Source organism: Aplidium turbinatum, chromosome 2 (genome assembly GCF_918807975.1).
Source record: "Aplidium turbinatum chromosome 2, kaAplTurb1.1, whole genome shotgun sequence".
Classification (NCBI taxonomy): domain Eukaryota; kingdom Metazoa; phylum Chordata; class Ascidiacea; order Aplousobranchia; family Polyclinidae; genus Aplidium; species Aplidium turbinatum.
Window position 1 is genome coordinate 7,575,644 of NC_137473.1, and position 72,089 is coordinate 7,647,732.

The window sequence follows — 72,089 nt, forward strand, 5'->3', positions numbered from 1 at the left end:
TCAAGAAATTTTATCAAAAATAATTCTGCAAGTATAGCACGAAAAATAGCAAGTATAAAAGGACTGTAGTGGATGAGTTTTAATCCGCCACATTACGAGTATTAAACAAGTATAGAACATATATTGAACAATTGTGAACATGGTTTTATGTGGTAAGGTTACAATATTTGAGAAATATTGATTATTATGCATTTTAAAGAATTAATTTAAAAAAAGCCTAATTTGTGGAATTTGGCCAATCTGGTAACCCTGCGACGGGGAAGCGATTGAAAAATTGCTTCCGTGGATTAGTTAAAAGAAAGGTAACTCGCGCAAACTTTGCTCTGCTTTTTTTCCTTAGTCTCTCACTTCTTTCTTAGTATAGCAAAAACGAGAGCAAGGGAAGCGATACGAATCTTAGCTTCCGTACGCTTCCAACTTTTTTTAAATTAAAACCGAGCTGAAATTATACGGGGACATGAGTTAGAAACCGTTCTAATTTGTATTCAGGTAAAGAAATTACGAAACCGTTTTACTAAAAAACATAATTTTCTCTTTTTTCAATTTTGACAGGGGAAGCAATGCTTCCCTTGCTTCCATTGAGGATACGCCCCTGTTAGAAAGTATTTGATAAAACATAAAATCTTGTCATGTCATGCAGGAAAGGCGAAAAGTTGATTTGGCTGTCTAAGGGAAGTCGTCGAGTGTTTTATTTTTAAATTCATTCGCCTCGATAGCTCAGTTGGTTAGCACGTTACTCCTGGAACGAAGATTATTCAAGATCACACGGCGCTGGTTCTACTGTCGGGGTGTGCGCTTGAGCAACGCACGTTAAGGACTGCTCTCCATTCAGCGGCATCTGATGGATGGAATAATTCCCGGGCAACAAGACTTCAGCAATCGGTTCCTTTACTCTGTCAATCTCGGTGACCTTGGTCTGCGTCAGTGGTTCATCTACAAGTATGCGAAACTGCCAGGATTAAGCTCTCAAAGAACCTTTCCCAATCCGAGAATAAAGATTCAATCAATCAAATTAAATGTCTTTTTGTGTCGTGTTAAGGCATACGCCAGGTAGTTGAAGATTTAGGGAAAGCAAGGAAGCCGATGTTCGTGTCCACCAGCGTGGCATGAAGTTTAATGCCACAGGCATAGCCATATACTCAAGCAGTATCGAACCCACACCCTCTCAATATACGTCGACGTCTCTACGCAGCCGTCAAAGCTAAGTTAAAGACTAATTACAGGAGCGTTTTCAAATCTTAACGTTTTTCATTATGCAACATGCCACCGTTGACACATCAGAGCTGCAAACACTGTGCATGATTTAAGCCAAAACGAGTTTTTGAAGTAGCTTCGTTTTATGTTAGAAAACTATGACAACCACACGGCAGGCTAAGAACAAACATAAAAATCCAGACAGCCACTGATAATCTGGTAAAGATCTTAACCAGACCTGGCATCGTCGGAAAAAACTAATCTGATTCTGACCTGGCCTAAAATTTTACTCTTATACACCCGATTGGGTTAATAGTGGTGAGCTCTATAAGGCGTGCTCATATTTGCCCTATCAGGCGTGCACATCAAGTCCAGATCTACCGAAGATCCGTATGCCCGGTCTGGTCTTCGTTTGTACTAGATCAGTTGGCATTGGTAGAAAGTCGTATGCCCGGTCACTGCCTGATAACAGCTACATCTGACCGTTGTCTGTATTAAATCAACTAGCGTTGATAAAACTGATTGGTTGGTTCTAAGGCTTTATCTTCGGACTGACAAAGCCTCTGATAGGTTATTTCTGGAAGTTTCGCATACTTGTAGAGGCTCTTGCCGCAGGGCCGGTTTCGATAAGTTTCGATAGCGCTATTATGTTTCGATTCAACTACTAAACTCATGTTCAGCAAACGTTTCGAAACTAACTGCCTTCATTTTCAATGCTGTTCCTACCAACAGTTCGGGCTCTTTATTTTTGATTAAATTGATCAGGTGTCCCAATCATTTTGCTCCTAAATTTTTGACAACTTTACTCTCAAAAGTGAAAGTACCTCCACTCTGCTGCTGAACTAAAGCCGTGTGATCAAAAACAAGATTAATCGTTTGTTTTTTTGTTGTTACGTCACGTCATTACACAAATGTACTAATAAAAGCAACTTAAATTTCCCAGCCTAAAATGTACCAATATAAGAGATGTTTGCTTTAAAACTGCCTTATGGCTTCAATATAGAAAGGAAGATATTCAAAGAAATATCGATGCAAGTCAATCTTAATGTGCGTATGAACTACTTACGACATCTACCGGTGATAAAATGGAAAAGTAGTATCTGTTAGGTGACCTCAGAAGCGGCAGCGGCACTACATAACACACGTTTTAGTAAATTTGCAGATCAGGTAGGCTACTATCAATGTGCAAAACTTTGATCGGCAATTTCTTCGAGAATCTTATCATAACTTCAGTTATAGGAGATAAATTGAAATGCTCATAAATATCTGATAAACCTAGTTTTAAGAATCACCTCGCATAACTTTTTGTTGCTTGAAAGTGATTGTTATTGACAATATCGCGAGTATTGAGCTACATTTTTGCAAGCATTGATGTAAATATATCGAAAAAAGCTTTTACTCACATTTGACGCGAACACTACCACAGCGGTCTGAGGTGGACTATTGAAAGCAGATTTATTTAATCGTTCATTAATCCACCTTTTGCAGCTATTCAATATTCCAATATTTAGATTCAATGAGTTATTACTCATTATATGCCGTAATTATACGGTATGTTAATTGCATTATTATATGCCAGTTATAAATAACTGGTTATTTTTAGATTTTATACTAGTTATTATTATTTAGATTACAATAAAAAAAATGTTTCAATATTCCATATTTAGAATGTTCCATATTCCCTAAATGCAGCACAGTTGGTAAAATAATAACAAAAACTTACCATCGAAATTTTTTTATGTTTATCGGTTCGTTTCGGCCTAAAATAGTTCGTGTGCAATAGAGTGTAGTAGGCTACTTTGCATTGGATTGCTTGGTCTGCGGAACGCTAAGAGGTCTGTGGAAAAAGTTTCCAGGCATTTCTTAATGATCCACCAAACTTGGAAATGTGTCAAAAAATGAGGTATAGGCTATGTCAAACATTTGGTCATCCAACCTGATTGTTTTTATTTGCTATTCGTAGGTCAAACAAGCTTGTATAAGTGTATATGCTCCACATTTTTATTTGTAGCCTAATATAGCTCCGTGACTTTTTTATAGAAAAGGTTAGCTAAAAAAAGAGTTTAGAAATTACTGCACAACAGTCAACAAGTACGTTTCTCATACAAAAGCAAGACATGTTTTTAGGCTACAAGAATACATTTTACTGTGGGAAAAGTCATTCTCAGACCAGTCTGATATCGATATCTCACGCATTTAGTGCCTTATTCTCGCGTGATAACAAATGCCATTAGACTGCAAAGTTTCACAATTTAGACTTTATAGAATTTCAATCTTGACAAACAATGCAGAAAAGCCTAAACCTCACTTAAGGTCTTTATTCAGACGTAGGCTACCTATTGAGACTGTCTGCAAACAATACCAGAATAACAGCGCTATTCAAATGTTACTTCTCCAGTTCACAAGAATCAAAAATAGTACTATGTTTAGCGGGTTTAAATTGTTTCATGAACACTTGAACAGCAACAAAAAATTCTATTTTACTTAAATTTTAAAATCAGATTTATCTATCTGAGTAAGAAGATACCTGGACCGATAAACGTGTGCAACCTTAGAGTGACGTTTAGTTTCTTTCAACGTAAACATCAGCAGGATCTCCAGCTGAATTTGAGACTTTTAACACGCTCTGTACTGTTTTCAATTACACTTTTAAGCATGTAACAAAATTCTGACACATTCAAAAAGGTTTAACTTTAAACAGTGATACACAATCGTTTTAGTAGGCACACTTTTATCATCTAACTGTTGAAAGGGAGGCAAGAAACTTCCTTTTTCTTTTAATAAATATCACGCAACCATTGTATGATTGCAAGAGAACTCTATAAGAAAGTTTTGAGTTACACCTGGACAAGGTCTAATGAATAGTCTACGCTTTGCTTTCATTGAAAATTAGTGAAGTTTTGTAAGTGGTAGGTTAACTATTGTACTATACAGTAGGTTAAATGGTGGACTTGTGGAAGTAGACACCTTTGCTGAATGACTTTTATTCCTTTCAACGATTAAGAAGCCAACTTACCTTACAAAATGTTTACGCTTCACGCTTTTCATACATTACTTTTAAAAAACTTTACACCAAAAAAACAATAAAACGCAAACGATTTTTGTTTTCTTAATGTGGCCAGTAATTAACGAAATCGGTCAACCTTGCAATCGTATCTGATCTTAGATCGGACTTAATTACACTTGCATACGAAAGTTAACAGACAGTTGTACAGACAAGAAAATCTTTGGCAATTGTTTTAAAATATCGCAGTAGAAATGTTTGGATTGATTTTTGTCGTTGTTTTTAACATTTTAATTCAGTCTTTCACTGTTCGCTTGATGTCGCCTCGGCTTATTTTTTTGGTAACGACTAGAACATCACAAGCACAGGGCGAAAGAGAAAATTGAATTGAGTCCTGTCTATGTCATGAGTTGCCATGGGGGGTGGGGGGACAGGTTATACCTGGGACTGGTATATAAGTCCCCCCCACCCCCCTTGGTAACTCATGACAAAGACAGGACTCAATTCAATTTTCTCTTTCGCCCTGTGCTTGTGATGTTATAGTCTTTTCCTATTTTTTTACCATACTAAAAATATTTTAATTGTTAAGATGTCTATTGTCTATGGTTAAAAAGATTTTGTCATATAAATGCAGAACCTTGTTGCATTTTGACAAATCAAACAAACTGGTATGATGATGACTTAATATTGATATTGATGATATTAGTAGCCTACTTGGTATAATTAAGACCAAATGTTGCATAGGCTAATTCGGACTACAAAACAAACCACCAATAATCGCAACATCTTCAACCTACTGACGGAGTGGAAGGTCTGCGTGTCTTGGATGACGAAACAAAAGATTGGCTGCTCTCTAGTAACCTTTCAGAGTAACCTAGACCGGGAATAGCGTTAACCTGGGATGGAGAGAACCAGTAGCGTAGCCAGGAATTTTGAAAGGGGGAGTTTTGACGACCCAGCGGCGGGTGGTCTGGGAGGCCTCCCCCAGAAAACTTTGAAAATTTACTTTGAATTTGGTGCATTCTGAGAGCATTTTCAACAAAAATGTGGGTATGAATATTCCTGTAAAACGGTGCTGTCCGGTGGCATAGCAAAAGGATAAGATCATGTTTTCTTCGGCACTTTTCTGAAATAAAGCTAAGTCTCTATGTTTTCTTGTTGCTAATTCCTGGCTGAGATGTTTGAATGTTTGGTATTGGCAAAACTCGCTCTTTTAATGCAGTTTTGTATAAAATTAGGCAATTTTTTTTTAGACTGAAAGCATCATCCTCAATATTGTGACGTCAAACGCGTGCCAAAGGGGGGGGTAACCCTCAAACCCGCCCCCCCTCTTTGGCTACGCCACTGGAGAGAACCCTCTGCCAAAAGCTTAATTCTTCTTCTTCTTTCGTATGAGAGGTTGTTTTTTGGACTACAATTTCATTGGGGTTAAATGTCCGGGCATTCTTCGAGCAGCCACTTGATTGTAGAGTCCTCCAGCGTTGACAGGCCAACTGCCTTTGGAGGAGTAAACGTCGGGCAGTGGTAGAGGATATGATCTGCTGTCTGTTCCTCTGCACCACAGTTGCATGCCGCAGATGTTGATAGGCCCCGTTTGTGCATCAAGGAAGCGAAGCGCCCAACACCCGTGCGGAGGCGATTCAACCGTACCCAGGTAGATCGTCTGAGCTCCTTTCCTGGTGGCATGGGTCAAGCGTCAGGGACAAAGGTGTGGAGTCTGGAGGTGTTGTCTGTCCACTCCTCTTGCCAGGTATTGGCGATCCAGGATGAGGCACTGGTGTTGTGCTCTAGCAAGGATTATGCTTGAGCGACAAAGGGGCTTCTCGATTTGAGGCGTTTCTTTATTACCGATCTGGTGATGTAGCTGTGGAGCGCGTGGCGTGGCTCCAGTGACCGGCGAGCCAGGGAGAGTGTGGCAGCTTTGCGGCGAAGCTCAGCAGGGGCGATGCCTGAAAGAACTGGTAAAAACTCACTAGGTGTAGGTTTCAGGCATCCCGATACAATACGCAAGGCGTCGAGAAGCTTAATTGAAAAGAAATATGTGAAAAAAACTCTGTCGTACTGAAATCGGTGCGATACTGTAGTGCAGCATTTCTTAAACTGGGGTAAATTTTCCTCTGGGGGTAAATTTTCTCGTTTTGTGGGATAAATGAGCTATCAATCAAAATATCCACATCAGTTGACGGGTCAGAAAATTTGTGCCAGCTTTAGGTAGGCTATTGTGGATATCATGTTGAATCCGATATTTGTTGTACATTATCTCCTACTTTACCAGACATTGAACAACTCGTTGCCAAAAAGCAAGGGCAGCCGTCGCATTGAATATAACTGATGGACTTTGTTACATTTCTTTTTTAATAAATGAGTACCAGTTCAGTTCAGTTTATTTTTTGTTTTGTTGGCGAAAAAGAAAGACACAAAAAGCAAAAACACAATAAACACAAATAATTCGCACAAGGATGGCAACGAAAAACCATTTTATCTATTGGGTGTTAATCTGATATTCATCTTTGTTGAAAGGATAAAACATACAAAAAAAATTAAGAACCACTGCTGTAGTGCATGTTGACCATTGAGATAGTATTTTATTTTAGGAAGTAGATAAAGGTAAGTCCCATACTTGAATCCAAGCATAGTGGGATGAGAAAATAAGGTTTTCATTATAACGTTCTCACCGCTGAGTTTAGCATGTTTAATTCACCACAACAGGAAGAAAAACAAAAAGTGTTTTGTGAAAGTTCATAAGAACAAGCAAAATTTATGAAGAAATTGGTATACGGTACAACGTGTGCTTAAAATCAACACAAACATTAAAATCAATCAATGAAGCTTAAAAGGCAAGTGGCTACGTCAGGGATTTATAAAAAATGAACAATGATTTATCTCTTGATTTGTGGTCGTAAAGATAAAACAGCCAAACGCCACAAAGCTTCAAATTCATCACAAATAAGTCTTTCAACAGCCAAGTTTTGACTACATGTCTTAGTTTTGATGCTAATCACATGTAATGTTTCTCTTGAAAAATTTAGTCAACCAAGTTGTCTTGCGGTTCAATGTAAACCTGTTTGATGTTACGAGTGGTTCATGTTACTTGAAGGTGTTATAAAAATTACTAAAATTTTACATAGGATTAAGAAATAAAGATTAAAGATTGCAGTGGTTTATAGCTGTACAAAAACTTTAGAATTACCTATAAAGATTAAGTGATAAATTTTAATGAATGATCTATGTACGATGGATGCAATTCAAAGACTAAAATATTATCAATACCAATACGCAAACAATATAATGAAAATTTAGAATATTTTTCGTATTAGGATCAGGAACATTTTTGAAAAAAAGGTAAAATTATCCACACCAAGACTTTAATTTTGTTGAATTAAGTAATTTAAAGTGTCTGGCTACAAAAGTGCAACCTTTTTTGAAAACTTAAGTTTTTTTCTCACAGACAAACTTTTCATCTATTTGTTGACTTGAAATTGTGTACAAAGCAGTGATGCATGGATTTTTGTTTAGCATTCAATCTTCATTCATTTTGTGGCCAACTACAAACATCTGTTTCTCACGCAAGGTCTTTTGGTAAATCAGGTGAATGTATTCAAAACTCAGACGCAAAACACCGAAAAACAGACAAGGGTTAAAAAACAATACAAAATGTTAAGCTTTGCTTTCGCTTTCAATGTTAGTGTACTCTCGCGCCGTTTTTTTGTTTTTCTAGTTAGCTTTTGTTTTATTTAAAATTAGGTCGATTATTAAAATTGTAAGTTAGGTTAGCATCATTTAAGCCAACAAGAAAATTATTATTTCTGCCAATCAAAATTGTTTTAAAACATTCCTAGTTTAAAACATTAGGTCAAATCAACGAAAAGCAAAATGCATAGTTCGAACACATAAAATGTTATGAATGCCATGCCTTGAAGAAACTAAACCCGAAACAATGAAGTCTCTCAACTTCATTCAGTTTAAACCGAAATTTAATTCACCACGAATTAATATTTTTAATATCTTCTTTCGTGTGCAATTTCACAAAATAAATATAAGCCTGCTACTGCTGAAGTAAATAGAAAAATAGCATAAAAATAACAAATGCTGATGACTAGAAAGTGAAGCATAAATTTTCAAAAGTTTGAAGGCTACAAGCAAATTATGCTGAAAAATTCAGATCTAAATGCAGCATGATGATCATGTTGCTGTAACTGATAAAATTATCATGCAAACAAAAATAACAATGCTCGTTTCACACAAATGTAGGCAACGCAATATTGTATTTTATTTAAAACAAACGGACTGGAAGGATTTCTTCAAACAAGTTAACCAATATTATTCTAGGTTGTTTTAACATTTTAATTTTGGTAGAGAGATGTTTTTTTTTTACCATAGTAACGATTTTTTACTAAAATATACTAAAAATTACAAAAATTTTCGGCCATACTCATGTTAGATAGCCATACTTCGTGTGTTTTTTTTTGTTTTCTTCAAGGCAATTAAGCGTCATGTGACTTTGCCTCTCCTCTGCCTTGCTGTTTCATTCTTATGAGTTTCTTTTTCAAGTTTTATGTATGTAGATCAGTTCTGTAATTTCAATTTATGAAGAACATGTGTCAATTGGTTACTTGAAAAAGGCTAACATGAGTATGGCTTATGGCCGAGAACATTTTTAATTTTAAGTTTGTTTTCATGGTATTATATTAAATGCCACCTGGTTGTTAACTATGGTTTTAAAATTTGTATTTAAACAACCAAGCAACGAAATGTTTTATAAAAGCGCGCGTGCGTTGGGTTTTCTTTCGAGCAAAATGTTTATTTGACCACCATTTGCCATTAAAAGTTTTCAAGTGAATATTTCAATTGAACTGTTCTTGTGGTTATCTTCACACAGACGTGCACTTCAGTTAATGCAGACAAATAGCAGACGCATGGAAACCAGTGATTTTATCTCCCAGTAATTGACCATCAAGATCAAATATCAAAAGCAGTGCTCTCGTCTCCATCAACCATTACGTCATTCTTACAAAAGCTGCGAGTGTCTCACTACGCTACACATTATGCCTTGAATGAAAATGCAAGACTTATTTCGCAGTGGTTAACAACCCTGAATAACATTTTTGAGTAGGCTAATGTTGTATTTGTAGACAATGGTTTTGAATCTCCGATTGATGACGTCATACATGTTAATCTTCCTCAATCCATTGAGCTTTGTGGCTGCGCTGGCTGCATCCATGTACTGGCAATCCAAGCATGTATGCGTTTCATCTTAAGTCTAGCAGATTTTATTCATCTTCTGCCGTTTTTGGGCTGCCAATAAATTGTATATTCTAGACTGTATATTTTTTTTATCCCGAGACATGGCAATGCTAAAAATTATATTAGGTAGGCTACATTAAATCTTAACAAAAAAATTATTGTAAATGAAACAAAATATTATTATCTATGCAAATGCTTTTTTTTTTCAGATATGCTAAAGTTCTCTTATTAAATTTTGAAGAACTTATCAACTTTAAAACTTTCTTTCTTAGCTTTGAAAAATCAATTAAAGTAACTATAGCTTCAAGTTTCATTTTTGAAAAATCTATTTAATTGAGAGTTTGTAGTTTTAGCTAGCAAAAATAAGTTACCAACAGAAATTTTGTATGCCAAATTCCATTTACAAGATTTACTTTTGAAAAAGAAACAGAAGTTCGTTGATTGAAAAACGATCATCAGAAACGGTTCAGTCAAAATCTGTTAGTTGAAAGGTTTCTTTTTGCCACAATTGGTTATAAAAATTGTTTCTTAGGATAATTGTCTCGAATTTTAGCGTCTGTCAGCCGTTGAAGGTAAAAGATGAGTTGAGGCGTTGGTTGAATGCGATTGTAATAGTGTAATACTCTGTGAAGAAACTTTGACCACAAGGTAGCGATACAGCTGCGCAAAAGCACACATGCGATCGGAACTGTTGGATGTCACTAGAGCAGAAGAAGAGGAGCAAACAAATTTCGAACAAAAAAAAACAAACAAACACCACCTTGAAACTATATTGTAATATTCCATATGCCGATGTTAACCACCATTTTATCTTGTTCTTTAAAGATACTATTCGTGTTTAAATGTCAAATGCCTCTACAAGTGTGCGAAACTACCAGGAATAACCTATCAAGGCTTCGTCAGTCCGAGGATAAAGATTCAAAACCAACCAACAAACTTTATTCCCACTTCAAGTGGGGTCGCTGGTACAGATCGTATCTTCTGCCACACAGTCTCCATCTTCTCTACGTTTTTAAATTAAAGTTATATTAAATTGTTGGCTGTTTTACAGCTATCTCCAAAGTTAAACATTTTCAAAGTTATATATGTTTTTCGCTCTCTGGCAAGCTTTATTTGTTAAATTCAAACTTAGCAATTTTGAATAATTTACCCAGGAATTGTTTCCAAATAAATAATTCATCAAAATGCAACGGCAAGACAAGTTCACACCAGACCAGTGGCAGAACTAGGAAAGCGATTGAGGTGGTCGCCCCTTTCAAAACGTAGAAAAGTAAATTTAATTATGATAGACCATGTTTGCAAATTCAGATCAATGTAGACCTACACATCATTGTGTTTTGATGAAATCGCCGCCTTCCCCTTTAGACTACTTGCTGGATCCATCCATGCACCACACACAGACAGTTGCTGAAGGAATTGTTTCAAAAAGGCGTGAGAATTGCCTGTAAATTCTTCGCACTTACCTTGTCCGCACACATCCAACTGCAATGTTCAACATCCAACTTGCACGTACGTCCAATGACGCGGAACTATATTATGCTTCGATTTAGAACAAGGCATTAGTTGTGTTGATGCCAAAGATCAACATTGATAGCATGGGCACCACTGGAAATTTTTTCGAAAGGTACCAAACCAATTCATGAGGGTTTACATCCCCTTCTTATTTCTTTAGTATTTGCGCGATTGCATAGGTTTTACAGTAGCAATATTTTAAAACAATTTCTTTTTATAACTGCTTTTGAAAAGACAAAATGATGAATTAGTTTCCACAACGCTAAATTGAATTTTTTTTACATTGTGTTGAGCAGTATGTTGTAGCAAGCATTGACAGCAACTGGCATAGTTTAATAAGTAATAATAATTACTTCATTTATAGGGTACAGCGCAAACTATGCTTCTGGACGCTGTGCATGACGATAGTGATTAAATAATATGGCACTTTAAGTTGTTAATTATGTTTAATTAAACAGAATGTTTCTTATTTTGTAAATTTGTTTTATTATATTTGGATTTATTACATAACCTAGCATGTTTCGCGGTACAAGAAGGAACAAGTCGGCAGGCGTGGCCGAGTGGTTAGCGCGTTGGGCTCGCAGTCGAGAGCCTGCATGTTTGACTCCAGCCACCCGCACTTGCTGTTGTTTCTCTGGGCAAGAAACTTTACGATAATTGCCTCTACCTAGTGATCGATTTCGAGTAATGGGTAGTACCAAATTTAAGTCATACGTAAAGTAGACAACCGGAAACAGACATTGCTGTCGGCTGCAGCGTGGGTCAGGTGTATGTCGGAAGGCGTAGGGGAGACTGGGGTTAGTTGGAAAGCGGGGTTAGTTGAAAAATCAGCATTTTTGCAACTCCCGAAAACTTTTTAAAATATTTACTGCTACCATGTGATGTAGTTTGTCAAAACACACAATCCATGTTAGTTTCGATTTGCTGAGTCCAGGTATGCCTGCTTGAGCGAACATTTTTTATTTTTTTAGCTATGAAGTAAAATTTTTGGCTCTTTGGGAAACATCTTATGCGTCCATGGCGTTAAAGATAGACACACGTTTTTTGGTGTGTGTTAGCTGTAGTTGTTCCACAATACTGAGAAATAAATAAATTTTGGTCAAATGAACCATGCTTGAATATTTTAGAAAAATTGTTAGTCATGTCCTGATGGGGCTAGTTGGAAAATTGTAGATGGGGTTAGTTGGAAAATGTTTTGAATACTTTTGAATTTTTAAATTGTGCTTTTGAAAGTAGTATAAGCTCTAATATACTTGTTTTTAGCACATTGTAAGGTTTTAGTTTGAACTTTGAATAACTTGGAAAGTACAAAGGACATAGAGTAAATAAATTAAAAAAATTATTTTTTTTCAATGGCGCCCTTGAAAAAGGCTCATGGCCTACTAGAATCCATGGCTTCCAGGATGAGAAACCCTGGTTTAAAGTAATTGGTTGTTGAATTTATTGCTTTTTTACTTGAAAGAAAGTAATTTATTTGCTTACAACGACATGTAAATGTTAACCTCATGACGTTTTCCAACTAACCCCATGATGTTTTCCAACTAACCCCAGACATGGGGTTAGTTGGAAAATCAATTGTATGTTTGTTTATTTTAAATTTCCATTAAAAGCTGAATTGACTCAATACTTATTTTTGGTTGTAGGATACAGGACACCATAGGTGATAATTTAAGCCGCTTCAAGTTGTCAGGTTATGCACCAGTTGTTTTAAATTTCACTTTAAAAGAAAAACTTTCCAAGTAACCCCAGTCTCCCCTACACCGATGCATAGCGCTCAAGTCCGCTTTCCCGCAATGCAGGATAAATATAAACAAACAAACAAACAAACAAACAAGACTTGTTGTCGAATTGCTTTATCAAGCATTGTTTTAGGTTCGACTAATGTCACACAACAAAAATGGCAGAAAAGATTAATGCTTTTGAAATGTGGTGTTTCCGTAGAATGCAACGCATTTCATGGCTGCCAAAGAAAACAAATAAAGAAATTCTACACCAAGTGAACCAAACCAGAACTCTGTTAAAAAGTATGAAAACCAGACAATATAAATTTCTCGGCCATGTAATAAGAAAGCAAAAACTGGAGCATCTCTCTTTAACTGGTAAAATTTTTGGAAAGCGGGCACCTGGCAGACAAAGACAAACACATCTGGAACAATTTAACGACAAAACAGAAACAATTATCCATGCAACATATAATAGGAACATTTGGTCTAATTATTCATCTGAGGCCGTCGATGCCTGGTTCAGGCAAGGCAATTGAAGAAGAAGAAGAATGTCACTACATTTTTGCTTGTTCTTGTGTTCAGTGCAACATGGTTTGATTTATTTGCGCACAAATTGTTACGGCGTCACACTTCCTGTGCCCTGAGACACCAGTTTCCATGAGAAAACACTTTCTTTCTAATAAATATTCGGGTCACCTTGTTTGTCATTACTAAACACTTTGAGCAAAGGAATTGGCTACCAGTAGAAATTGGCAACGCTTAACGATGGCAGATGAACAAAGATTTAGAACAGATATCCAATGTTGGTCAGGAGATGACACTGAAATATTTCTGAATGGAAAGAACAAAGAAGTTTGCAATATTAGAAAATTTTTGATCTCTGACTTTCGAAAGTGCAACTGTACCGATCTGGACTACAAATGGTAATCATACGTCAACTTTTTTTTCCAACATACCAGTTTTGTTCCAGTTCCCGTCTTCGTTAGGTAGGCTAAAGATATAAGCCTAATCTGACCCTGTATGTGGTAGCCCCATAGCCTACTTTTATATTTAAAGCAACATCTTGAGGTTATGTCTTAAAAACTAATTACATTTATAAAATACTTTACAACTTCTTCGGTCCGTCTAAAAATAATTGCTCTACCTGCGTCTTTAATTGACAGTAACCTCGAACAAAAAAAAATCACTAATATTCACATGTTAAGTAGTTCTCTGTCTATTGTCTAACTGTAAGTAGGTAAGGCGAAAATGTTACAAAAGAAATTCATTTGTACAGTTTGTTGTGGTAAAAGTTATTTTTTCACACATGCTTTTTGAGTTTTGTCACTTGAAAATCTTGGGGCAATGTATTCATCGATCAGGAACAGATCGTGTGTGGCATCCCATTGAGTCACTGAAAAACCTTCATTGACTGCAAAATAAAACTGCACTATCAAGAATATTGTCAAAGGCACCAAGATTGGGCTGGAAAAATTTAAACTACAAGTAACTGCTGTGGTCTAATCTTACCGGAAGTTGTATGTTGTAAGTCAGCAAAGTGTGCTAATAAAGCTTCAAGACAAGCTGCTTGCACGCACAATAATGCCACACACCGAACAGCACGGAATCTCTCCGTCACTGTTGACGAGTTTTCATAGACCCGAGACGTTGAGCAAACAAATAATAAAAATGATTTTCACACTAAAGAATCAGCAATAGATGGAATTATATGGGCTACAGTAAGTACCAATAATGCAACGATCCAGCTACTCGAGTTATGTTGTTTTCGAAAAAATTTGATAACTTTCAACAAACTTCCTTCAAAATCATTTGATGATTGTTAGCTGTCTGATGATCGCATGTGCTGATACAGGGCCGGATTTAGCTGATGGGGGGCTCGGGGCACTTTTAGATCGGGGGGCCCCCGTGCAAAAAAATTTTTCGCGCCTACGGCGCGTAAAAACCATCTCTACGTCTACAGTAGCATCAGTCCAGTACTGCACAGCATTTTGCAGAAACTTTAAAGGTCAAAAGGAATAAAATAACATAAAATCACATTTTTTTCCACATAGGGGGCCCTTCAAAAGTCGGGGGGCCCGGGGCAACTGCTCCCTCTGCCCCCCCCTAAATCCGGGCCTGTGCTGATATCACTGAGCACTGATCACAGTGTCGGCTGCATAGCCGAGTGGTGAGAGCCCTGGAACGACAGTCGAATGGGGCATGCCTGAAGGTGGGCACGAAGATTGGCTTCCTTGGCTTCCCGTCCACTTAATCTAAATCTTCAACCACCGTGTGTAAGTCTGGATACGACAAACAAACAACTGATCATAGTGGTGGTAGTTGTGGTTGTTCAATCCCGTTTCTGTCAGACGCAAATAAACATTTTTAGAGCTTTTTATGGAATCTCTTTACTAAATGCTGCTCAAATACGATAATTCAAACAATGTGATTTCTGTGTCATCGGACTTCTGCTTACCAAACTACGTAGACTACTTTCTCAGACCTTTATACATTTAAGAAACCTACGCGAACGTGAAATGTGAAACGTGAAAACGTGAAAACGTGAAACGTGAAACCTACGCGAACGTGAAATGCATAAACTACACCTATAGTTTGCTGATGGAAGCTATTCCCACTCAGGTGCGGTGCTTCAAAACGGTGCTTCAAAAAGTTCCAGCTTTTTGTGATAGTTTGTTATTCTAAAATCTAAAGGGTTTAGAAAGCCGCTACTCTTAAAGTTGCAAGTCTATGTTTCCTGCGTATTGTTGAAAGCGGTAACACGGGAGAAACTACATCTGCTCATTTCAAATCTTGCGTAACAATAACATGACATTTTTGGCACATAAAGAGTACAGTTAGGTCACTTATAGGGTTGCCAGATTGGGCGGTTTTACGCCCAATTGGGCTACTTTTGATTTCTCCAGGCGCCAAAAATTCGCGTTGGGCGCGCTTTTTTGGATGGCGCCCAATTGGGCTACTTTTTTTAAAAGTATAATATAACTTTTTATGTAAAAATTGTGTCATGTTTAAGATTTTTTCCCAATTCGTAGTTATTTCATTGAGGAGGAGCATTTTTGGAGGCCTCGGTCAGGCAGGGTTACCAATTTGATAGGCTATACAGATGCCAATTTTCAAAAATGTGCATGTTTAGGCTTTAATATCTGGCAATCCTGGCAACTTAAGTGATCCAGTTTTCATGAAAATGCAGTGAGAGGACATCAGTTCAGATTTGTTTTTGTTTCTGACCATCGCAACGAAAAACAATGTATGTCAAACATAGCAGGGGTCTAGAAAAAGGTAGAAGCGACAAAACACGGACGCTATAACGTACATGATGCCAAAGCAGGACAATCAGTTATGGCATGGTCGCAACACCTTATTAAAGTTTTTACAAAATGTACAGTAGAAAGATGAGAAAAAGAAGGCTAGTGAAGGCATTTTTTTGTGTTTAGGTACCGGTGCCTGTTTGTAGTTATTTTAACAAACAGTTGATTGATTGATTGAATCTTTATCCTCCGACTGGGAAAGCTTCTTGAATAGCTTAATCCTGGCAGTTTCGCATACTTGTAGAGGCTTTAAATTACTGACGCAGGCCCGGTCACCGAGATTGACAGAGTGAAATTGTCGATTGTTGAAGTGTTGTCGCCGGGTAATTATCCCATCCATTAGGTGCCACTGAATGGAGAGCAGTCCTGAAAATAAGTTGCTCAAGCGCACACCTCGAGAGTCGAATCAGTGCCGCTTGATCTTGAAGCTTCTTCATTCTTGAAGTCACGCGCTGTGCGCTAACCAAGTATCAACTGAGCTATCGGGTGAATGCATGGTTGCCAATCTGTTTAAAAGATGTGAAGAACTGGAAAAACACTTAAAATTTGGGACTGATGATCAAGCGCTCCGGAATAATTTTGTATATTAGCCTATCTCTTTGCTTGGGCTCCATTTTGGGCTCTATTTTAGAACCCCCCAAAAAATTGGGCTACTTTTGGGCTACTTTTTGCATAAGCTTGGGCTCTTTTTGATATTAACTTCTGGCAACCCTAGTCACTTATTATGTCAACACCTCTCCTTAAAAGTCTTGACTAAGCTGTGAGCAAACAAAAAGATGTAGCCCAACTGTCCATGTTTCATCACAAACCATCAATGTTTTTTCATTTAAATATAGACTTTGTCCCAGTTCAACAGTTAGGTCGTGATGGATGGTATATACTTTCTGTGCAAAACCAAAATGGATTCAATGATTTCAAGAAAAAATTCTATTTGAATTGGAATCTTCTTCAAATATCAGTAAGGATACAACACTTTTAGTCTAAGGTTTCGTACAGTAATAGTTATTTATTTACTTGAGGAAGCAAAACTCTGTGGGTAAATGCCAGCGTGCAGACCATTAATGACAACTAAACAGGATCCTTGAGCAGGGCCGGATTTATCTGAAGGGGGGCCCGGGACACTTTTAGATGGGGGGCCCCCCGTGCAAAAAAAATTTTTGCGCCTATGGCGCGAAAATCCATCTCTACGTCTACAGTAGCATTAATCCAGCACTGCACACCATTTTGCAGAAGGTTTAAAGGCTGAAAGGAAATACATAACACAAAATCACGTTTTTCCACGTAGGGGGGCCCTTCAAAAGTCGGGAGGCCCGGGGCACCTGCCCCCTCTGCCCCCCCCCCTAAATCCGGGCCTGTCCTTGAGAGAATACTTTGGGCCAGGGACGAACTCAGCAAGTAGTCTTAAGAGAGATACTTTTCTACAATTAAGCGAGCGAGGTAGATTGCCGAATCACCCCCTGGTACTGTGACTGGTTTGGGTGGGTACCAATGATAAATGGTACCAAAAACAACACCCCTTTGTAAACCATCACAGCTCCAAAAATAGTTATTGTTTTCTTTACTTTCTGTCCCTCTAGAAGTATCCTGATCTCATGATCGGGTTCAAAAGTATTCCCAGACTGTCCAGACAGAATCCCCTCGTTAACGCGGTTGCATATAATTTCAGACCAGGAAGTTAAAGTTGCATGTAGGTAATGATGAAAGAAAGCTTCGAAAGGACGTTAGAAACAAAAGTTCACACAAACATGCTTGACTTTCAAAGAGACCTCGGTTCAACATCGGTCGCGTGTACGCGGTTGCATATGTAATTTGCAATGTATTATAGTGTATATTACTGCATCTTATCAGTTATCACCATTGAATTAAAATATAATAATTATTCTTATTTTTCCTGATTACGATGAAACAAATTTTGTTTTTCAATTTTAAAATTCCTAATTTCTAAATTAATTCTTCTTCCACATGTGGCATCGCCAGTAACAAAAACATAGATCAGAGTATCACTGAAAGAATCTTTAACGAGCTGCAATCACAGAGGAATAAGTAGTAATTTTTGTAAGATAAACCACGTCACAGACAATTTCCATCAGTCATGAAGGTTTCATCCATGAGAATTAAGAAATACTTTCAACAAAAGCATTCCAATCACCAGACAAGGCTTGTGGACATGGGGTCGCCATTTTTCTTAAAATGGAACTTCTTATCTAATTCTTGGTTAATTTGATGATTTGGATTACAACGACGACAGTAAGGCGACCTCGTCTTTCACACGTTCAGTAAACATTAACATTGTTTGGCCAAGCCTCTTGCGAGTCAGACGAGATAAGATGTTTACAGTTTTCAATGTGGAAAATGGAATTTCGCTTTAGCTTTACAGTCAATTTTATAGGAACAAAACAGAAACTGCAAATTATTAACCATAAAGACAGGCTTTGAATATTGTGCAAAGTCTGCACGAACATGATAAGCTAACCCAGCATTTTGGGGGCCAAATATTTTGACATCAACCGAATAACAATAATTTGCTTGGGGAACTGCCTGTCTGAACATAGTACAACGTAAAACGCTTAGTTGAGAAATTAATTAAATACTTTAAAAGTTTATTCGCTAGCTTTTGCCAGTACTGTATAAAATCTACTTGTCAAAACAGTATTTTCATCTAAAATATAACAAATATTTACAATGTAGTTGGCAAATAGCACCACGATTAAAAGTCGATTTCTCGTTTCGCCAGTTCTCGAAACAACTCAACTGCGCTCCTTCTAGTTGATCCTTTTACGGTGTTAACGAAACACATACAAGTCTGAGAGGGATTCGGAAGATATCGCCGAAGAAAAGTAATCCCTTGACTCGTTTCAGGCACAAAAACGGGCCTCTCAGCCTCAACATTTGTTACAGATGATGCCATTGCTTGAGACACAGAACAACAAATTCTTATCAATGAAGGTCATTGTGTGTTTGCTTCCTTTCAATTGCATAACGTATTTTTTCGCTAAGTTTACACACAAATTTGACCAGTTTCCATGCTTTTGACGAAATGTTTCGCTGCAGAAGTTACTTGCTTGTGGTCAGGGCTCCGAAAGGAGGGGGGGGGAAGTCGGGCAACTTTTTTCCATAACATAACGTTGTAAAGGAAATATCAGTCGGTTTGTTTTTTGAGATAAACTGAGTTTTGTCAAGGAATTTCCTACTGCTCCTTGTGAAAAGAAACAAAATGTATTGGCCATAGAAAACAATGTAAAATAACATCTTTTTCAGCACGGCTTATCGTATGCTCTCTGATAATTTCAAAGAATCTCTGATGAAATTAAAACATTAATGAAAGCAACTCCAAACTCGAGTTTGCAAACAAAAGGCATAATCATTATGGTTGAATGCTTTACAACAAAGCCAACTCAGGGGATATCTGCGTCGCAGTTGCATGCACGGCGGCGTTCATTAACCTATTAATCCGTATAATTTCAAAACAAAAAAACTAGCTAGTAGCAAGTTAAAATGTCAGAGTATGTTATGAAAATCATGTCATATCACTGAAACTATAGGCCATAGCAACGTCATTTAAAGCGGAATAAATACTTAAACAATTTTTAGGGAAAGTCAAATTTTTTTAAAGGTGTTGATCGCGTAGTTCTTTAGTGATATTGCTTTGAAAAGTACCAAGCCCCCACCGACCCCTTCACAGGACAAACGGTTCAACTACTAAGATCTTTTAGCGACAAAACTCATTTATAATTTTGTATATCATATTGGGATGTCATAACATTATTAACCCCGACTTACTGCGTCATTTAAAAAAGAAAATAATTGTTTTTTGCAAATCTTTGGTATGAGCCGACTTGCATCAACCTCACACCTACCAGCACCTGAGCAAAAAACAAAACTGGTGTACTAGATCTTCTTCTTTGATCTACAACGCATGAAAGGAAAGTGGCTTGGCATCATGCGGCAATTAAATCAGCAAACTTTGTAGGCAATGCCTGCAATGGGTTTTGAGTATTCATAAAGGTCAATCATTTTTTGCTTTGCATACCTGTAAAAATGCAATTTAACGTTGCTTTAACGTAATTCTACAATAAACTATTGTAAGATACTCAACTATGCGATTCCCAGACAACACATCAGTCGTTTTTTTACAATGATTCAACGTCTGTGACGCGGCACGTGTTGACCGGCATTGTTAGAAATTGTCGCATGTGATTGAAAGTAGGTTGGAAATGGATTTGTTCAAACACTCGGATTCTCCGGTGAGCCCAAATGCAAACATCGGCAGCAAACTGCTTCACGTTATCGACGTAAACTATGGCATTAAAACCAATCAATCTTACTTCTGCTTTAGTCCTGCAGCTATGTAATTTACTGTTAGTGCTAAAGAGTAATTAGTGTATTCACCACCTTGATTCACCCCAGGTCAAGCATACCGCAACATCACAGAAGCAAGTCCAATCCTTAGCCGTTGTCGCGACAAAAATAAGCAACAGCATTATCAAGGCATATGGGATAAGGCTCTCGGTTTCCGATCAATCGGTCCTGGTTCGACTCCATCGTAATAATTTTACCGAGTTGTGGAAGGAAAGTCGGCCAAGAGAAAAGAAGTGGCCAACTGGCCATCTTTTTATACTTTGCAGATATCAAATAATTCTTGATGAGGACCCAAGCACGTGTCGAAAACGTTTAAGTTTATTTTTAATTATGTTTTATTTCTTTGTGTAACGAAATTTTAAATCCATTGAAGTTGCTTTGTTCTGTATGTCTATGGTACAACAAAGCGAACTCTCTACCAAAGCTTTAACTTTTCTAGTTTGTATCGAAAGCTTGGCACAATGAGAACCTTTCATTCTTTTTTCCAGATGGTTGGTACCTTTTGCTTTTTTATTAACTTTGAGAAAGCTTGTGGATAAATATAATCGTCTAGTTTGGGTTATTAAAAGATTAAAGATTATTTTATGTGGATCCTAAAGGTTGAAATTGCAAAATTTAGAATAGCCTTGGAATACTTGCTCTTAATTCTCTATCAAAAATGTGGCGTTTGTTTCAAAATTATGATCATAAGGTAAGGTGAGTCCAATACTTGATCGGGGGATAAGATAAGGTTCTCATGACACTAAGCCTTCTTCACTACCGAAAGTAGGGAGGTCAGTTCCTTTCTCTCGCTCGCCTTTCCTTCAGCAACTATGCCCACTAAATTTATTACACCCTGGGTAAAGGTGAGCGGTTTTTGAACAACTAGCTGAAGAAGGAAGTCAAACAAAGATTGCATGATTGGAAAGTGAGTGCTTCAACCACTGCGTCATCCCACCGCTATAGTTCATAAGCCAACTTTCACTCTGGTTTCTTCCAAATTAATAAACCCCGTCGCGCTCAAGAATAAAAAAAATTAAGTTTAGACTTTAGACCAACCAACGCAAAATATTTATTAGAACAACTTGTACATTTACAACATTGGGCTAAAAAAAAAACGGTTTAAGTTTTTTTTTTTTTTTTTTCTGTTGTCCACAAATATTTATTCCACTCTCTCAAAGTCATGTAGGCTATTTTCCAAAAACTTTTGTTGCATATGTGCAAAATAGGGCGCTACGAGGTTTTAAATCTTTGATGCTGAGTAGGCTACGTTGTAAAACGGGAAATTACAATTCAACTTTTTGTGGGTATTCCATCAGCGTCTTCTGTTTAGTAATAAATTTAACCTATTAACATATCAAGTAAGCATTGCAGAAAATGCTTTCAATATTTGTCTACTCAGCATTTTCAGACAGTGCGAAAACGATAATATTGACAGACAGGAGACAAGAAAAGTGAAATTATCAAATTACATTTTGTCTTTTTCAGCAAATTTGAAAACATTTCATAGATAAGACACGCGGTTTTGATGCTCGCCCAAAATTAAATCAAAATTTTAATCTTTGCACCTTTTTAAATGATTGATAAAACAGCGTTGCTTGTAAAAAATTGAAAATTTGTCTGGAGTAAGCAAACTTTATTTAGTTGATTAAATTTTTGCCTCTTGAAGCATGCTTGTGAATAAATTTACTATACAAACCGCAGAAGCCCTGTTTCTAGGCATCAGGTCTACAACTGGCAGATGCAACCGGTCTGCAACACAGATATATCGACATCGTGGAGTTATATGTAAACAAAATGCCATCGGTTTGTTACTGTTCAGTATATTTTGAGCAAAGTGCTGCATTGCGTCTAAAATAAAAATCACATGATTTATCGCGCCTATCAAATACGAGTTCCCCATCCCCTCCCCCCAAGAAAAAAAAAAGGTAGCCCCTTTTTCTGAGCTTTCCATCTTCGTAGAAACCTATATTTCTGTTACCTCCAAAAGTCAAATCGGTATTATTGTGAGTTGTATAAGGCTTACGCATACCGTTCAAAACTAAATTATTTAATACTCGATACTGAACAGTTACACTATTGGGAGGAGAGTGATTATTAATAAAGCAGGAGTGGGAACCACCCACTTTACAACTTCAATGTTAAAGTTTTTCCAAAAATATGATCAATGGATTTTTTTTTACCGTATTCTGGGCTAAGTTTTTCGTTGCATGAAGGAGTTTTTCGTTGCATGAAGGATTAGAGGGGCCCAAAATCCGGCCATTCCTTCCTTTTTCTAAAATAGCCAGACAACTTTTTGCGGTATGGTTTGGAGAAATGTTGATAGATGTGTTTGCACTTGAACTCGAATTACGTATAGCAGTGTGACGACACAAAATCTTTAACGAAGTCTTGTTACTGACGTCATAACTCGTGTTTGTGACGAATGAGCTTTTTGCCTCGAATATCTTATGATTGCAAACCTTTCCTGCAAAAGTAAACTGCAAAAAAAAACTCGTTGTTTTGCAAACTTGAAAAGAAACAATGCTCAGGGCGGTTTGGCTCTTGACTTGTACTATTGGTTCAGCACGCCAAGATTATTTGTTGTTACTTAACCTATGATCACACAGTGTGATTCACACTGGAACTGTATTTCAGTGAAATAAAACAAACAGTAACGCAGCTTGCATCTTTATTTCGAAAAGAAGTGAAATTAAGGTTAACTTTCCCAACCTAACAAATGTCGCAACAACGAAAGAACTCAGAAAACTCTGCCAACAATACACCAAGTATGACAGCTCGAACACGACCATTCAAAACCATGTGTTCAACCCCACAATGCATCAGCGAATAGGCGAAAGTAACGCAACTTACTAAATAAATAGAAAAATGCACAAGGAACGCATGGTAAGCAATCTTGTTTGAAAACAAAACGTGGAAACTATACCCAAGAAAAACTAAAAAAAAATCAGCTTGACTGGTTCTCCCAGTGGCTGCCCTGGCCTCTGTGTAAAAAGATTGCAATATTACCCTTGCTTGTTTGGAGACTTGCGCGTCTTAAAATACCATTTAAATCCGAGCCCAGCCTCATGGGCGAAACACGGTGTCTATCGCTGTCAATTCTTGCTACAAATCGGCTGCCGAGAAACATATCGTTGATTGGAAAGTCTGAATGGCTTGCGTGGAAGCTACACCGTTATGGTTAGCGAATCGCAGCTGCTCGCTGTACTAGCGAGTGCTCAGCCTTGTGCTGATAGCCGGGAAGAACGCCCCTCTCTTCACATTTAAATCCTTTATTATTAAATCTAGCGACATTGATTGGCAAATAAAGTTATTTCTCTCTCTCAAATTACTTTGAGAAAAAAAAAAATATTATTAGTCTTCAAATGTGGTTTGCAGTCTTTTCTAAATATAGCGGCCCATGCTAGTTTCCAGACCCAAACGAAAGCGGTCACTAACATTAAGAGGAGATCACTTAGCAGCAGAAGTATTGGATGGAAAACAAAATTATAAAACAAAATAACGAAATAAATCGACAATTCAAAAAAGCGACTATTGAAAAGTTTAGTTGCTGAACAATAAAACAAAACCAAAACGTTTTAAATAAAATCATTATTTAAATCAACCTACAATGGGTTACAGTAGGTTCCAGTAGTTTAAACATTTTTTTTTACAGAGTAATATCAAACTAAATTTACTACAAGACTCATTTAACAAGTCTACATTAATTTTTCGCAAAAAATCTTCCAGCTGCAACTTTTCATTTGAAGATGTTTGCATTTCGGTATTTTACAGTGAGCAATTACATGGATGCAATGTTAAATTCCGTTCATGATTAAGAGGAGAACATGACATAAAATAGGCTTATAAATGCATGATGTTTCAATCCATTAGAAGGCAACTGCAATCTTATCAATTGTGGAGATAAAATACAAAACTTTTCTGAAAATTTAAAAACTAATTCATAAATTAAACATAGAACGTTGAAACTTTTAGATGTTGGACGCAATAGAAAAGATCGGACTGTAAGAAGGAAAAGCGATGGAAAGGGTTTGGCTAAAAAGCAAAGTATGTTTACTACTCAGTCATAAATTTACATTGGGTCAAACATTGTGATCTCAATGATACGCCCCTTTAAATTCATCCTTACTACAGATCATCGCTTTGTCTTTATTCGAGAAAAATCTAACCAAAATTCAGCACATATCCTTTTTCCCCATAGCCTACAGTACTTCTAACCCGAGAACCGTTGACGTATTCGGTAGCAATGGACTATGTTGGTAAACCTGATAGCCAGTAGAACACCTAGGTCACGCACTTGTGAACACTTTCCCTCAAAAAGTTTGCAAATATTCTTGTTAATAAAGCAAGACACAATTCCGTAAAGGACAGGTCTATCAGGTTTCTTTTATTCTTGCTTGTGTTTATTTAAATTAAAAACTGTTGAGCTTACCTTTAGCTAATTACCTTATTTTTATAGATTCAATACAATAAGACCAAATTGTGATGACAAAATAATCAAATAAGCAGCGAGCGTCAGAAATAACGTGGCAGTGACACAAACAGCGACAAAAGCATTCGTCCGTTCAGGACATTTAGAAATTGCTCGAGAATACTCTACATCTTGATTCGGCAGTAAAGGGCGGAGCGAGATCACAGAAAAATATTACAATTAAAATTTTCGTCAAAAACTCACCACTCAAATAGTATGAAGTGAGAGGACGAGCCAGAAAATCAGTATTTTTTTACATTAATTCAAAGAACTGATTTTCTGGCTGGGAGACGATGCGAGACTACAGATTAAACCGAAACACTATTACAATGCACCAGAAAGAAAACATACAACATACATACAACATAATACATAATAAGTAAAAATCACTGTCTCTCTCGGCCCACAGGTAGAAGGATAATTATAAAAGTGCTCATGAAGTCTTCAGATTTGTTTTTAATTGTTCAAATTTGAAAAGACTTCTGTCTTGAGGTGTGATGCATTTCCTGTGTACGGGAATGAATTGAAGGAGCTCATTTCACACTTTAATCTCTGTAACCGCTGTTGCAAAGAGTGCTGTTGCTGCTCACATACACTTTTCTCAATCTGCAGACGAGTGGCTTCTTCTCGCAGACTCATCACGTGATCCCTGGCCTTTTTCAGGATCGCGACTTTTGGCGCGCGCTCATTGTCCACAATCTCTGGCACAGTAAGCCGCAACGTATTGAAGAGAGTGCGCAGTCCTTCTCTACGTTGCCTCTCAAGGACATTGTGAGCTGCCCGAATACTGCAGTCTTCTTCAGAGCTGCTAGGAGAATCCTTTTTTGATATAAAAGAGTGTGGAATATCACTGTTGGTGTTCTGTGGACTATTTGTAGGTGTTTCATAGTGAGACATTGGGGGGACTATTGTTTTTCTGGTGTACTTGCGCACGGGTTTCTTTTTTTCACACTTAACGGGCTTGATTTGAATGAACGTATTTGTGTCAGTGGAACCACCTTTCACCTCGGTACTCTTATCGTTCCGGTATCTGTTAATTCCGGTATCTGTCACCATTGAAACGCCGTCAAGAGAAAGTACGCGCCGTTTCACGGTCATGGGTGTGACGTTGTTAGACGTGTGCGTCTGCTGCAAGGTCTTCACTTGAATAGCAGGAGCTGATGTAAGACGCATCAGCTTAACTACCGAGGTAGTTGCATTTTGAGGGCAGTTAGACTTTCCCTTTGCACTGGTTACTTTTGCGTTCGCATTAGTGACAATAGGAACCCGCTTCAACTGGTAGTTCATTTTCTTTGTCGAAGAACTGTCTTTAGTCTCATTAACTACCAAAGTCATATTCGTATGAGATTTTTCTGAAGTTTTCTTGCCAGCTTTTTGAAGGTGAAAATCGGTTGCAAGTAAGGCGAAATTTTGACCAACCCCATTCTCTGCTTGCATAACGGAAAGATTGCATTCTCTAATGTTCCTTTTCTCATCCGTGACATAAGAAGATGTGCTTTTCTCCACAGTCACAACATCAATTTCTTCTTCTGCAAAAAAACAAACAGAAACATTAAAGTTACTACTCGCATTTACAACTCCATGTTTGTAACACATTGTACCGTTAGTGTTTCTACCAACGATGTCGACTGCATAGCCGAGTGGTGATAGCCCTGGTGTGACACTCGAAAGAACACCACTTAAGATCATGAGGAGTTGTGTTTTCACTTAAAAGCATATCTGAAGGTGGACATGATGGTTAATTGGTTAACGTTCTTGCCTTCCCGTCCACCTAATCTAAACCAACGATTCAACTACGACCTAACAAATCAGCGCTTTTGTTACGTTGCAAACACAGTGTGGCATAAAACTGAATGTGTCGATCAAATTGTGCCGTTTATCATTTAATATTGTTATAAACAGTCATAAAGAAACATTTTGGAGAGATTTTTGAAAACCGATTTTATATTTATTACAAAGTACTTTTCAGACTACACTATATATCTTGTAGAATGCAGACGTTTGCCGGAAAAGGTGTGATACGGTGCTATTGCCACACGGCGACTTCAACATTCAACACTGCCTACGCAGCTTCAACAGAACAAGAACTATTTACTACAATGTACTCAGTGAAGTATGGCTAGTTGGTTAGTTCAACATTACATTACGCCTATGCAATTATTCTATGACACTTTTATCAAAGTTCACAAAGTCGTTGACGCCAATTACCGCGGGTAAACTCGCGATACTACGATGCATGCAGTTGAAGCCGTTTCTGGAAGCGTGGGAAGAGCACAAACTTCTTTTTTTTGCAATTTGACGGAAATTGAAGATGAAAATGCGTGGGTGTATACCGTTAACAAAATTATGCCGAGACGCGTATAAGTGAGCGGTTGCGTTTGCGAGTTATAAAAACAATTTCGTTACAAAATTAGCAGAAACTATGTCAAAATTTGTTTGATTTAGATTATTATGCGGTTTGAATGGATTTTGGACTTCAGCTCATTTAACTTCAAAACCTTTGAAGTTACGAACAGCAACATTTATAAAGAACAAAACACAATGTGTGGTCACTGCAAGAAATGTTCATCAGCCAATTCTATCTGAGCGTAACAATATAGTATGGAAGCTTTTCTTGTCATCGTTGTCAAAGTTTGAAAGAAGTGACGAAAAATGATTGTGGTACCTAGTTTTTCCCTAGCTATTTGTGTCATATGTTCTGATTAGGAAATTCTTCAACTCGGTCACCAGAATCATAGCTTGATAATGCCTGATTTAAAGACATCATGGGCAGAAGCGCCTGCGCAAAGTAGCCTACACACTCGTCGTCGTCGTCGTATCAGCAAAGTACACACTGCAGCCTATATATTTTGCAACAGGGTGTTGCCTAAAAATGAAACCCTTTTTCTGAATCTTTACTTATTTTCGTTGGAAGTGAAAATCTGACTATTATTTTCTCAAGCAGAACCAAATAGCAATGAGCACTGCAGCAGCCATGCGTAAAACTTACTGGAGTGGTTGATTTCATTTAACCTAAATATGGTCAAATCAAAAAAATTATTAGATGTTATTCATTTCTATTAACTTTTGTTTCAATCTGTCTTCATAATTGTTGTTCATTTGCTTAAATGTGCTGAAGTGGAGGCACTTTTTGCAAAAATAAAACAAAAAATGGAACCGATGTGAGGCGAAAACCAAACGTATGAACAGTAGCGTTGCTAGGGGGTACTTCTGCACAGTAGATCAGAATGATTTTAGGGCCCCGAAACCATTCCAGTGATGTCTTGTTTTGGGGGCGTGTCAATGTCATTAGTACCGTGGCCAAATTAGCCTCTCAACGGCCCTGTGTGTGAACAACTGTTTCCTAATATTGAAATTGCCAAAAACACCAAAACGTGAGCCACAAAGATCATCGCGCAGTAACGCAGCCATTGTTTTGAAGGAAGGAAGCACGGAAATTATTGAATGGATTAGCTAAACCTGTCCACTACGAGTATGCCAACCACGCTTTTGCTTCAGCTTGCGAAAGAGAGAAAATATTAGAAGCCTCGCTCTGTAGCTTTAACGCAACTATAACAGCCTCTCATGCAAAGTACACTGATATTAAATGACTAATTTCAGAAAAAGGTGAAATAAATACTTCATACGCTTATTAAAACAACCAGAAACAGCAACTATGGATACAGTAGCAGTAAAAAAGAATACTAAAGCTGTTATTTTCTACACCAAGTGGCGCAAAACTTGTGCTAATGAAACACAGCAGTTACGGCATGAAACTTGCTGTGCAAACAAGGAGCTTTCCGTCTAAACAAGCTGAATCGATCATTAAAACAATTATAATATTGCGAAATCGTAAAAAGATCACCCAACGAATTATTCATCGATTTTGAAACATACCAAGTGACAAGAGATGATTGATAACACTTCAAACAGACCAGCACGTTTTAACCGGTTTTTTCCTGTTTGACCAGTCAAACGTTCCAAAGAATTTTTGTTGACTTTACGTCTCTGATAATAAAAATTTACGAAAGACAAACGTCTTTAACAAACTGGTCAGTAGTCCACCAACATGGCAAACTTTTCATCAATCAACTCTAAACATGTAGCGTTGACACAGGATCATATTAATTCACTGTGCAAGCAATCACATGCAAGAAAAAGAGGCCGCACTACGCTTGGTAACCGTTGCCTTCTTGCATTGAAGATCTGTTCACTGTTCACTCGTCTCGTTACAAATACTGGCATTAAAGAAAGAAGCTGCTGCGGAAGTGCAAAGTGCAAAATGGAAAAAAAAACTTCCGATCCCTTCAGCTACATTACGATCAGTTGTTAAAGTTGCTGAAAGCATTAAACTTAAGCACTGGAAAACATTGCCAACCTGGAGCTATAAAACGATAAACACCTCGGACCCAAAAGCTCAAAAGAAAATTGCAAATACAAATCATAGCGTGAAGATTGCGTTGACCTGAATAGACTAAACAAGTAAACGGAACTTCGTACTTTGGTGAGGCGTTTACAAAAACAAATATCCTAGCTTCAGCTGTTTAAATGACATGGTTTAATTTTCAGAATACTTCCCACGGGCCAATAAATAAAAGCGATTTTAAAACTGTTTGAAGATTTTAATGTAATACCTAAGGCATGTTTGAACCGTAAAACTCTCCAATAAAAATTAAAGTTTAGAGAGTTTCTTATCGCTTTGGCTACCTATGGAAACAAACTTTATTTACATTGAAATTTTATTCTCCCAACCACAAAAGAAAATGAATTATTCTGGTACAATTAACGCATACAACCTTGCAAAGCCCTCGACCCTTCAGAGAAAATTTGTATGGGTGTGTAACAGGAGAAAAGACCACTAAAGTCTTATTAGGCGTAGCCGAATACATTACAGTATTATGCAGTCATTATTTTTGCTGCGTGCTAAGCAGAAATAAGATTCAGTACCGGTACCACTTTTCAAAAGTCTTTGGTATGACCCAACAGGGCATTAAACCAATGCCCAACGATTCACAGGCAAACACACTAACCACTGACTAACTAAACCATCGAGTCGAGTCACAATAGATAAACCTTCCTCAAGAAACAGAAAATTTGCATAACAGCTGCACAATCATAATGTGCGAACAACGTTGTATCCCAACGCAGACATGCGTTGATCTCAACGCTTTGCTAAGCAGACATTTTCCACGCACAAAGTATCCACCCAGAAGAACTAACAATAGAAGACATTTTTTCCATGAAACAATGGAAGACGTTTCAAAGCAGTACATTAACACGATTTGTGGGAAAAGACGGTTTGAGAGTCAATGCACGCAATGCACGGCTTGGTGGTTAGTGCGTCCGCCTCTGAATTGGTAGGCATGGGTTCGATACCCAGTCGGGTCATACCAATGACTTTTTTTAAATGGTACTGAATCTAATTACTGCTTGGCACTTTGCAATGCAATAGATTCGGGTAATAATGTCTTCAGTTGCGCCTATACGGTTGCATTGACACTGTCTACTTTGGAGAGCAACGCATTCCGCGATGGATATAGCGCTGTATAAAAACAAACATTATTACTATTAATACAAAGCAATATTTGGTAGAGTTTCATCATAGTGACCCACTAATACGATAATTATTCGTACCATGAGATGATTGCTTCTTCTGTGCTATTTCCGATATTATGTTTGATGAGTATAGAGTATAGACGACCACACTACAAATATTTGTATACCTTAAGTGCACTTTACATTTACGCGTATGTAACTATAACCTACCTTATCGTCGCGATACGAGACTTGTTATGCAATCTAGGTTAAAAATTACGCAACATATGGAGTTTGATGCAGAGCTGTTTGAAATTTGAGTCTTAGAATGTTACAATTGGTTTTCTTTGCATAGATGCAACCGCGGTTCGAGGAACAATTGCATTTTCGTGTTTGCCTCCCTAGTTAACGACAGAAACTTCCCGAAGTCGTGTCGCAATTTAATACTCTCCCGTCAAAAGAATTTTCGGATCAGTACAGTCAGCTATCGAAACGACATCCTATCAATCAAGGATGTAATTAATCCAGAAGAAGGTTGGCTTTTAATCTTTAAAAGAACACAGCAGAGAGCCATAAGGCGATTTCAATCCTGTATTCTACATGGAAGAGGGGGATTTACGAACAGCAGGCTTCTTGCAACCAACAAAACGCAATTCGACCCTTTCCGGCTCCAGCAAAAGATTCTTGCAATCGATGGTTGTTGCGTCTTCTCAAGTAAAATAACAAACTCGAAAACGACTTTGTCGCGCTGCATTGGCCGATAATGAAGTTGGAAGTTATTCTTTTTGTTTGAATTTGGCTCACTCTGGTATTAGGAGTTGCTTCAGCCCGTTCCAATCATTGTGTTTGCCGCTGCTCTCACCAATCGACACAACATTGCTACGATGATGTTACTAACAAACTGATTTCTTAGCAAACATTGCGTCAATTTACAAGACGAAGCTTATCCAACAAAACAAAAGCAGTAGAATAAGCTATTGTTTAAACAAATAAAGCAAAACCAAATCAAGTCACTGTTTTGCTGACAATAACAGTTTTAAAGTTAATCTATACAGAAAGTAAGCAATATTTTTTAACAAAAGGCAAGTACAACCTTACAGCCACATTTTTTTAGATTTTCGTGTACATTTTTCTTTATTGTATGATATTTACGATTCGATCATCTTTCTATAGTGATTTATACCATATTGCGAATCAGTCGTTTTTTTACAATGATTCAACGTTTGCAGACGTTTAATCAATGTAAAAACGACTGATTTGCTGTCTAGATTGTTGTTACTCGACGTATTTTCACTGCTTTGTACAAAAACACCCGTTGTTGCCCTAAACTCCTAAACTAAAGCCTTTGCTATGCCTCGACCTGAAAGTGAACCCAAAACACATGCAGTCGTCGTGCAAAACCATAACGTGGCTATTTTATCTGGTTGAGTGAAAGCTACGAAAATATCAGAAATCTATGGGCTAGGGCTAGGCCGATAGCAGGCTATTATTACCAACCCATTATTTGACAAAAAAAAAACACTAACTCAAAATACGAAATTGTTAAAATGAAATAGAAGTTGTGTAAGAAAACTGATCGATAGTCACGTGTTATTCAACGTAAGTGGTGCGAACCAACTTTGCAGCACTTTGATGGAAAGCAAAGTTGTGCTTTAGAACGAACAAAGTGATGTCAAATGCTATACTAAAAGTACAATGATTGGGCAGTCAACATTGCACACTATCGACTTGTCCTTTGGTACATATGCAGTCGTTTAGATAAAGCAGCTCTAAGGGTTAACACACCAGAAATCAATTAATCCGCGTAAATCCGGCATGTTAGACACATGTAGAAGATAGTGCAGAGGATTTCATTGGTCCTGGTAATTGTTGCCAATGCTCATTTGGCATTTAAATTGAGATATCGTGATCATTATGCTGAATTGCGTAAAACTTAATCACTTAATTCCATACCAAGACCAGAAAATAAGTATCTTAAATTTAATCGTCTTACATGAGCTTTAGATAAATAAACAACACCAAGGCAAGTGTAAACATGGATTTTAAAACTTAAGCTCAGTTAACATATTCTTTATTTGCTTGTGACATCATTAGTGGTTTTATAACAATAATGTCACTTTGATGTATAGGCCTAATTGTATATATACTGTATTTGAGAATTCGCTTTGCTGTACAAAATAACAAAGCTTCTTTTCAATGTTGATGTTGATGTTTAAAACTCCTCCCGTCTCTCTATACAATAGGCTGCAACAATTTAACAGAATAAAAACTCGCATTGTTACACGGTGCAGGGCACAGCTTCCAAAAAAAATGTTCGTTTGCGCAAATGTTTGTTTGCATTATGTAAAAATAATTGTAAAACAAGCTCTACAATTTACAAGACTTTTTATTATAGAGCGATTTATACCAGAATTTCCTAAGATATAGTTCGCAACCACGAAGGGGTTGAAAATCTTAATTTTAGAGTCGCCAAAGAGTTAAAAAAAAGTTAAAAGTGGGCCTACGACGAGGGAGAGTGTACACTAACAACTGCCCACCAAGGGTCGCATAAAAAATATTTTCCTTAATGGGGTCGCACAATAAAAAAGTCTGGGAAGCCGTGTTCTAAACGATACAACGGCAGCTCAACAAGCCTCTAAAAAAACAACAATTTAACAAAGCCTCACGAGGTAGCCTCCCATCTGAAGTCGATGCAATATAAACGGCAATGGAAAAATTTTGAGACATAACTTTTAACACAACTGCGCTAATTCGCAAGTATTTTCAAAAATACTAACATTAAAGTAAAAAATAAATTAAAAAATTCTTGATTTCCCACAAAATACCTTTCAATGAAAATGTAAAAGAACAAAAAACACACAAGAAGCCGAAAACTGAAGGAACAAATGTTCTCGAAAAATTTTTAATTACCCTAGCAAGCAGTATCCGAGCAACACATAGCGAGACCGAAGTGAGAATTATAAATCGCTAAGATTTAAAATTTTACTGCTATGCTAACAAGAGCGCAAAAAGGCACGCGCCGCCTCAGAAGATACAATTCCAATTAGCAGTAATTGGCTAATATTCCGTTGAGCACACACCTTGACGCCTTGTAACCTTAATAGGCAGCTAGCGTGTTTCCTAGCTGTATTCCAGACGAGAATGAAATGCGAAGGATCGTTTTTAACTAGCGTGACACGAAAGATTGTTTCTATTTGATAAACAAATTGTTCAAAAAGTCAAACGATTCAAAGAAATTAATACGTAATAACTGTAGAACGGACAAACTTGCCATTTGAATAAGAGTTAAATATGTCGTCACTGTGCAAATAGAATCCATTTAATTCGCAAGGCTTTCCAGGCAGTTTCAACAAGAATGTTTTTGAAGCCATATTACGATTACGTGAACGTACTCTTAAAGCCAACATTTTTAACATTTTACTCATGTAACAATTTTAATTCTAAACGATACATCATACTAGTTTGATTAGAAATATTTGAATAAAAATATTTGCTTAAATGTTTAAATTCGATTCAATAAAATGTTACTTTAAAAGCTTGGCATACATTGAAACAACACAGGTTTATCTTTTAGCTACTCACCGGAGTCGCTGGGAGTTCCTAAACTTTCAGCCCGTTTTCTTCGTCTGGGGCTGCCCGTTGTATATTTGTCAGCAGAACGCCAGTCGAAAACTGATCGGGGATTCACACAGCCTGGTACGGGAGTAACAGCATTTCTGTGCGGCAAATTTTCACCAAATGATCGAGGTGTAGCGTGGGGCTTGTGACCCACACCGCTCCACATACAATCCATCTTAATTTTGCTATACGTTTGTTCTTGTTCGTTGCAATGTTCATTTGTAGCTGAAGATTCAAAAAGTTCGTTACACGCATCTTTTAAGTCTGGAAATTCTGGCAGAGTTCGAAATTGAAGAGAGATATGATAATTTGTTTCTATGGGAACGCTTGGTGAAGCAAGGGCGGTATTCAAGAAAGAGTTTGTGAAGTGATCGATGTTACAAGAATTTTCTTCAGGTATTGTAAGATCCGGAGTCCGCGGAGGTGTGAGACAGTCTTGAGTCAGGTTGAAGTTTTCAAAAAGTTCATTTTGCATAGACTGCTCAGTGTTGCAAAAACGAGCATCTTCGTTTTCGTTTTGAAAAAAATGCGGCTGAACATTGTTGAAGAGTAACGAGGGATCCACATATTTCGGGGGAGTGCTATACAAATTCATAGTGAGATAAAATAGCCTATGTCCAGTCAACACCTACCAATCCCTGAATAGATGAACAAATGTTGGATTAAACGTTCCACATGAGTAAGGAAACTTGTAATTAACACGACCTTTCAAGAAAAGCTTCAGCAGATTTTTTGAGAAAAGCGTGGCAAGCTGCAATCAATTTGTCAATCATAACAAAAACTTCAAAAACTAAATTGAATTTTTCGCAGTACAACTTTTACACGTGAGCTGCTGCCTAACTTACTTGAAGTCATCTCAAACCTATCTTGATGGAAAAATCAATATCTTTTACAAATAATTACGCTACAAGTAACGCACTGCTGAGACTAGTGACTGCTATCGGCAACATTGCTTTGCTGTGCGAATATTTTTATAAAACAAAGTAAGTTAATAAACTTTACCTCGAAACTTCTAACATATCTAGGAAGATAGGTTTCAGTAGCCTACACAGCCCAGATATGCGCTACTGCTACTGGTTGTATGAAAATCGTATCACTGGGTAGATTGTATTTAAACCCGGGAGTGTAAAAAAGTTGATCGGCACTCACACACAAAAAATGAAGAAAACACACATCAGCTGATGTCTGCAGCTTCGAGCGCGCTTTTTTCAAGCCACGAATCGATCATGGTTGACTTGCCATTCACTTAATGTTTCTGCTGATAAAAATCGGTCTGTTTACATTGATACAACGTCTGTAGGCCATTTGTTTAGTTAAAAAAGGTTTGATCCCAGACAGCAAAAACTATCAATTTTGCATTAATTCAATGTCTGCGAGTGGCATAAAGAAGTCACTGATTTGACTCTGTTCAGGGTTCAATTCAACGGGCTAACATGAGTCTCCTACAAGTCAGCAGTTGTAAACTGAGCAAGCGACAACTGAGCAAGTGACAACTGAATTTGAGCAAGTGGCTGAAGTTGATAACTGATGAAACTGACCAAGTAATAATTAAGCAAGCCGAAACTTGGCATGTCACAAGCCAGCAAATTCAGTCCAACAAGCCAAGCGATATCCAAGCAAGTCCGACGTGAACACGTAAATCTCATTTGCTGACTAGGCAGTAGTTGAAATGCACTTGCTGAGTTGTTGCATGCCGAGTGGTCTGACCACCGGCTAACATCAGTCGTCACTAACACTTATGTCTTGTGAAATTGGGTTCGATTCCAGGTCCAGTCGCATAAAAAGACCTTAAAAATTGTACCGAGTGTTTGATGGGCGAAAAACATTTCAATGCTTGAAGATAAACTGGCTCTGTAACATTTTTGATCATCTGTCCTATTCTGTGCATCCTTTATTTCATTAAGTTACTTGTCATTCGCTATTCAAGCTGTACTGAAGAGAGTTTAATACTCGAAATCTAGATATACAGCAATTCATGCTGTGTATAGAATGGAATTAAAAGCGGATTTGGTGTTAGAAGTCTTGTCTCAGATTTCATAGAATTTAGACATACGAAGGCGAAGAAGAACTTGTGATTGGCGAGGCGTGCCACAATCCTACAGATGGGTTGCATGTTATGGTGAACTTAATTATGCACACTTGAGTCGTAACAAGCTTTTCTTTTCCAAGCTCTATGAATTGTTGTCTACTAGCACATTTACTACAATACAAGCAAGGACAAGTAAAATGTGGTACGTTTATAAAGTAAACAGGCAGACGCGTAGGAGATAGTTAGTTTAACCTATATATAGATGTGTGTATTCAAAAACGGAAAAAAATATACATTATAAGCTATTCATCATATTCCTCTTACGCTATGCTGAATTAACATTAGCATAACAAACATCAAGTAGAAACCGTTGTCAAGAAATGTGTAGCCTATCCATCTTTTTACTCTAGACTAACACACGGCCAAAAGTTTAACTGCAATTGCTAACTGGTACCGCTGTTAATATCAACTAATTCATTCTGGGCATTCCCTCCATTCTAACTTAGTGTTTATCAGCTTATTGCCGCTGTTAGGACATCAGGAAGACGTGGGTTCAATTCCAGGTCAGATCGTACCAGACGTTCAAAAACGATACCGATTTTGTTTTTTCTGTAAAGTAGTGCTCGACCAATGTCCTTTTAACAGTGAAAGCTGACTATTCACATACGTTGAATCAATGTAAAAATGTCTGATTTGCTGGCTGAGTGAGACCAAGGTCCACGGTAATAGCGCTTCCATGGTAGACATAAAAAACTTGATAAAATCAAAAACAGACCTCACTGTACTATCAGGCTTTACTACATACTGTAACCACAATCCATAATTTTAATAAACTAGTATCAGTCGAGTCAACGAGCGCTTTGGTAACACATCGGATGATGCATTATAAAGTGCTAGTATTTCTATGCTAGAATTAGATTGCTGCATTTTTTTTGGGGGTTTAATCAGTTGCTTAGTTAGTTACGTTTAACACATTGGGATTTATTGCATTTATTACAAATACTTTCAGATTTCTCCAGATAAATTGTCAGTGTAGCAAGATGCAAGGTAAAGCTAAAAAAGTTATTCTTATAATAATGCTCAACCCTGTTGTCTTATTGCGTCTTGCATGCCTGTGGTACATAAAAGCGAACTCTACCTAAATATGATATATGACTAATAAATCTGTAACCAAAACAAGTAAAGAGTGGATTGAGCCACTCAGTGAAAAAGGTTTGGTAAAATTAGGCCAAAGTAGTAATCTAATTAGGGCAAAGAAAGGTCACGAAATGAGCTGCATCTGTTGGCATGGAACGAGTTTCTGACCTGAAATTATTTTGATCTTGCAACCTCCTTGTGGCCTATCTTGAACAAAGCTGTTAGCTTCGATAATTTCCTCAGATTTCTGCCATAATATACTTCTAAACTGCCTTTGCATTGACTGTACAAACAATATTCACAAACAATTCCTAACTTTCTAATCTCCAATATATTTTTTACGGTTTTTGCGTTGCATTGAATACAACGGTTGAAAAACAGCGAGAAAAGGTTCCAAGACCGCGCTTTATCTCCTAAACTGGTAGTAAACATTTACACAGCGTCGACAAGCTTGCAAATTAGTCGCCAATACGTGTTTCGCAATAACTGCGAAAAGTTGCGCAACCAACTGAAGAACAAAACGAATTCCATATAGCACCTCTTTAGCGCCCTCATGCATTAATATAATTCATTCAATTGTTCACTCCAACACATGAACCATCTTGCCATCTTGGTGTGATATGACCTGAGTCGAAACATAGTTTTAATCCAAATGTAGAATAAACAAGCAGGGCCGGATTTAGCTGATGGCGGGGTCCCCAGTGCAAAAATTTTTTTGCGCCGGCGGCGCGAAAAACCACCTCTACGTATACTGTAGCATTAATCCAGCACTGCACAGCATTTTGTAGAAACTTCAAAGGCTGAAAGAAAAAAAATCACATTTTTTCCACGTCGGGGGGCCCTTCATAATGCCTGACAATGGGTATTTAGAGGCATCGATTTAACTTAGGTTACCTTACTTTGGGATGTGGATTATTGGTACCGTACGTTAGCATCTTTTTTGTTTACTACGTGAAAACATCCAACATCTTCTTTTCAAGACCGCACGGAATCGCCGGCCCCAACCTGATGATGAATTTCTTTAAGCAGTATCAGCGTTGCAAGAGGCCACCAAACCCCCAATCGCATCCCAGTTTAATCAGCCATGTTTCATTTTCTTATGGTTCGTGTCGCGGTCTCACGTTGAAATCTCAGGTCAGAAATTTTCAGGGTTGCCAAATAAGCTACTATGTTTGATAACTTCCAGATGGACTTTGTATGTACCTAAATGTCAAATTAGAACTGCTCGATAATTACTAATAAGAAATCATTATGTAGCTTAATAGCCCTATACCTTACTGAGAAGTCAGGATTTTTAAACCTTTGGGCACTTGACTGAAGATTCCAAGGTTTGGCAATCTTACTAGGCCTACAGGTAAACCAGATGTGACAGCTGCTTCCCTTTCTCACACTTTTGAGCAGTCTATTATTCTCAACCTAATGGATTTTTTTATACAATAACTAATTATAAATAGCAACAACCAGTGAACTGCAGGGTCGTTTCATTGTCTACCTGTCAATACAGAACTTGTAAGCTGCATTGAGTCAATTTATATCACTTTTCTCGTTTTCTTCGCTATGGTTTGTAATGAATAAATAAATTGATTGACTTGTAATGATGACATTTAGACAATTACTAAAATCGGTTGATCTATGGTTTTCAGCAGACATAGCCTACATGCGGTATTAGCCTCCAGAAGCACAAAACATTTTGTTCAACCATAATGTACTTCGAAAACCTCACACAGCACTAAACCTGTGTTCAACAATTTCTGAGTTCGTAAAAATCATCAATTGCGGTGACTGATGAGTGATGACTCATTTAGGTTTAGAGTTTACTACTTCTTACCTCGTTCTACACTTGACTATTTAAACGGTGGACTTCATCTAATTGCAGGCCTACCTTTGAATTATGAATGAACCAGCAAACTGTTGAGTCTGCGAAAAGCACTACAGTAGTTATGACCAAACAAATATTCTTGCCTAAATGTTATTAATGAATTGTGTAATAATACAATACCTATCTTTTGTTGGCATATTTATGATGTCATACACACCTCGGGGGGCACCCTTCTTTATACCACAGTCCTATGATATTTGACCAAAAATTAACAACTTGTATTTGAAGTTTTATTGTACCAAATAGACCTATGGCTAAACTTATTACTTTTTAAATGGCTAAACACATTCACACAGTGGCACACATTAATTTTTCCTCCAATTTCTTAAAATGCCAGTTTGTCTATTAGATTTGAGCAAATACGAAGTATAGTACGTGGTAGGCTATTGTAGATTCAGTAGTGTTGAGTGTTGACAAGGGGTATATTTGGACTTGGACCCGGGTACCGGGATGATTTTAGGAGCCCGTAACCATTCCAAGACGCCGGGAACTTGAAAAAACCCTTTCGTATTCTTTGAAGTTTGAACGTAGTATGTTCTATTTGTTTTAAAGTATCAGGTTTGGTGGCCGTGCTTAACAGGGGTGCATTCCTAAATTTGTTTATGGGGGGGCTCTAACATTTAGCTGTGTTGTTATAGACAAAGTATGTATAACCCAGTCAGCAAGGGTTCGTGGGGCCCACGTGGGATTTTCATGGGCATTCGTGGGCTTGTGGGCTTAAGGTGAGTTTATCTGATGTTTCCGATTAGGCCCCAAGTGCGCGGCCTACTTCATATTTTTTTCTTTACAACCGATTCCCGACATCTTTTATTGAATTTATCTTAATAATGTTATCATATCATGAAAATGTATCTGGGAATTTATTTTTATTTCTTGAAATAAACTTTCTGGGCTTTCTGTGGGCATGAAGTGGGCTACCCACCATGATGAAAAATTATAAAATATACGTTTGCACCGGTCCATTATGCTATATTAAAGTGCAATAATCATAAAAATTGAATATATACAACGATACAATGCGACGGCGGTTTACATTTTAATAATGGTTTTATGGTAGGCTGCCCACCCATTAGACGTAGGTGCAGGGACGTGCAGTCAGGGGAGGCAGGTGAGGCAGTGCCTCACCTGCCAACATCTGGCAAAGCAAAAGTTATATCAAAGAAATGGTTATCACAGAATAAATATTTTTTGTTAAAAAGTAGTAAATATTGCACGTTTTTAGGTGCTTTAGTTTGTGTAAATTGCTGTAGTCGTGCCCCCTTTCCCCCAAATTTTACGTTTCTACACCCAAACTGTGTTTTAATTTGTTTCTGTTTCTGTGGCGATATTCCTATCGAGCGTTCATGTGGTCAAAATCGTTGAAATACGCAAGGAGAGGCAACGCCAGCTTTGCCTCACTTCAGATCAGAAAACTTCCACACACTGCACTATGCGTGCCTTTTTCTTTCGCAAAGTCGCCAGAAATCATCATGAACGATTTAGCTACGATTTGAGGCGCGCCTCAAATGTGACGTCACAGCTATGAAACCTTTTTCGTCAAGCTGGAGTGCCCGCGAGCCTACGTGGTATGTGACTTCTTGCAGCGTAAAGGATCGTTTCTTATAAAATGTAAATAAAATGGAGGAAGATTTAGTATCAAATCTGAGAGATTTTTAAAAACTAAACTTTCAATCCAAAGTTGAAGTCATAAATAAAGGAAGACCTGTTCCAAATTTATAAGGTTTGCATCAGACGACTGAACAAAAAAAAAATAACTTGCAACTTTCAAAGAGATTGGTACTCAAAAAAGAAGTGGCTGTGTGGCTATGCTTTAAAAATTGCCTTTTCTGCTTTCCCGTCTTTTATTTTCAATATATAGTGATAATGTTTGGAGTAAAGAAGGGTCTCTACAACAAAGTCACAGATGTTTTAGTCCAAAAGGATAGGCGCATGGATTTTATTTTTAATAAATGTGAAAGCATGCTGCTAATTTTTTTGATTAGTAAGTTATGACACCGTTTTTGTTGTTAAAAAATTTTATTGTAAAAGTGACTTGAAAAAAGTAGTGCCTCACCATCTAGGAACCTCACCGCACGTCACTGCGTAGGTGGGCTGCCCACTTGGGACATTTCTGCAAACCGTGGACACATAGGTACTGGGGCCCACGCAGTACAATATGGGTAACCCATATGCAGCCCAAGTGGGCCCCACGAACCTTTGCTGACTGGGAAGTAATCAGTGTAGGTTAGCCAACAATGTTCACCTTTTTTAAAAGGAAACACTGTTCAGTATGTTTTTACTTCTGAACATCATGTCGAAAAACAACCCATGCTAAAACATAGCTTGAAGTACAGAAAAAGGTAGAAGCAACAAAACGTGAAAACGTGGTTGAATCCGATATAAAATTATAAGTTTGAAATTTGGCTTGGTTGCTACCCTGCAATCTCTTTTGCTTTTTTTTACTGCGTAGGCCTACACTTGAAACTCGATTTGCATGAGCTAATTCCAATCTCTTAACTCAATTGTAAACTTATTTGTATGAGCCAATCCTAAGCACACTTGCAAAACATTGACTGCAATAGGAAAGTAAGGAAATGTAATTCTTGAAATGAGCGCTTGTGGTTGCAGATTTGCTATATAAAAACCAATAAGCTGCCAATGTGACAGTTACACTAAAATCTCATTTAGTTATTAACGAACAGTTTAAAAAACTCCAATTACAGCAAAAACATATTCCAAGTTGGTGCAAACGAGATTACACAAAACAAATAGCCTGTCTGCCAGGTCTTTGGTTGTATGTGCTAAGTTAAAAGCACCACGACAGTCGTTGATTTTAGCCAGAAAACAGTTTTTGCAGAGATCTGAGTTCATTCAATGTGGGCAGCTTAGAATGCTTAACTTGAATATCCACAGCCGACCGATGAGTCTGCAACCACTTCTGAGTTGCCGCAGTGCCATTCCATAAATGAGGAGGTGGTCCATTGATACTGATGAACAATAATGCTGAAACAAGTGATATGGTCAGCCGTGATCGTAGCGGTGGGATGACCAAGTTCATTTGTGAAAATCCACGTTCGGCTTCAGCAGAACTTATAGCAATCATGTTTAGTAGGCTACTACGTTCTTGAGCAACTTCATCGTATCTGGTATATGACAAGGATTGTCAACATACAATCGAAAATCGGAAATAGGAGTGATGACATGAAATCTCTCCTCTATTTTTCGTAATCTCTGCTCCCCTTCTTGCCATGGAACTTCGACTGCAGCAGGCCATAACTCCATAACTCTGGTACAATAATTTTCAAGCTCTTCACAGAATTTTTATTGTTGGTGTCCACCATCCTGCTTCCAATGTTGTCAACCAAAGCTTGAATAAACCGATTACGATCAAAAGAAGGGTAGTCTCTTCGTCGAGCTTTGAACTGGTCCAATGTTGTGCTTTTAAAGGAGTAGTTTTTTGTACTTCCGGGACTCAAGTTAACAACTTCATCAAACGAATACTTTCCTTCTTGAATAGCTTTTTTTTATTTGAAGTAGAGAATTAACAGTCCATTTGACATTAGGGCAGGTCGATTTTATACTTTTTTTGGAATATCGAAGTGAATAATGTACCGGTAGTTAGATTTAGCTGAAAAACTCACTTCTGTGAAATATCAATCATACCTGACGAGAAACGGCTTGCGGAAATTCATTTGAATTTTTTTCGATTTTTGAAATAAAATTGGATTACCGCTAGATGGCGCAAAATCAAGTTCGAAAATGGCTGCTTATTTTTTGTTTAAACTGCTTGGACTCAATCACTCAGGCACTCAAAATGAAAACTTATATGCTCAGGCGTATTCTTCGAAGTAAAAACTTAATAAAAATGAAACAAATATTCAGTATACGCGAACAACAGTGAGTAAAGACAAATTGGTTGGTTGAGCTACAGCTCGGACTGCAATTCGTCGTAAGAGTGACGATAGTGACCTTTAGACGGAAACGGCGGGCGCATATTTCTGCTGAGAACTTTGGCAACAATTGTTTTGTGACGACTTTTGAAACCGTAGGAAACTTGTGAAGCTTCCGAAACCAGTTTTACGCATCTCTCCACACTTTGCGAATGTGAAGGTACATCAGGAATGTTCGGTTTCCGATCGTTGTCAACAAATGATTGAAGGTCCTCGTTTGAAACTTCTTGTGTCAGTGGTGGATTTGCGCCTTCAAGATCGCTGATGTCCACTAACTCTTGCCACTCGTTTGCATTCCAGTTGACCATTGGAATCTTTTTCGCTGCCCTGTGCTCGCTAGAAAAGTATAAAAATAAGTTAGCGGCTGCTATAGGCTAATAAGTATAATCTGTATTGAAATAACGTTATCAGGTTAGCAAGATATCACACAAAAAGTAAACATTATCGGCATATGTATTAAAAGTAAGAAATTGACTTTTGACAGTTTCTAAAATATATGACTTAGGTACCTTTTTCTAGATGCAAGAATAAGCTTCAAGGCAATGTTCCGCACTGACACTTGCTCATCTTTAATCATTGCGTAAACGAAGTTATCAGGCAAAAGACAAAAAGCATTTCCCTGAAGATTTTCCTGCACAATTTTTTTAATATCATCAAATGCAAGAGTTCTAAGTCTTTTTATGGACCTGAAGAGAATTTTTGGTGATTCATGAAACTTGGAGGATGACGTACTTGATTTCAAACCATGCACGTGCATAGACTTGGACAATAAAATGAACTAACTTTGTTAAGGTTAGTGTCGGTTGTAGTTCCCGCGAGTATAGGCAAAGTATTCGAATAGCAAGAGTTAGCCATCGAGCATGATTTAAAGGGCCAATTTTCCAAGCAGCCCATCGATCGTCAATCCTACCTGACCCAATACCTTTGCAGTATTCGTATAGAAGTCTCTGATCGCAGCTGTCGTCCAATACTGCAGCAGAAATATAATGTTCTTGTATAGGAGTATCAATCGTTTTGAATGATACTTGAAGAAGTTCATGAATGTTCTCTTTGCACTTTTTTCCAATTACTCTGCTGAAACTTCGTGGACCAGTTGTTCCTCCATCAAGTTTTTTAAACAAGGTTTTTAATGGAAGTTCATTTTGGTGCAAAGCACATCCAACTGTGTGAAGTCTCCGGTTCAATAATTCCTCCAGCTTTACAACCAAACCTCCTTTCCATCCAGTGTTGACAGATGTATTGTCTACAAGTATTGCCTTGATGGTCTCACAGCTGTCATATTCTTTTATCACGCTTAATGTTTCGTTCGCAAGAACATGACCAGTCGCTCCTGCAGCTGGTATTGACCTATGGGTCAGATATTTACCAAATGATTTTCCATTTTCAAACGTGAATGTGAGATGATGCTCAGTTTTTCTGGTTTTTCGTAGTAGGCTACTGTCTCACCATTATCGGAAAGAAGTTCGGAATATGTGAGGGTGTTTTCATCAATTTTACTATCGACGCCAAGACAAAACAGTTTAGATTTTGCTGCTGTCTGTATTTTTTCGCCGATAACTTTGATTTTTGCTTTGGCTCGATCCAGTTTGGACTTATCCATAATAATGTGACGGAGATCAACTTCCGGTCTCAAAAGATGTTTTATGTCATGTAATAATGCATTGCCAAGTGCTGCACCAAGCGATGATGAACTGTCACTCCTCACAAGTTCTAAAGCAAAAAAAGGAAATTTTACGGTGCTGTATTCGCAGGCCGGCACAGGGTCCCACTTGTGCTCGTCCTAATATAAAACATGATGACATTAAAAAAAGTAACTTAACACTAAATCTGTGATACAAATCTAATGTTAAATTATAAACACCCAAACATCAGGGATTTATGGCAAACAAAGGTAAAATAGTATCAGTATATTACTTTTTAGGTAATTTTTGCTCCTAGTGCACTGAGCTTATTAAATAACATTAACTTGATATGACGCATATGTTGATTTTTTTCATGGTACCAATTCATATGTAGCCTATCACTTTCAATCGACTAAATAAATCGTGCTTACCTTGTCTGACTCTGAACTTGACGTGCTTGAGCTACTTGTCCGTACGGGTAGTCCTGATGGTCCAGGTATGTCGCCTTCCTCCTCGTGAAAGTCATGGGAAAGTTTTTGTAACCGTTTTTCAACATTTTGTGCTTTCGTAGCTGCTGATCGATCAACCAATGACATTTGAAAGATACCTTTAGGGCCAATTTTTAGTCTTTGATCCCTCAGATAAGCTCTTTCTTCCAATGGAACTTTGGCATTTGCAGAGCATACACAGAGAATGTGCTCTTTCTTGCAATCCAAGAGCTTGCAGTTGATTCGAGTATCGCTGCATGCCACAACTTCCAGCAAACAAGTACATGCAGATATATCAAAAAGTTTGTTTAATTTGCTGTCCAGATTAGCTTTCGCTCAGCCTTTTGCGTGTTTACGGTTTATATCCTTGACCAATTTCAATAAATCTTTAATTTTTCTGTTGATGGCTTTATCAGAAATCAAACGTAGGCAAGGATTTACTGCCTTCCAGATGCTAATTAAATCCTCGCTGATGTGCAAGACGATATCCCAAATGTTTTTTTCAACTTTTGCATTGTTAAGGGGGTAATAATATTGAATTAGTTGTTTATAAGTGCTAGGTTCCGTTTTGGCAAGTTTGCAATGGGCCTCCTCCATAATGCTGATCACTTTGTTGTCGTGTTAAACGCGGTTTTTCTTTTGGCATGTTTCAATAAGAGTTTGTAAACAAGAAAGTTTATTACATACTAGCTGAAATTAAATAAGGTTTGAAAAAGCTTTATTTAGATCAACTGACTCACTGGCTTTTCAAATCATTGCTCAAAACGATCTATTAGGCTATATCTATAAGACGTAGATTTCCAATGCTGTTTGCAAGCACTTTCTAGTTTTTATATATTATTAAAATGTTTATTTCCCCTGACTGACAGCAGATACTCTGCTGGCCTAACAAACCTTCGATGGCACAGAGTCTCAAAGAACTATTTTATTCGTGAATTCGAATTGCTGAATTTAGAACACCAAGTTTTTTAACTCGCATTTTTTAGAATAGAGTTTTAGAACTTGTATATAAGAATTATCGTAATGGTTATTTTATGTGTGAAACTTGTTTGTGCAGAGGTATATAAAGCATTTTTAAAATAAAAGAAAAAGCAAGCAATTACGTAATTTAAAATTGGCAAATTCCAACAGTATGTTTGCGATTGTAGAACAGCAAAGGTGAAATCATGTTATGATCTCGTCATGGAGGTCAACTGCGGAGATAATAAATGGTTGTTACTTCACAGCAACAACTTGAAACTGAAGCTATTTCTTTAAAAGTTATTGTTGATGAAATCACACGAATTTACGTCATAATGCAAAGTTTTGCTACAACGGAGAAAATTGAGCCATCAATCACTATAGAACAGGATCACTGGTGAAGGGCTGCGGTTGGGTCATTGCTTAGAAAACGATCCATCAACAACTTTTGCTCAAAACAAGTGAGCTTCCTAAGAAACGCAAATATTATGGGAGAATTACATTTTGTAAAGTTAAAAACAATGAAAATTCATCATCCTTTCAGGCGTAATGATATGCTAAATACTCAATCTAATGGATAGCCTAAGTATATAGAGACGCGTCAGCCTTATAAAAAGCATTACAGAGTATCACTGAATTAAGTGCTTAATTTCAATTCGCGCTAAGCAACAACGTTTTCACTGTTGAGCTAACAAATCCCGCTAACTTACTACGATTAGATAGACCTACATCATTCATTGCATGGAAAAAGTGATCGCGCGTGTGCGGTTGTCACATCAACTTCCGCTAACGGCGCTACAAATCAGCGTTTTTGAAAAAAAACGCGGGGAAGAATTTTTAAGAATTTAATCGTATTTCCGCAAGCGATCGCTGCACTTGACTAATTTTTTTTACTTGCAAAAGATGTTTTTCACCTATTGGCAACTACTGGTACTTTATTCCACATCAAATTTTAAAATCGACCTGCCCTATTTGACATGACGATATTAGCTACTACGAAGTTGATATTCCCAGTCTGGAGAGTTTCTGACAAAAGTGATAATTGGCGATTGCTATCAACTTATGTTCGTGTTTTTTTTGCAGTTCTGTTGTGAGAAAGCTGTTAAAGTGTTACTTGTTCAGTCGAGAAGTTGTTGTTCAGCCAGAAAAGCTGAAAAATGGAAGCTTGAACGAGCCCCCCCTGAGCCCCCCCTACATCAAGCCTTTTCGTATTTCGGGGTGCTGAGCCCCTCCGAGCCCCCCCAGGAATGCAACCCTGGTGCTTAACTATATTTATCGATGCATATACAGCAATATTAGATCCTTTCATGCACGTCTTAAACCATTAAGGTTTTGCCACCTTTTCCTTTTGTTTGTTCTGTTACTGTATTTCTTTTTCACAATATCATTTCTTTTGCATTCTGACAAAGAAAAATAAATTGAATTGAATAGAAATGTCTTAATTTGGGGTCGAGGACTTCATTGGCACCAGGCCCAAACTATTCTCTCAACTGCTTGAGCCGTAGCTTAAATTAGTATGAAGCAGTTTTCGTAATACAATATATTGCAGAGTTAGAATTCTTATCACAATGACATAATAACAATAGAAGTTGGTTAAATATAATAATCAACTTTGTTTTTGCACCAGGTCTTCAATCACTCTTTCCCAACACGTTAACAAACTGACTAACTGATTTGATCAGATGTGAATGTGAACTTTTAAGCAAGAGAATGACAACTTCGCAAAAAACAACATGGGTTATCTTTTGAGTCTTTGACGTCACAATGTTTTTTGAAAACTTTTCCTTGGAAACTTTAAACCAGGGGTTCTTAAACTTTTTTTTAACGCAGACCCTTTAAAAAAAAAATGGTTTGCGTGGACCCCCTTTGTGGCCTAGTCCGAGAAACTTTTTTGATCAGCATGAATTGGACGTAACGCAATAAAATTAAAATGAATTGGTGACAAAATTTATGTTTTGTTAAATTTAAGAAATAGCGAATGCAGATTTAGTTGTTTGAACTTAATCTTTTTTCTTTTGAAAACTTTATTCCACTTTTGAAATTATACACTAAGATTTCTATTGGGCCTTCATGGACCACCTAAAACTAGTCCGCGTACCCCTTGGGGGTCCACGGACCCCAGTTTAAGAACCTCTGCTTTAAACTAAGCTACAAAGTAAAAACGATTTTTAGATCAGATATAGGTTACTGTAAACTACTGCAGGTTACAAGAAACCGTGTGTTGAAAGCATGAAAAATATACTAAATCGCACACATGTAGCCTAATTGCTGGGTACAAATAAACCCGAGCATTTATGTATTTCTGTAGCTAAATTCCAACCAAAGCCACAAGCAATGGTGCTTATTACATGACTTTAGAGATCAGCATCATTGTATAGTCTGAAAGTTTATAATGAGATGTAATCGCAAAATTTTGAAAAATGCAAGAAATGCTTTAGAACTGCTAAGGAAGATGACGTGCAACACAGGCAATAGGCAAACAATGAGAAAGGATGCAATTATTGTCGGACAAAAACTCCTATTTCAAGTCATGCTTTTCATTCCGGTTATTGCCTACCCCAGTTTCACCTTATAGGCTATGACTAGGTTATGTCATGCAGTGCCGGTCTTAGGGTATTTTGGGCCCTGTGCGGAATATACTTTGCGGCCCCATGACAATGATCCAATTCAGTAGCGTAATTCAGTAAGCGTATTTTGAAAGGGGAGGGGGTGGTGGACGAAGCCTGACATGAAAATTTTGAAAAATTACTTTGAATTTGGGGCGTTCTGAGAGCATGTTCAACAAAAATTTGGGTATGAATATTACTGTAAAATGGTGCTGTCCGGTGGCATAGCAAAAGGATAAGATCATGCTTTCTTTGGCATCTTTCTGAAATAAAGCTATGTCTTTATGTTGAGTCTGGATGCAACCTATTTCGTCCCCTGAAAAATTTGTACCCCGATTTCGTACCCTGAAATCGGAGTAACAAAATCAAATTTCGACCTATTTCGTCCCCTGAAAAGATCGAAAGAAATTTTGAAATGTTTGCGGCAACTCCGATCAGCGACTTCGGCTCTGTTGTTTTTTTCTCGATCTTTTCAGGGTACGAAATGTTCAGGAGACGAATTAGGTTGCACCCGTTGAGTCTCTATGTTTTCTTGTTGCTAATTCCTTTGTTGAATTCACATGTTGAATTTTTCTATTGGAAATGACAAAATTACTGCATTTTCTGAGTATTGTGGGCCCCCTAAATTGCGGGCCTTGTACGATCGCACGGTTTGCACACCCCAAAGACCGGCACTGTGTCATGCAAACATGATAGAAAAGGCAATAGCTTCTGTTCGAGAAGTCGCAACAGCCTAATAATTAGACTAATAGATGTTTCAGCAAATAGCTTAACTTTTTCATATACGGTAGCCAGTAGCCTACCTTTCGTGTTTGTGTGAACAATCAGCAGTTAAAAAAAATGGTTGCCTTTCGATGTCACGAAAAGAAGTTTGGCTACAGACAAATTCTTTATGCCTTCCGTATTTGGTATCTGGCAGTAGGCTAATTCCAATCATCTGTTCATATTTTCTTTGTGTTTTCTTACACTAACCGAAACCCTTGCAACACACAATTAATATTTTCTTTTTTGAATTGCTAACAGAATATAGGCTAGTCTATTAAAGTTGTGAATGTAGCCTATACGTTCTTCTTGCTTTAATTTATTTTATAGCCTACTAAAATTGTCATCGAATTTTGGCAAACAAATTTTGTTAGCAGCAAGAGCAGTAACGTTGACAATGGAGTACAGGGAGTAGCCAACTTGTCAGACCCAGGACCATTTTAAGGGTCTGGAACCTTTCTAGGAGAGGCAAACACACAGAAAACACCCCATATTCTTTAGAATTTTGTTTTGTTTGAAAGTGTCTTGTTTGGGGGTCCCTCATTTGCATCGGGTCAAAGTTCTCAAGCAAGAATAAAACGGAGAGAGTGTTTTCAACCCTGCACCATTGAAAAGCTCGCTACCTCTAAATTTCAAAAACTGTTAGGGGATTTACACAAGCCATGTTGAACAGAAATAGTTATTTTACCACAGCAAAGGAGTTGGCTCTTAAAAAACAAAGAGTTTGGAATCGATGTATCATCTACTTTTTTCTAGACCACTGCTATGTTTGGCATAGGCTACGGTATATTGTTTTCGTTGTGACGGTAAGAAATAAAACAAACTAAACTGAACAGCATTAGGCTACATCAGAGGTGACAAACCTGCAACCCGCGGGCCGCATGTGGCCCGTCAAAGAATTTTGTACGGCCCGCAAAACAATTTGACAATCGCTCATGCTTTTAAGACAAAATACATCTCAAAGCTGTTTTATGCCTTCACTGGTAAAAAAAGAAGAAATTATACTCATATGAAAGCAAACGCTTCGAAAATTAAATTGTCTTCATTATCAGTGCAAGTAGCCTACTGTTGCTCTATCCTTTTTGCTCAAGTTGATTTGTTTTTATTCTTTACTGTTGTATGTTTCGATTCTGCGTAAGATAATTTCAACTGTGTGAGTTATATTACTTTCATCTGCCGTTTGTTACTTTTCATGAATAATATCTTGAGTCGCTTCTAAAAGATTTCATGGTAGGTTACGATTAAAAAGTTGTGTGGCTCGATAACTTAAGTGTAATTGACAAAGTGGCCCGCGACCGCAAAAAGGTTCGTCACCCAGGGGCAGGCGCGGATTTATGGGGGGGCCCAGGGGGCCCGGGCCCCCCTCCCGAAATTTTGTGAAAAATTGTATGTTTCCGCATCAAATGGTTTGATATGCTTCTAAACAGCTGATATTAGTCCCTCGGCATCACAATTGATGAAAATGGTTGTTTTAATGTCTATTTTCTAGCATATCGTATATGTCGTAGTATCATTGCTCATATCTGTTTAGCTTTTTCTTTCTTTTTAATTGATTTTCAAATTTTCTGGCTCCCCCCGAAAAAAACTCTTAGATTCGCGCCTGCCCAGGGGCTATATCATAAGGGAATGCTGACGAACAACGCATTGTTTTCCTTTTATTACTGGAACCGTAAATCATCCCATGTCCGAGTTCAAAGTTATTTTCTGGAAAAGTAAATCTCAATAGCCTTGACAGTGAGGTCCAACAATTCCTCCTAAACTTCCTTATCAAAGCTACCGAAATTAACTCAGTGAGGGTATAGCACATCTTTCGATGGAGCCTAACAGCTGTAAATAGGCTGCACGGAAAACATCAAGCTTTAATCTGAAAATAGCTTCCGTAATATACAGCGTATTTATTGGCATGTCAGAGAATCTTCTTATTTTATTGTCGCACTTGATTCCAAGCATTGACTGCTTCTTGTATGAAACGTTTCCAAGATTCTCTGTTGTTTGCTTTGTGTATTAGGTGTATGACTTGGACAAGAATAATTTGGACAACAAACATCACAAAATGGACAAAATTAACTTATGAATGTGCAGTACGCACAGCTCATGATCGAGAACAATGGCGCATTGTATCCAACCCTCCAGACGAGGAAGGAACAAAATGATGATGATTAGGTGTATGTTGGTGTTGTCGGTTTGTTGGTTTAAGTAGGTTAATCTTTGTCTGCCTTGGGCACGCTTCTCTTCAATTTCTTCGCTTCAAGTCGGAGAATACAGTAACCAAAGAGTTTCAAAATGAAACCAAAGAACAGAATTCAGAATTTCAGAATGATTAAAGATTTCAATACAACCTTACATAGGCCTGTTGCGTTCCTAATCGCATCATACACAAATTCTACTTGTCGAGATTTTGATGGATGCCGCTGACTTTAGCTGGGGAATAGAGCAATAAAAACAATGAATACTCTCTTACCCAGTTTGCTTGCATAAGCATTTATTATCTGTTTGATGTGAGGCAGTGATTGTGATTTAGAAGGCTCATGTCAGTCCACGTCGGCAGCTTGTGTAAACATGTAAACGAGTAATGAATAGAAATGAAGTGTATAAGTGCTGAGGTAAACTTTGCAATCTTTCAAGCTGTATTTTTGTATACGCTTTTTGAACATCCAATCGACAATGCGAAAGCATTGTTTTATTTGTAAACATAAGTTTGATTTACAATAAGCTTATTTTAGCAGCATGGTCGTTGTTAACTTTGCCAATGTACAGTAGTACAGTGACAACGCATGACAACACACAAACTCAACAGACAGCTATCATGACAGCGGCCTCACGCCAAAGAAAAAAATCTTACCAAACAACGACACAGTGACTCCAACAAACCAAACCAAACACAATTCGTCGTAGCCTCAGCTCAGTAGCCGAGTGGTTATTGGTTAACGTCTTCGGCTCTGGTGCTGGTAGATCCGAGATCGATTTCAGGTCGGGTCAAACCGAAGACTTTAAAAACGGTACCGATTGTGTTCTTTCTTGCATAACGCAGTGAAATTAAGTCGGGTAATCACGTGATGATTTCGTAAACTTGATATTAAATTAAAAACGATCGTTGTCGTTGAAAAACCATAGCTGTTGTAGGGTGACAATAAATAAAACCGTAAAATTATTGTTATTATACAATTCTGGTAAAGAGGTGACTTTTTTCAACACGACCTTTAACATGATACATCAAAGTGAACATAAACTACGAACGTTTTCGGCCATACACATGTTAGCCCTTTTCAAGTAACGAAAAATAATTGATTTTACATCTACATTGAAAATAAATAACTGATCTACACAATGAATTGAAAAACGAAATGCCTAAGAATGAAATGGCAAAGCAGGGGAGAAGTTTTCCGCAGCATCTAGCTAAAACAAGGTTATTTGCATCTACAAATTGTGAACTTAAATTGACTGCTGCAAAATGTCTTGTTGCCGAGCATCCCAGACAGTAAATCACTCGTTTTTTCTACAGAATTTTTTAATTAAGCGTTGAATTGATATAAAAAACGACTAATTTGCTGTCTGAGATATTGTCGCTGCTTTACAGACATAGCAGCGGAATCTGGTTTTAATCTCAATCTTTTTACTAGAGAATGAAATGAATAGTGACCATTTAAATAAGTTTTATTTTTGTTTGCGGATGATGCAATCCAAAAAATGAAACAATAAACAATTAACCCTGGCACTGATAAAAGAAAAATATGAAACAAAAACGTTTAAAATTTAGTTAAAATAATTAGATCTACTTGAACTAATCTTCATGTTCAATAAGTTTTATTAACTTTTATTGCCTTAAAAGTTAACATCGGGAAAATTACCTGCCTATAGTGACTGACTAATTCACTACGACAAGTAGCCGGCATTGTTACTGGTGCTCGGCATATCATTAGGTGTCAGTAGCGGATTCAGAAAAAAAAATTGGGTAGCTCTCATGTCACTGTGTCCAGTGAATTCAACAGGGACCCAGCCCTAGGAGTACATTAAGACCAGGGCCGGGATGATTTCCGGGGCCTGTAATCTTCCCAAGGAGCCCAGGAGCTCGAAAAAATCATTGAATATTCTTTGGATAAAGTATTTTTTTTAATGTGTCTTGAAATGGGGCAGAAAAATTCATTGGTATCGGTCCCAAATTATCCTCTCTACAGCTCTGGTTATACGATATCAACCTTAAATTTATTCAACGAAGCAAATAGGCTATGTCACTGAGGCATACTGAGTTTCGAGCATTGAATGAGCGAAAATTATACGTAAAATGTCAGATTAAGATATAAAAGCGCAATGCGCTAAAGTCGTGTAATCTATGATCAGCTTCTTAAAAGCTTGATTGAATCATAAACCAGTCCCTGTGAAAAGATCCTGAATCAATACAGCGTATGCTAATGCCACAAAGATAGCCATAAGCGGCGAAAGCAAAATTATCGGCAGTCACCAACGGCAATAAATTTTGTTTGAAAGAAGAATTTAAGAAGAATTTAGGAACACACAAGTCAAGTTGTAAGGTTATATTCTGACGTAAAATCTCATTAAAACGCTATTATTTCAACAATTAACGGGTGCATTTAATTATATATCGTATAGCGGGTAAAAGATCGTCTTTCGATGCAGTTTTATTGCCTTCAACGGAAGTGGTTTATGAAAAGATTACGTCTCAGTGGATTATTATTTACGACCCCTCTTCAAACCAAATCTGCCAGCAAGTTATCTTTGCTTTGTGACGTAAAGAACACAAACATGCCAAAACCTTATTTTATTAGCTAGCCTTGAATTTTGGTGTAATGTTTCACATCGCGCGCGGATGAGTTTTTAGCCTATTTTGTTGAATATCGGCTGGGACAAAATAACGAAAATGAACTAGGCTACTTTAAAGTTTTGAAATTCAAATACTGTAGTTATGGTTGTAAAACTTATTAGTCCACACTCCACATATCAAAACTAAGCAACTTGTCACTTTTTTCAGTCATTGCAATGTTTCAGATGGAAAAATAAACGAATGAGTTTACACTTCTTTTTAAACTTCTCTACCCGAAACAACGGAGTCGACGATAATTTGCATCCGGAGTGGCGCAAACCATCACGATCAAGTCATGATCACATGCCTGTCATGAAAACTAGCATCTAGTAAGCCTATCATATGAACACAGGTATCACGCACTTGTAGCCTATCACGTGCGTCACAGAGCTGTCTCAAAAATATAACTGCAAGTTTCATTAAAAAAGATGAATAATCTCCCTAACCTCCAAATTCCATCCGACAGATTGCAATAGTTTGGAATCGATTTCAGAGAAAATTAACATAAGAAAGACAACGGTTTTAAAGACAAACTAAAGAGCACCATCAATAAGCAGACAAATTTCTTAGAATAAAGTTCGAAACATGACTGAAAAAAAAGTTTACAGTGTTACGGCTGTCATAGGGTTCACCTTTTCAATTAAATTTGTCATTGAAATTGTATTTACGTTTGGTACTAGGCTACACATTTTGACGCTAATTTTTAAAACGATAGCATTTGTTTGCTTTTCCACCACAATTTTCAGAAAAATGTGTAAAATATTTTTGTAAATGGCAAATATGCAGAAGTAATAGCCTACCTCAAAAAATGTTTGTCTGGTAAACACAGTATTTCTCAAAACTCTCATCACAGTTCCTCCGCTGCGTCACATGGTGGATTGATTTACAAATTATATCAAGCACATGCAGTCGCATTACAAACTAAACGGAGGGAGTTCTGTGATCAGAGAGATTTTTTTAAATGCTTTAGTGCAAAAACAAACTTGTATTATTTCATGATGTCAAATGGTTACCATACTAAATGTTTCAGAACATGAATGCGCAAACACTGAATGAGTTTTTATTACTGAAAACTTAGAAGATATAGTTGAAAAATGTGTTGTAAAGGAACAGCAACAAGTAGCCTTTGTTAGGATACCGATGAGAAAAGTTATGATAGGACACTATATAGGCCTAAATAATAATTATATAAATAGTATAAAAAATAATTAAAACTATTAATAGGCCTACTACAAAAAGTGCTCAATGCATGATCCGTGGAGGTGAAACAGGCTGTTAAGGATTCAGTACTAATAACTATTATTTGATATAAAAAATATAAGTGCAATGTACAGTACATTATTAAATGAGTTTTATTTTCGAGCATATTGCTTCAGCAATGTGGATATGGACAATTCTCTCATGTGGCTATGATTGTGAAATATAAAAAATCCTCAATTAGGCCCGATACGACTTTATGAAACAGTTTTCAAATTTTTAGAAAAATTTAGTGGGACAAAAATTGCCTCCAAGTCCTTTCATTCTTGTGACTACAAAGTTTCTATTTCATATCAACAAACGTACGAACGAACGAAGAGGGCAATATAACTATGTGACAACAGTACATTTTCTTTTTAGGTAAGAAACTATTTTCCTAAAAATGTAAAAGCGTTGAAAGAGTAGGCTAGCACCTAGCAACAAAAAGAGCAATACAGGCTACAACAATATTCTTGAAACTGACGATTCCTTAACTCTTAATATTAAGTAGATCAGCTAAAAATTAAACCACAAGTAAAATGGATGCTATTTTTTTGGCATTTAGCACCCCAAAATTATCTCAACAGCATTGTGATTGCAAAAGTTTACATAAGTTTAATACAATAAATACTATTAATACTATAAATACCAGAGGTTTTAGAGAGTATAAATATATTGGATAAGTTTAATAACATATTAGCAACTTTACTAAAGTACAAAATGTGCAGCTTTTATATGTAACAACATGCTTAAAACTGACAATGCTCTAATTTTAAAACTTTAAGGAACTCGAAAACTAGACCACCTCAGTTTTCTTAGTGGCACTGTCTGCTTTGTAAAACGTTGAGGAGCAACACATTCTGCGATGGACACAGCGCTATTTCAAAACAAGAATTATTATATTTTGGGGGGGGTATGACTACGTGTACTCCTGCGTCCGCTAGTGCTTAACAACTTCGCGTAATTAAGAAAAGAACTGTAGCTTACTATTTCTTGTGTTTTACTTATCGAGTAGAGAGGTGAAGACGACACCGTAAACAAAGAAGTTAGCTTTTATGATAAAACAAACTACATTGTCATTCAATGGGTTAATTCATTTCCAAGACTTTATGACGTCACAAGTGTTAACAGACAGATGGAAGTTTCACATGATTGAGAATACACTAGATTGCTGACTTAAAATAAAGCTCTGATGAATTCCTGGAATTTTTTTTTTTTTAATAAAACTTACTACTTCAAAAAATACAAAAAAAACTCGATGGTAAGTAATAGGTTATGGCAGGGGTGTGCAACGTGCGGCCCGCGGGCCAAATGCGGCCCGCGAAGAAAAATTGTGCGGCCCGCGAAGATGTGCCAATTTTTATTTGTGTGCGGCCCGCGAAACGTGTTTATAATTTAGTTTAGTCTGGTACGTGTGAACAATTCATTGTGGAGTGGATTATTGTAGATTTCGCACCTTCTGTTAACCATTTTAGAAATCTCCCACCGTCCACCGCTAATCCATTGTATTTAATTAATTGGAATGTAAAAATGTATGGTCACAAAAGGCATTATGAACAAATTACAACTTTGGAAAGCTCACGTACAGACAGGAAATCCTTTCCACTTTCCAACTTCGAGAGACTATGGAATGCATCCTGAGAAGAAAACTAAATTTACAGACCAACTTGAAAATTTGTTGTATGAATTTCTGGCTGGTTTCAAAGACTTCAAATCTCATGAACATTTGTTTGGTATATTCGATTCGCCATTCAACACAGACATTGACAAAGTACCAGCAAATATAACTTGAACTAAGTGATCTTCAAGAGAAAACGGATTTGAAAGCAAAGTATTTAGAAATGAATCTTGAAACATCTCAACCAAGCTGACTTTCCACATTTGAAAAAATCCATGGCTTCAAAAATGGCTCTTTTTGGCTCAACGTATTTGTGCGAACAGTTTTTTTTTCTAAAATGGGAGTCATGAAATCTCCCTATCGATCAGTTTTGACAGACGAACACTTCTTCTTCATCGTGTGTCACACGGCGTAGCCCAGAGCATCACGCAAGCTCTTGCTCTATCGTTGAACTCCTCAAATCCTGTACAGAGCACCTTTCTTTTAGGTCAAGGCATTCGAGTAGATGTTGCATTGTTTGCTCCTGTTCGCATTTGCAACTTGTGTTCTCCATGGAATTTGGAAAATGGACTTGAATTGCGAGCACTTCCATTAATGTAAATTTGTAAAAAGCCGACGGTGACAACAATAAATTTGAATACCATAGCAGTTTTTTTCAGAAATTTATGCGTCTTAACTTAAGTTATTATTTCTGCAAAAAGATCCCCTCACAATGCCATAAGAATAACATGAATAACAAAAAAAACTACTTTTTGTGCCTGCGGGCTGCGACTACTGGAAATCATATGTTAAATTAACGTGCGGCCTGCGGTTTCACCTAGTTATTTATATCTGGCCCTCCTGTAATAAAGGTTGCACACGCCTGGGTTATGGTATATTGTACCTGTATAGCCTACTGGACAGATATAATAAAATAGGCAATTTAGAAGAAAGCTCTGGGAAAAGGTCACTTTGTGTAAATCAAAACAAACCAAAAAGTTGAAACAAATTGATTTTATTTCATATTTGAAATGAATCTTTTTGCCGGAAATTTATTTCATGTTTTTAGATTGAAACAGGGTCATTATCGTCATTGTTTTAGTTGAAATTGAACGTATTGAATAAAGCAATAGTCAATTTCTGCTGACCTTTTGTGAGGTATCAATTGTAACCTGTGTGATGTACATTTATAACAATGTAATTTAGCTTTTGAGTGATTTCCAAGGGGAAAGAGAAGTTCAGGCCCACTTGTTTGACGTGCCCTGTAATCATGATTGTGAACAGATGTTTTTATTCTCACAGCTAAATATATATTTTTAAGACAAAATTGAAAACATAGCAAATACACCTGTTGTTATGCATCAATATAAGTTGACCAGCTCATCTCATTTCCGTTATTCTGGTAACTAGAGTAAAGCCACCATGAAGTTTTTAATTGTTTTAGCTTTTGCAGCACTGGCTGTTGCCAAACGATTTGATGGGTAAGTGTGACTTCCATCGTTGACAGCGAGTTAAAGTTTTGGTAGACTACTTTACTGAAATATTAAGACTGTTGAGCTATATGTTTTTTTTTTACTATTTTAGATGTTTTAGTAATAGTGCGACAAGTCGCACTACTTTTTATTTTCACTATTTTTTACTTATGTTTGCTTATGTAGCCTACTCCTTGGTACTTCACCAAGAAATCTTCTTAGACTGAGTGTAGACTAATTGAATTCTTACTTTCAGAGACCAAGTTCTTACACTTTACCCCAAGACACCAAGCCATCTGCGCTTGATCAAGGAATTCGATTCCTTTGACACTTTGGTAAGTCACCTAACTAATAACATCTTTCAACATAGATTATATTGTATGGCACGTAACGCATGCATCTAAAACAGTCAATTTGAAGTAAAAATAGGAAAATCATAAAAGATCTAAACACTGAACATTCGCAAATGAAGTAAAATATATTTTCGCCAAACCTTTTTCCTACTTTGACTACAAATGCAATATCAAACATTTTTCTAACATGAAACTCCGTAACAGGTGTCACTTAGTGCTGTTGCTAGAAGAAAACATAAAAATTTAATTTATGCAAGAATCCGTTTTTTATTGAACTTTAAAAAAAAGAAGTTTTTACGAAAATAAAATATCCCTATGACTTATTAAATTGAAAAACACTTCAGGCAGATTTCTGGAATCCTGATAATGTGGACTCCGTCAGAATTGGAGGCAGCGTTGATATTCGATTTAAAATGTAAGTAACTTATAACCTAAGCTGAAAACTGAATGAGGCAGTTCACCAGGCATTTGGTTACATAACATGACGCGTTCTATAGTGGTGCAAATCAAGTTAAGCTTTATACATCTTATGATAATTTAGCTTAATTTGCCCCATTAGAACGCATCATGTTATTTAACTTATAGCTTATGATTTATCCTATACAGTATTTTAAATTATCGATTTTATAATTACGTACATGAAAATAGTGTGCGGTTGTCGGTAACTTCTCTAAAATATTGGCGGATAGTTTTCTCATTATGCCTTTCATAATTATGTTCTCAAACCAGTACAATAAGATGTAGGCCTGAGTAGCTTTACGACAAAACTCATATAAGCCCAAGTGTTTGAATCTCACCAATTAATAGAGAAGCAATAGTAGCACAAGCGATGGCCTAGCTAGAACTACCACAAAAATTGTATTGCATTACGTTGTAATTGTTTTGTATTTTTATCAAATTTCTTTTTTTTTGTCTAAGATGTTGTTTATAACTATACTGTAGTTAAACATAGTTAACTAGATTTGATTGTTTGTAACATAATTTCAGGCAAAATATTCGCGTAATCAAAAAGAAGCTTCAACAAGCTAAAATGGAATATGAGGTGAAAATCGAAAATCTTCAAAGCATCATTGATCGTCAATTCAACATGCCAAGGAAATCAAAAGCTCTCTTTGGCTACGATTATAATGTATATCATACCTACGAAGAGGTTTGTGAAATCATTATTATTTGTCACTACGTTACGGCTATGTTTATTCTTACAATGTTGTTGAACAGAAAACAATTAAACCATCAATTCCACCCTTCTTGTGAGCCAGTAGTGCTTACTTGATGTTAATTTAAATATGTATTTTCCAGAAGATAAAAACAAACATCTGGAAGCAAACTTGTAGGTTATTATTACACAGTAATGATGAAGCAACAAACGAGCTGCATAATAGAGCGGTGAGGGACATGAAACAGCACTCGAAAGGCTGCTGGTTCGACGCCGCTCAAGAGCATGCAGCTGTGCTTTTGGCAGTAGGCATGCCTGAAGGTGGACACGAAGTTAGACTTCCTTCCCTTCCACTTAATTTAAATCTTCAATCAGCGGATGTAAGCCTGAGTACGACAAACAAGCAAATGAGAAGCAATTATTGAACCGGCACATTAATTTAACATCAGAAGATTGCTCTGCCAGAACTGCTTTACTCTTAGCCTTCTTGGGCTGTACTTTCACGAATAGATACTTTAAAGAAAGGGTCATTTCAATTTAGTAGCCTACATATGCCTATAACTTACTTGTGTGAAGAAGAGTTGTTCAAAAAGAGTCTTGTCAAAGTTAAATTTACAAACAAATCTATTTATTCACTTAAAAATCTCAAAATTTGACATTTATTCTTTGATAAAAAAGGGAGACAAAGCAAAGCATCAGGTTATTTTGAAATCAATTCTGGTGGCAAAAATATATGTCCTTGACCCCAAACGCTCAACAGACCATGATGAACCAAGATGAGCTTGTGCAAGAACAATTTCGACTAAATTAATCTTATTTGACATTTTTTACAACTTTTTGTGAAAAACTGCTAATATAATCATTATAATAATTTAACCAATCACCTTGTCCCGGTTTTTAGTTTATTTAGCACAGTTACAAATCACTGTTTGTGAGATGTACAAACTTGTTGAAACATTACATAAAATGCGCTACAAAAAAAGATAAACGAACACTATACTAGTCAGCTTGAAATTAATATTAATTGGTTCAGCGCACTCATTCACCTGAATATTGTCAATATGTTTGTAAAATTTATATTGGCTTTTGATAATAGGTCATCCAACATATTACGCTTTGAATTCATTTTACAAAGCTACTTTTTTAATTGTTTCTTTTTACTTTGGTTATCAACCACATTACATAACTAAATGTTGAAAACTAAATTAAACTCGAAGCTTTTCTTTACATACTGCATATACGTATAGTTGAGTTTTAGATGAAACAAAATTTTCTTTGGTTAAAACGTTGATACCAATTTTTTTATTAAATACGTTTCTAAGTCTGCGTTTCTGCGTTTTTCTGCGTTTTCTAAGTCAAAAAAACATGATTTGTTGTGTTTCCTGAAGTGTTAGCCTACATTTGCAGCAGTAAAACCCTATTTTTTCATAGACCCCTTTGTACAAGTGCTTTGCAATGGGCGGTTTAGATTCTTACAGATTTTCTAGTCTACTTTTCCACCAGCTAAAAGCACACTTTTTGCTTGATAAAATTTCCAGTTTGAGTGCTTTTTTGATGAGTTTGACACCTCCACAATCTAATTGGGCCATGCAGTAACAAGATGCACTAAAAAAATATTCAATGATTTTACATTCGGTAAATTTCATTTTACAGACTTTTTTTCTCTTCTTGTGCAGATTATGACTTGGACTCAGGAAATAGTACAGCAATATCCTGCTCTTGCAAGTTATAACAAAGTTCTTGCATCAGAAGAGGGGCGTGACATTCCTATGCTGACTCTTGGAAAGTCCGATAGCAATCCCATTTTCCTCATCGATTGTGGCATGCATGCTCGCGAATGGATTTCCCCCGCTTTCTGTCAGTGCTTTGTCAATCGCGTAAGTCGCTTGTAATTTTAGCAGCTTCTGGCGCCAAAACGTTTAGAACCTATTACGTTTACTTTATAAAAACTATTACGATTGGCTAACCGTCTCCATTCAATCTAAATGCATCAACAGACCATACTTTCTATTTGCACTGTAAAAATGGTCAAAAATGTAGAACTTAATTAACATAAAAAAAAATCAATAAAATTGCATCTACTGTAGTTCAATTAAGAGTCATTGCTTTTTTGATACGTACCTCATTGTAACACCAGCTTCTGAAATTCGTAGTCAATTTTTATGTCAACAGGTGTTTTTAGAGTGTCCCTTATGATCTCTGTATTCAACGTTCCAAAAGCAATATTTGATTTTGTAGTTTCGTGAAACACACCCGCACATTAGCACAAAATTAAACAATAAATACTATTGTCTATTAATGCTACTAAAAGTGCTCAATGCCTAGCAAAAACGCCAAGCAGAGCGAATTACATCAAATATAGTTACTACAGTCTGTTTTACCCTAAAAGGAGGATCATCAGAAGGTCCTTATAAGATCCTCCTTTTAGGGTGAAACAGGCTGTACTGTAGAGGTTTTAGAAAGTAATAACTATATTTTAGTACAAAATTATGAATTTACCATTCTTTGTTGATAATGTAAAATAAATAAAATTAGTCAGTTTTTAATGGTACAAATTAGCAGCATATGCCTTGTTTTTAAACAAGAAGTAAACAATTTCCTTCTTTAAACGATCGGTTATCTTATATTAAAAATATTTGTGTCCATTTTTGACAAAAACAAAATGCTCGAAGTTGTGAACAAAAATTTTACTACAGTCCACCGATTTGACATTGTCGAACAACATATAGCATTTTCGATTTTCATTTTTTTATGAATACAAATTTAAACATCTTTTTATTCATACGTGACTTCTATTTTTGATTTCCAGTTGATCTTAATTCCATTACTAACGTTTCAATCAATCTTGGATCAAGTTTTATTTACGTAGTAAATAGATCTGGGTTTTATAGCAAGATTTGGACGTCAATATCAAACTACTAACAGTTATTGATAGCATTAAAGCGGTATTTAATCTTTGCAGATTCCAGAATCGTGTAGGCTTACTATTTTGAACTAACAATGCCTTTACATCAGATGGTCTCTCAATACGGAGTTGATTCAGAAGTTACTGAAATGATGGACACAATGACTTGGGTGATCATGCCACTTCTTAACGTCGATGGGTACGCCTACACTTGGACTGATGTAAGTTTTACAAGTCACGTTTAAAACACCCAAGCGATTTTTTGTATTTATTTAAATATATCATAAGTCCACATATTTTCTCGTTTAATTTACATCTAAATAAACGGTAATTAATGTTTCCACAAAGTATGATGACTCCTAAACTTGTAATATTTTTTCTGCTAGTGAGCCTACTTGCAATACAGTAAGGTTAAAATTATGATAATGAAAATGGTTAGGAAAAGGCTAAAAATAAATCATTGACTTAAATACTAAATAAGTTTCGAACTTTGACGTGCCGGATAGTTTGGTTCAAATCTCGAAATTTAAAAAGCTTTTTTAGTTTTGAAATCACGGCAAATAACGCTCACCAACTCATTCTATTAATAACAAGGCTGTGGAGTGAGAGTACTACAAATCTTTCTATTTTTTCTACGTTGATAAACTTTGGAAAAAGATATCAAACGTTAAACAGTCAATTTAATGTCAAATAGTTCTACTTTGAAAATGTAAACTGCTTCCAGAAATCTTTAAAGGACTAAACAAATAATTCAACACTTCCAACAGATAAACACATCAAATGATGAACAGTAAGCTAAACTTCTTTGTCGACTTCAAAATAGATATAGCCTACGCTAGTACTTGCAACAGCAACTTTACAATCCGCAATAACTTCCACTTTTACAATCTATTCAACATCGGCTAGAACTCTACAATCGTCTTCAACATACTTTTTATTACTTCCCAACTTCTAATTCTCATGATACACAATTAAAAAACGTACTCAAATCACCCGGGCTATTTATAACAGGTTTGCTTTGACCAGAAGCTTTCACAGACTGTGGTAATATTATATCATAAGAACTCATTCTTCTTGTCATCAAGTCAAAACGTTTCCAGAATCAAATCTTCTAGAAGCAAGTTTTGCAACAATGATCGCAAAGATTACTTTAGGACAATAACAGCTCGCAAGATTTACACATTTAAAATAGCACGCTTGTTCAAAAGCATGCAATGTAGCGGTAGCCTGCCGTGAGGCTACGCAATACGCATACTCATTGTGACACTGTGACAGGGAATCGCTGAGTCGAAGTCGTCAAAAAGAAGACGTCTTCGACTTCGCCTTGATAGAAAACAATGAACAATAAAGTTTTTGTTTGCCATCTTTTTTTCAAAATAGTGTTTTTTAGTTCTTCGTATCGCGCTCTAAATTTTATCAGAAAATAAAAGTGTTTGTTCTTTTTGGCTTTTTTGGTTGTAAAAGTAGCCGTTTCAAATTCGATTTCAAATTTAAATAAACAAAAATGAAAGGTCTGCAACAACTTAACATAGCTATTATTTTGTCAAAAATTTGGAATCGATGGAAAGTTTGGTAACTTTAGTGATGGCCTGCTGTAGCTTGTGATACCGCATAGGCTATGCCTTATGTTTGAATATTTGTGTATTTTTTTGCAAAGTCAGTGACGTTATAAAATACATTTTGATATCTAAGTGGTTTCTGGAAAACAGAAGCGCAAACTCAAACACGTATGAAAGCGGCTCTCACATTGATAAAATTTGGCAAGCAATTTATGGTCTTATCGGTCACGAATACTTTGCCAAAATTTTTAAACGTTTTCAAAATCTTTGTAGGCCTATTTCCATTACACTTTAACATAAATCTATATTTGCAACAAAAAAAGCCAAAATTTGACAGAACTTTCAAGACGAAAAAATAAACGTTTTAAAATTTGCTTGAAAATTTAATGCAAACTAAAGGTAACAAACTAACGTGAGTAAAGACGAAATCTTTTCTTACGAAATTTTTGAATTTTTACGACAGTACACGTCTTACACGTGACCTTCTTCTATTATAATTGGATTATTTTGTTGTGATTGTGGTTATCACATTTCAGGACCGAATGTGGCGCAAAACCAGAACCGACTATGGAAACTTTTGCATTGGTGTCGACCCTAACCGAAACTTTGACGCAGGATGGAGCGGAGAAGGTGCTTCCCCCAACTCATGCTCAGAAACCTATTATGGCCCAGAAGTTGAATCCGAGCAACTTACAAAAGGTCTATCCAACTTCATTAGAGCCAACAATGGTAACATCAAGGTAAATACTGTGTGTACAGAGATACATAGCTAGTGTCATCTCATGTACGTAAAGCAGCTGTGCAGGCGCAATAGCAAACAAAACTTACAAAGCATAATATAAAGTAATGATACAACTCAATTGCAAAACGTCTTATTTAATGAGTTCATTAATGTATACAGACAACGGTAGCATCTGTTGGAAGGCTGATGTTACATCTTGGTGACAAATTTGTCTATGAGTGGCGGTATTGTTTCCAGAAAACACCTTAGGTCTGACTCAACCATTTGTTTATTTCTGGCCTTGTTCTTTATTACCAGCAATGCTTAAAAGCCAGTCCCACACAGCCCGGTTTACAGAAAAAGCATCAGAAGTCGAATGGCTGCGCTTGCAGCTTTTGCAAATACACAAAGTCTTCTTTCTAAAGACATTTTCTAAACTTGCGTCATTTTTGAGAGCCATGAACTTTTGTGTTTTGGCATTTCCGTTGAACTTTGCGTCACTGACCAGATGCAAATTTCAAACAAATGGCAAATGATTTCTTACTAAATTTAGAAAACACTTATCAAACTAACAAGGAAAACATGAAAGATTTGCTAATAATAGGCTACTCGAGTTGATATTGTCATTAAGCGACACATTTTGGACCTTTTCAACAAACTGGTTTATGGCAGGACACATTCTCCCCATTGTCATATTTCTCAAAGTTTGCCTGGTAATTTCGCCTTTAACTTTCGCGATGGTCATCATGCAACCAATATAAATTTGAATGAAAAAATGTCATTTCTTGTCAAATGTAGGCTAGGCTAAAGTGTTTCATTAAAGTGTTTTATTGGAGACTGACGTGTAGAAACATAATTCTAAGACAGGATAATAATTTTGAATGTAATTTACTAAATTATTTTTATTATCAAAAGCGTTTAAGGCCTTAAAAACAAAAAAAAAACGACCCTAACAGGAGTCTCGAGCCCCGAGTTGAAATGACTGGTCCAAACAGATACTTACAAAAAAAACACTCCGTACTCATAGAATTATTAGCCAACTTTACATGAAATTAAATAGTTTTTATTAATTTCTTTTCATCGTTTTTTTTTTCGTTTCAGTCCAAACACCAAAAATCTGCCACTACTGTGTCTGCTTTAGCAATTTTTTTTTTCTTGATATCGGTCTGGTTGTTTCTATGTTATAGGATTCTACAGGGCATTTTTACTATACAATCTGAAGAAAAGCGGGTGTGACAAACTTAAAGTGGCGGCTGGCTTTTGTCAATAACTTATTGTACCTGTACATTATGTTTTCAGTCTTTGCGTTAGTTGTTAGTTTGTTTTTACTTTTTAAGACCGTTCTTTCCCTTTTACTTTGTATGTTATTTCAAACTTTGAGCACGTAAAATACCGAGCTTATGCATAGTCTACTGTTTTTAAACTCCCATTATTTTTGAAGCAAGTAGAGCGTTCGTATTAATTATCAGAAATTAAATCAAGCGGAAAGGCTCTGAACAGGAGACATTCTAGCTGTATTACTCAAATCACCTTTTTTTCTTTGCTGTTTCTAAACACCTTGTAATGATATCTCTAGTTAGCTTGTTTGGACTAAGTGTTTTGTTGTTGAACATGTTATTACTGAAATATTATTGCAGGCCTACATCACATTCCACAGCTACAGCCAAGTATACATTTACCCGTATTCTTATGACGTGAAAGATGTGACCAACCTTCAAGAGACAGTAAGTAAATTATTTTACTGCTTTCGTAAACTACATAACTTTTCTTGCAACAAATAAATCTAACATAATATAAGAATACATATCTTGTTGAATAAAAACTTGGTTTTCTTTTATTCGACTCATGTAAGCGCTGTATTGAGCAAATAAAAAGAGATAAAAGCTTATTGTAATACTACACGGTATATCGAAATGCATAATAATAACACTATTCACAATTGGCTGATGTTAAAAGTCGATGTTTTCGTACTTAAAATTTTTGGTCAAAATGTTCACTATTCAACCATCTAGCCATACAGGGACCACAATTGGATCAATTACATAAGTTTTAATTCAATTACATTACAAGTAAACCATCAAAATTTTTATTACATTACAATTACATTGTTCTAAAATTTGCATATTACATTTACAAGTATTTCTAAATGTAATTAATTACGCATTTCAATTACAAACCTAAATGTTTCAACATTATGTTTATCAAAGATTTGTTACACTTTGATTTTATCAAAGACAATTTTACATCTTATACAATCATGTGCGTCGTACAATAAAGCTTTACTCAGTCGATGAGTACCCCGTATGTAAAAGTTCATTTTGAAATTCAATTAGCGGCTCAGCATCAACCAGCGTTTATCATGAGTGCAACTTATCACGTGTAATTGTAACTTAGACCAAACTTTTTTTGAAATTACAATTACATTGCACAAGAATAAAAAGTCTCAATTACAAATATAACTACGATTACAGAAAAATGTATAATTATTATATTCACCAACTATGGCATGGACCACTTCATTTTTTTTTTATTTTAATTTAATATTTCATATAATTTTGCCAGCATTCTTAAAGTTATAATAATAATAACGTATTTTTTGATACAGCTTTGTAGTCATCGCAGATATGCGTTACCGTAGCGCTTAGCGCCAGACATTTTATTTACATAGACACCAAGTCAGTTATTCCAACCGCAGTACAACCGAAAAAGAGTTAGGCTACATTCCTTTGATTGATTCTCAGTTGTCAATAAGCTATTCTTGAGCCAGATGTTAACATAGCTGAAGTTAAAAGCACCTTTGCCTCCGAGAAAGAAAATAGTTTTCTGCGGTTTTACCAATGCTACTGGAAATGGAGTAGGCTACTATAGGTGATGTCAACCACTGTACAGTGGACAGATGTAATGTTTGATTTAATCAATGTCGTATGTTATTTTGAAATTAGGATGACCTTGCAAAAGCCTCCTCCGAAGCTTTGAGAGCTGTAAATGGCAAAAGGTACACCTATGGTTCAGGATGGAACACTTTCTGTAAGACTAAGTTTATATGTTAATTGTGAACAAACTTATTCAAAAAAATAGCCTATAATTTTTAAATGCAATATTAAGTTTGCTAACTTAAATTTTTTACTAAAATGTTATTTAACCTTGTCACTTGAAATGTTCAAGTCTTCATTCAAGTCTTCATTCAATTTCAGTTAACAGAACAGTATTATCAACACAACCTAACTTTTTATGTTCATAGCGTTTTGTAAGCTATGCTCCATTTAAAACAAAATTAGTTTCAAATATGTAACAGCCTATAAGCCTACTTGCAAAGCTTCAGAATGAAAAAAATGACTAAAAAAACTTGATGCATAGCCTAAGCTTAACAAAAAAATTTTTTCGCAAGACTTGGCTGCTGGTGGTTCAGATGATATGGGCCGAGATAATGGAATTGACATTGTTTACACCATGGAGTTGAGAGATACTGGAAGATATGGATTTGTACTACCAGAAGATCAGGTAAAACACATGTTGGCCTATAGCTAATGGTTTACTCTTCTTAAATATCTTTACATGTACCTTTTTCCCTTTCAGTTAAAGTAAAATTTATTTGCCGTTTCATACCGATTCACTTGGCTAATAAGTCTGGTGCTCATATTAAACCAGTAGCTATTGCAAAAAACACCAATATAAATAGCTAATTCTCTCAGTAATAAGCGATAACAAAAACTACTGCAATACGAAAAGTTGCATTCTTATCTCAAAAGACATTTCCTTTGGTGAAAACCGTTGCTCACGACTTCAATTTTCTCGACAGTTATGTATTGTAAGACAGGTCTACCTTTTGTAAAGAATTTGAAACGATAAAGTTTGTTTATGCTACAGTAGGCTATAAATGATAAGAAATTCAGAAATCACAACTTACTATGTTCTTATTGGGCTACTAAGTAACAAGATGGTTTTTGTACTTTCAGATCGCAGATACATGCCTAGAGACATATGCAGCTGTTGATGTAATCGCAAAGCACGTGATGGGAAAATAAATTTGATCAAAAATACAGTCCATCATAAATATAATGTGTGTGTTTGTACAGCATATGACATTGTAGCAGTCTTAGACATCTGCTCTTTGTGCTCATTACTTTACAGATAGTTTCAGAGCATCCGCACAGCATTAGTTATCTTGTTTCTCTTAAAATATTTGCTCAACGCTGAATGTCAAGCTGACAAAAGCATTGGCGTCCATGTTATATGAGTTTTTGTAAGACGCGGCTCGGTATTGAAGCAACGGCAGATCCATAGGAGGCAGTTGGGCACGTGCCCCTCAAAATAAATGCAAAAGACATGCAATATTTTCTCCGTTTTACAGAATTTCCTCGCTCGCTCAACGACATTTCAATAATATAATCTGCAGCATAGGGCACGCAAGTGTCAGGATTGGATATAAAAAAAATAAATGTTTTCCAGAGCTATTCAAAAGCTGAGAAAATAACTCTATTCCTAAATAAACACATTGCTCACTCAATAAGTCAAAAATTTAAATTTACTAATTTTGATAACCAACCGAACAAATGTGGTATGTTGTCTGAATGCAATGTACATGCTACCTTGAAGCAAGTGGTGTGGAATGCCAGCGATGCCTATACTATACTCCACTCAAAACGGAAATAAAACAATCCGTCAATACAATAAAAAAAAAGTAGCGCATAATGCATGAATAACTGTGATAAACAAATAGAGCAACTGACCAACAGTTCAACGTCAGCAGTTTATTGTTCGGTACCAGATTTGGATTGTCTTTCTCTTTTCTAGAGTTAGCTGCTTTGATTGTGTTGCTGCTGTTTGGGTTTTGCTACTTCAGTTGCGTTTCGTCAGCAAAGATAGGTTTCAACCGACCAATATGCCACTTCACGTCAATTCATGCCATAGCATCTTTTCACATATCAGCTAGGTGGGCAATTGCCCACCTAGTCCCTTCGCTTGCCCTCCTAGTCCTTTCTTTGCCCCCCTAGTTTAAAACTAGGTGGGCAATTTTTAAGACTTAAATTTTGTTTAAATTTGATCCTAGTTTTATCTTAAAACAGCAACTTTGTAGTTTTTCTACTTTCGTATGGAACACTTCACTTCTGCGATCTATCAGCGCTACCGAACGTGGGAATTCGTTATATTTCATTGCAGTTATTTTTTATATATTTATGCTATAGCAACATAGGGTGGCATCACTAGATGCCTACATCATTTCTTAGGAACGAAACTTGCCTGCCCACGCAACTACTTCGTGATTCTCACAGCTTTTACCATTAATAACTCATAGACCCAGGAAGTTGACTTGAGAGTGTAACCCTACCTCTGTGTCATCAAAGTAGTCCTTTCCAGTTTTGATAAAAGTGATTCGGCAATTGCTTCTTAACGAAAAATAAGGAATATGTTTGGGTACGATGGGAATCGTCGTATTTTTGTATTTTTAACTGGCTAGGGCTAAAATTGAATACAGTTCCCCTTTGTAGATTTCGTTTTGCAACTCTGTTCATTTTCTTCTTTCGGGCTTAAAACAACTGAACTTTCTTGTTCTTTCTAGGTAGCCTATGTGTAATGATTAGGGCCATTTTTATTTTGACCTAAAACATTTTTTTTTACTATATTTTTATCAAATTTTGATTTTACTTTGACCTAACAAAATTGCTTATTTGTAGAGGCCACAGTTCTTCCTTGAATTGATAGCCTACCAGTTAGGCTACCCAAAAATAATATTATGTCGATTTCAGACTCAAACGTGATCAATAAAAGGGGTTTGTTCAATAAAAGTTTGCCTTGATAGCGATGCTTGTTGTCGCTCCAATCCAGCTTAATGGCGTTTACTTTTCCTGTGGCTTTCAACAAAATACTTTTTATCGCACTTCACTATAAACTCGCAAAAATTGCACCTTAAATCACCCCAGGGAGTTGCATTAAATTCATCAGGAAAATCTCGACAAGTCTGTCTAACTTTTCCTGAAGACGATTTAGCTTGCTTAGGCATTAAGCTATTTCCAAAATCCAAACTGTTGATCTTCGAAAAGACCACGTTTGTGAAGAGGACGTGTTTTATAAGAATAATTAAATACGTAACAATGAATAAACAGTGGACAATTTGCGTTAAAAGTTATCCAAGTGGGCATTGTGACATATTTCATGCTTTTATGGGTTAATATGGTTTAATTGGGTCGCAGTTCATGATTTACAATGCTTCTACGAGGATTTTGAACAAGAAAAGTGATAGGACAAGCTGCATAAAACAAGTTCTGCACTATTTTTTATTTCAAAAATATTTTTTTATGAGGCACAACCATAGACACCTTAAATAGAAGGACTGGTAACTTGCAATCTCGTGTTTTTAAACTTGGGTCCCAAAATTCAAAGGTAGGTCTACCCTGAAAAAACTAAAATGTGGATTTCTCAACATACAACCCATTTCTTGTTTTTAAAATGATGCTTGAAGATGAAATAATTTAAAAAAAGCAAAAAAAATATTGAAAATGTGGCCGTATTTCCCCAAACTGCCACCAAGTGGTGAAAAATACACAAATTTTAAACACAAATGTTTTTAATACCACTTACTGGATTTGAATCAAATTTTAACAGAATGTTTGTAAGTATCAAGACTGAAGCTTTATGGAAGGAAATGAAGATGTTTTGAAAAAATAAAAAGTTATTCAAATTGTTGCATTTTTTCAAAAATTTTTGATCCTCGGACATGAAACAAATGGGTGCCGACAGCATCATGAACAAAATTTCCAAAATTTTTTGACCAGAGGCTTTGCATGTTTACCCTGTCTGATAGTGTTAAAAATTTCAAAGCGATTGGCAAAGAAATGAAAGAGATATCTGAGATTAAAATTTGGTATTTGGTCAAAAATCACATTTTACGAAAAACAATAATAAACATTTTCAACACCTTAACAGCCTCCTTTATC

The 72,089-nt window shown here is 36.6% G+C and overlaps 2 protein-coding genes across 2 annotated transcripts; one reads left to right on the forward strand and one right to left on the reverse strand.

Moving 5' to 3' along the window:
* Positions 1–22,975: 22,975 nt before the first annotated feature.
* On the reverse strand, positions 22,976–34,527 carry LOC145765397 (uncharacterized). Its single transcript, XM_082577215.1, has 2 exons — positions 33,889–34,527; positions 22,976–26,321 (listed from the first exon to the last, which is right to left on the reverse strand). Exons 1-2 carry the CDS (start codon positions 34,517–34,519, stop codon positions 25,249–25,251), a joined length of 1,704 nt encoding a protein of 567 aa, XP_082433341.1. The 5' UTR covers positions 34,520–34,527; the 3' UTR covers positions 22,976–25,248.
* A 23,873-nt stretch (positions 34,528–58,400) lies between these two features.
* On the forward strand, positions 58,401–69,213 carry LOC145765108 (carboxypeptidase B-like). The gene is made up of 11 exons (XM_082576862.1): positions 58,401–58,469; positions 58,717–58,795; positions 59,158–59,228; positions 59,801–59,963; positions 61,646–61,846; positions 62,985–63,095; positions 64,970–65,173; positions 66,792–66,878; positions 68,097–68,181; positions 68,543–68,655; positions 69,111–69,213. The coding sequence occupies exons 1-11, from the start codon at positions 58,411–58,413 to the stop codon at positions 69,177–69,179; spliced, it is 1,242 nt and encodes a 413-aa protein (XP_082432988.1). The 5' UTR covers positions 58,401–58,410; the 3' UTR covers positions 69,180–69,213.
* The last annotated feature ends 2,876 nt before the right edge of the window (positions 69,214–72,089 follow it).

Bases quoted from the DNA above. Each gene is read 5' to 3' on its own strand.
- LOC145765397 (XM_082577215.1), bottom strand. From the start codon at position 34,519: ATGAATTTGTATAGCACTCCCCCGAAATATGTGGATCCCTCGTTACTC. The intron at 26,322-33,888 runs GTGAGTAGCTAA...GTTTTTTTGCAG, and splicing joins AGGAACTCCCAGCGACTCCG to AAGAAGAAATTGATGTTGTG.
- LOC145765108 (XM_082576862.1), top strand. From the start codon at position 58,411: ATGAAGTTTTTAATTGTTTTAGCTTTTGCAGCACTGGCTGTTGCCAAA. The intron at 66,879-68,096 runs GTAAGTAAATTA...TTTTGAAATTAG, and splicing joins TGACCAACCTTCAAGAGACA to GATGACCTTGCAAAAGCCTC. The intron at 68,182-68,542 runs GTAAGACTAAGT...TTTTTTCGCAAG, and splicing joins TTCAGGATGGAACACTTTCT to ACTTGGCTGCTGGTGGTTCA.